This window comes from Urocitellus parryii, chromosome 12 (assembly GCF_045843805.1).
Source record: "Urocitellus parryii isolate mUroPar1 chromosome 12, mUroPar1.hap1, whole genome shotgun sequence".
NCBI classification, from domain to species: domain Eukaryota; kingdom Metazoa; phylum Chordata; class Mammalia; order Rodentia; family Sciuridae; genus Urocitellus; species Urocitellus parryii.
The window spans coordinates 89604587-89675286 of record NC_135542.1 but is presented as its reverse complement, the minus strand read 5'-3'; the positions used below and the strand labels follow the sequence as shown (position 1 = coordinate 89675286).

Sequence of the window (70700 nt, the reverse complement as noted above, 5' to 3'; positions counted from 1 at the left end):
CCAGGGGTCGAGCCTTGGCCCTAGCCCTGCTCCCAGAGTGTCCCCGACAGCTTCAGCCCCCGCCCTCTATGACAATGCCTCCTCTGGGAAGCGTTGTACACAGTGCTCGCCTTCTCTCTGGGCCCACCTGGACCGCTTGGAGTCACTGTTCATGAACCTCAGGAAGGATTTTGATGGCTGCTGTAGAGAACCCGTTGGAGTTGTCCATAGGCTCGGTCTTCTGCATTCTTCCGCTTCCAGGTCCCGGGGCTCCAACCACCTTGCAGAGCCCACAGAGGAGCTCCTGTCAGTCGAAGCTATAGAGAATCTGAAGCTCTGGCCTAAGGCCTCGCAACTGGTGTGGCAGTGCGTGGACCCTCCCACGCTCCACCGGGTAGCTACTCCGCTGTTCGCAGCCGCTTCCAGGGAGTCAGTAAGCCATCCCGCCCGCTTCAAATGTCTATAGCCTTGTTCCATGGGGGGACAGAACCCAGGCACCTGGGAGGACACCTGCCTGCCACCCACTCCCATCCCACTACAGTGCTCAGAGACAATACACGCCCACCCTAGCTGCCAGGGGTCCACAGCCCTGGAAACTCAACATCTAACCCAGCAAACACCACACTTAGCTTTCGTTCTGATTACAAAAGTTGAAACAGAAGCACAGTGTGGAAATGAAAAATCATCTCGCAGAAACCAGCTGCAGAAATCACGTTCTATTGAGATCTATCCACACGTCATGCGTACATTTTTGTATCTCTTCATTTGGCGTTCCAGTTACTTCCCATTGTCATTCCACGTAATAAACGTACATTATGAGGCACCCACAGTCTAGCATCATAATGGATGTGCTGCCATGTCATATGCTGCAGGCTCAATTCTGGTTCTTAAGATGGATTTCTGCAAGTAGAATTACTAGATGAAAAGGAATGAGTATTTTTTAAGCTGTCAATATGGGATTTCCAAACTGCCCTCCAGAAAGGTTTTATATTCACTTCCCTTCCATCTGCAGTGGGGACCAGTTACTTGATCTCTGTGTCTTAGTTTCTGCCTCAGCAAAATGGGGATCACAGTGTCTACTTCACAGGTAGTCAAGGCATGCAAGCAGCCTAAGAGTGCCAGCAGAGAAGCACTATCCACACATTTAAGGTTATTATAGTTGTTAGGAACTAGGGATTGAACCCAGGGTGTTTTACAACTGAGCTATATCCCTAGCCATTTTTATTTTTCATTTTGAGAAAGGATCTCACTAAATTGCTGAGGCTGGTCTTGAATTTGCAATCCTCCTACTTCAGTCTCCCAAGTAGGTGTGATTACAGGCAAGTGCCACCTTGTCAGGCTTAATTTTTTTTTTAAAGAGAGAGAGAGAGAGAGAGAGAGAGAGAGAGAGAGAGAGAGAGAGAGAGAGAGAGAATGAGAATTTTTTAATATTTATTTTTCAGTTTCCAATGGACACAACATCTTTATTTTGTGTGGTGCTGAGGATCGAACCCAGTGCCCCACGAATGCCAGGCGAGCATATTACTGCTTGGCATCCCCAGCCCTGCTTAATATGATTTTTATTGATCTGTAAAACTTATTAGCATAGTAACCCTTGATATTCTTTGCCAATATTTTCCCATTTGCCTTTTTACATACATATAGTAATCAAATACTAGCTGTTGCTTGAATCATTTTTCTCTTACTGAACCATGCATGTTCTCACCTCTTCTTACTTAAGAGGATAGACCCCAGAGGAGTCCTGAGGGTCCAGGACTAACTCTGGGCATGCTAACTTCATTTCCCTCTTAGCACCTTCTCCCCTCTGCACCCCAGCATCCCCAGATATTTGCTTTGGGAAAATTGAAGGAGGAATGAGGGTCTTCTATGACCATAATGACCTGCAGGGAAGGATGAAAATTTTCCACTCAGAAGCACCTTTCCCCTTTTCCAGGGAAACCTCCTCTGAGAACCCACTTGCCCTATTACCCCAGTAATCAGAAGGAGTCAGGACCCTTGCCAAGCACCTTCCAAAGTAGCAAAGCCTGCGGTTGGGGTTTAGCTCAGTGGTGCAGCACTTCCTAGTATGTGTAAAGCTACCCAGACCATGGGGAGGACAGACAACACAAAATGCCCAGAGAAAGATTTGATTTCCACTTGGAAGGGAGAGGTAAGGGTATGGCTCCAGAGCAATTCTACAGTCCTAGACGAAGGAGATGGAAGGCTGGGGGAGGAAGCACACTTCAGAGAAGTGGGGGCAGAGCCCAGAGAGTGCTGTCACCATATCCCAGGTCCAAGGTTAAAGGCCTACTCCTCATGCCCTGTCCCCACCAGCCCTCTGAGCCACCCACAGTCCTTTTGAAGTTTAAACTAGTTTGGATTGACTTTCTGTCACATTCAACTGAAGCCTGATTAGTACAAAGCTCTTGAGATTAAATTCTCCATTTAGTAAAATAATTGGAACCAGTGGGATGGCCCCTAAAGGGAGCTATATGGAATAAAGCACTGTGAAGCCCCCGGGGGGCATTGGAACTTGTCCCTGCACTGTTTGGGGCTGCAGGTAAGTGAAACTAAGAATTATGCTTGGAATGGATCTTGAAGCTGATTCTAACTTTCATCATGTGACTCAGCAGTGTACTGGCCCAAAGATGGTAACAGGATTTCGGGCTTGGCTGCCAGCATGTGGGAGTCTTCTATTGGTGGGTCTGGGTTCTGCCTGTGAAGGTAGTGGGACAGGGATTAGGACAGGGAATAGGACCCTGAATATCAAGTTGTAATTGCAGAATACAGAGAGGACATAATATTGTCTTGTTGGAATGGACACACCCATTCTGGGGAGGAAGGAAATTTGAAAGACAGGTGTCAACAGATGAGAAAGGCAATGTTTGCCTCTTGGTTCAAGATTTGGAAAAAGAAAAGTATCTGGATTGTTCACTAATCAGTGGGGGTGGGCAGGTCTTTAGGTATCTAGAAACATTAGAGAAAGCAAGTTGTATTCCCCTTTCAGTTTTCTTGGTACTGGGATTGGACTGAACCCAGGGACACTTTATCACTGAGCTACATCTTTTTTTTGGGGGGGGGGACAGAGTCTCACCAAATTTCTCAGGCTTGCAGTCCTCCTGTCCCAACCTCCCAAGATGCTGGAATTACAGGTGTGCTCCACTGCACCTGGCTACAAGTTGTACTCCTTAAAACACATTTCCCAGTTGTGTGCCTGCTTTCCTGTCTGTTCTCCCCCGTACTCTCAAAGAATCTGAATAGATCCTATTCTTCAGCTTTAGAACAATTCCAAAGGAGCAGCAAAACTGGGCTAGAGTCTTATTCCCTCCACTGGGTGTCTCACGGGGTAGCAGTTACCAGAAGCTCCCACATCCAAGAAGTTATTTATTCAGACTATTATTATCTGATAGCATGCTGATCCAAAGGATCCTAGAAGGGACCCAGATTATAATTCTGATGCCTCCTGGATTTTTGAGATTTAGAATAAGTTTGTCTTAAATCTTTGCCCAACCTCCACTTCTGAAATGGTAGTATGAGGAGATTCATAGGCCCAATCCTCAAGAAATAACCATAACTGGTGGAAATTATTTTTAAGAGCTATTTAAAGTCTCTGGGCATTGTCCCAAGGCATACACAAAATGAAGAAACATTCAAGAAAATCTCCTAAGTCTCATAAGAATGGTATGAATCTGTGGCATTTGAGACTTTTCCATTTCAGAGCAATGACCAAAGCTTCAATATGGGTGAATATGGCCAATAAAATGAGGGTTCTCTCCTCCTCATTCCTAGAAGCAAGACACCAGCATGCCCCTCCCTCCCCTTCCCAGCTCCAATTGGTACAGGCTCTGCCAAGCGACCAGCAGACCAGCACTGGCTTCATTAAAGAAGGTTCGATTCATGAGTAAAACACTAGGGAATTTTAAATTAAAGAGACAAGACTCTAATTACCTTTAAAACCAGCTCCAGGACGACTTCTCCTAGCTCTAGCCTCCAGCCACCTAATGCAGGAAGTTATTTATTCAGACTATTATTATCTGATAGCATGCTGAAGAGGCTAGCAAGAGTGATAGAACACGCCAGGGAGTGGACTTTTATTGGGGAACAAAAAAATTCCAGGGAAAATCCCATCCAATGAAGGTTAAGGGGGGGCAGCATCCCAAGGTCAGGGGCGATGACTGGATCTTCAGGGCAGTGGCCAGACATGCCTCTGCATGGACAAGCCTCGGACTTGAAGAAGGGTGGGGAAAGCTCTGACACAGCTGTGTCTAAGCGCCTCTCACCCAGCCAGGGAGGTAACTCAAGTCACATGCAAGGATGGCCTCCCACAACAGGCTAAATTCATCATGAGTGCAGCTGAAAGGTTGGAGGGATCCCTTCACTTCACCCCTGTTAACAGGGCAGATGCTCCACCCACAAGGATCTGAGAATATTGGGGCCCTGATCACCTTTGGCTCAACTTGCTCATAGCTATATCATATTCTATATCAAGAGAGAGGACCAGATGTGACTGCCCCTGTCCAGAACCCTGCTCAAAAATCAGGATGATATGAGACAATCAGGCTACTGTCCTTGCTCTCAGATCCACAGGAGGATCTCAGAAATTATGCCCAGAGAATCCAGAGGAACTGAGAGCTCCAAAGATCTTCACCCAAAGAAATAGCTTTATTTGTAACGGTGTGGAAGTTTAAGTCTAATGGTTCTCTAAAAACAATGGAGATTTTGTTGGTAAGCAATTAAAAACAATCCAAACTCTGGGACAGCTAATTTACCAGAAAGAAGCAGGGACAGAGTTCAGAAGAGCCCACCTAGAGCCAGAACAAACTTCAAAGACAATTATGACCTCTGCAAAGAGATCCGTCCATGGAGTTTATTCCCAAGGGCATCATAGAAAATAAAAAATAAAGTGATAGGCTGGTGATGCACAGAGGCTAAAAGCTAGGTATTACACCAACAAAGGCAGGCTGTTTAGTAGATCAGGGAAAGCACAGTGAAAGAGGATCCTGCTTAAACCACTGCTATTTCAAAATGATGGCATGCAAGCCCAAAGCTGCGCCCTGCAGCGGTCATTTCAGAGGCTTCATGTTGAGAGGGGGAAGACTGCTAAAATAGCCCTCCCAAATCACTAAGCAAATCAACAAACCACAGAAACAAGTCCCAGAGGGGGGGCGCAGGAAAATAAGAATCCAAAATTGCTAAAACAAGTTACCTAAAAAAAAAAAAAATCCAGTTTTTAACAAAGCATTATGAGATATGTAAATAAACAGGAAATGAAAACCCATAATCAGGAAATAAGAAATCAAGCAAGAGCAGCTGCTTGTGAAATGGCCCATACATCAGAGATAACAGACCAAGATAAGTAGCCATTGTAAGTATATTCAAAGAACTAAAGGAATGCTAAAAAGTAAAAATAGATAACATTTCATCAAACAGGAAATATCAATAAAGAGAAATTCTTCTAGAAATGAATCGGGAGCTGCTGGTGTAGCTCAGTCATGGATGGAGTGCTTGCCTAGCTTTCATAAAGCCCTGGGTTGGATTCCAATCACCAAAAAAATTCATTACAAGAGCTCAACAGCGTATTTGAACTTACAGAGGAAAGAATCAGAAAACTGATGGCAAACAATAGAGGTAATAGGTAATACAAGGAATAGAGGGGGAAAGGAATGAAAAAATAAAAGAATAGAGCCCCCAAAGAAAAGAACAGAAAGAATGAAAGGAAAGAAAAAGAGAGGGGAGACCACTGGACACCTCAGTTTACACAAAGAAAAGCTCAGGCCAAACATAATGAGAATATCATAAAGACATGTAAAAGAAAAGAATGAGAAAAATTCTTAAAGATATAGTGACTGAAAACTTATCAGGTTTGATAAACAAGATTAATTTATTCATTTCAGAAGCTCAACAAACTCCAAGTAAGATAAATATAAATATATCAACACTCAGGTACATTGTACAAAAAATACACAAAGACAAGGAAAAATCTGAAAGAAATTAGAGATAAATAACTCATCACATACAAAGGAACCCCAATCAGATTAACAACTTACTTCTCATTAGAAATAATGAGTGCAAGAAGGCAGTAAAGAAAAAAACCTGTCAGCTAAGAATTTTATATCCAAAAACAAAAATAATCTTTCAAAATTGTCCAGGTGCAGTGGTGCATGCCTGCAATCCCAGCAGCTTGGGTGGCTGAGACAGGAGGATCATGCATTCAAAGCCAGCCTCAGCAACTTAGTGAAGCCCTAAGCAACTCAGTAAAACCCTGTCTCTAATTTAAAAGAAAAAAAAAAGTAAAATAAATACATTGCCCAACAAACAAAAACTTAGAGAATTTGTTGCTAGAATCCCTGCCTTATAAGAATTAATAATGAAGGTTCTTCAGGCTAGAAGCTACCTCATGCCATAATCTGAACCCTCACAAAACAAAAACAGCACAAACGAACAAGTGAGAGAACATAAGAATAATATTTCAATGCCTCACTGGAGTTAAGTTACCATAAATCTGAAATACATTCTGATAAGCTAATGTGATTTTGGTAAGACCTAGAATAACCACCAAGAAAATAACTAAAAAAAAATAGAGCGAAAAAATTATCAAAGGAATTAAAATATTATACTAGGAAATATTCAAATCCAAAAGAAAGCATTAAAGGAGGACTAGAGAAACAAAAGTCATGAAACAAATGGAAAATTAAAGTCAAACAGTGTATGTATATCTTTATGCAGTAAAACACTCTGACTGCATAAAAATCAGTTTCCAAGCTGGGCACAATGGCACACGCCTCCAATCCCAGGAACTCTAGAGGACAAGAGGGTTGCAAGTTCAAGGCCAGCCTCAGCAGTTTAGCAAGGCCCTCAGCAACTTAGTGAGACCCAGTCTCAACATAAGATAAATAAATAAATAGAAAGGGCTGGGGATGTAGCTCAGTAGTAAAGCACCCCTGGGTTAAATCCTGGGTATAAAATAAACAAATAAATAAATTTCCAACTATATATTATCTACAGGAGTAGATATATTAGATAGCCTGTTGATATATATATAGTAGATATATATATATAGATATAGATATAGATATAGATAGCAACTGTAAGAAAGCTGAAGTGGCTATTCAAATATCAAAATGGACTTTAACCCAAGAAGCAAACTGTTGCTAGAGATAGAGGACTATTTTATAAAAAAAATAATAATAGGGCCAATCTATGAGAAACATGTAACAGTCATAAACATACATGCACTAACAACAGAGCCCCAAAATATAGGAAACAAAAACTGACATAATTGAAAGAAAGCGATAACTCAACAATAAAAGTTGAAGACATCAATACTTCACTTTCAAGAATGGATAGAATGAGGCAGAAGTACAATAAGGAAACAGAAGTTTTTTGAATAACATTAGAAGTTTTTGAATAACAACTAGATCAAGCAAACATCTATAGTACTCTTTTCCCAACAACAGCAGAATACATTCTTCTCAAGTACACACAAAGCCTTCTGCAGAGGACAATCTACTAGGCCATCAAGAAAGACTTGATAAAATTTTTAAAAATTGAAAGCATACAAAGTGTATTTTCTGACCACACTGAAATGAAATTAGAAATAACAGAAAGAAGCTTAGGAAATTTATAAACTTGTATAATTAAGTGACATACTCCTAAATAACAAATGTGCTAAAGAAGAAATCACCAGGGAAATTAGAAACTGCTTTTTTTTAAATATATATATTTTTAATTTTAATATTTATTTTTTTTAGCTTTCGGCGGACACAACATTTTTGTTTGTATGTGGTGCTGAGGATCGAACCCGGGCTGCACGCATGCCAGGCGAGCGTGCTACTGCTTGAGCCCTAGAAACTGCTTTGAGATGAGTGAAAACAGAGAAAAATCAAATTAAAAGTTGACTTTTTTAAAAGACCAACAGAATCAGCAAACTTTTTAGACAACCAAGAAGAAAAGAGATTTACTAAAATGTGTGAAGTCAGGAAAGAAAGAGGGGATGTTACTATATACCTTACAGAAATATAAAGGATCACAAAGAAATATTAGGAACAATTAGTTGCTAGAAACTTAGCTAACTTAGATGACATGGACAACTTCCTGTAAGAAAACAAATTACCAAAAAGGACTCAGGAAGAAATAGAAAATCTGATTAGACAAATAGAAATTAAAGACATTCAATTAGTAGCAACAGCAGCAGTAATAGTAACTACCCACAAAGAAAAGCTCAAGCCAAACATTTAAAGAAGAATTAACACCAATTATTCCCAAATGCTTCTAAAAATATAGAAGAATGAACAATTCCAGTTCATCTTATGAAACTAGTATTACTCTGATATGAAAATTAGGCAACATCATAAGAAAAAATATCTACAGACTAACATCTCTTGTGAATGTAGATGTAAAAAATCCTTAACAAAAGACCATCAAGCCAAATTCATAACATATATAAAAGGATTGTACACTATGACAAAATAGAATTTATCCTAACAAGGCAAGTTTGGTCTAACATCTGAAAAACAAAGTTTATATATCATATGGGTAGAATAAAGATCAAAAACCCAGGATCATCTCAATAGACAAAGTTCCACTCTTCTCATGATAAAAGATTCAATAAACTTGATTAGAACAAATTTTAGCTCAATAAAGCTATTATTTGAAAACTCCACAGTTGACATCACATTTATGGAGAACAACCAATTAATTTCCCTTTAAGATTAGGAACAAGATGAGCATGTTCACTCTTGTTACACTATTCAACAACATACTGGAGGTTCTAACCAGAAAAATTAGAGAAGAAAATGAAAAGAAAGTCATCTCAATTTGAAAGGAAGAAGTAAAACTATAAAAAGACATAAGAACAAGGGATGCTAAGGATGTGAAGAAATTGGAAACCTCACACACTGCTGACAGAAATGTTAAATGGTGTAGCCACTTGGGAAAGCAGTGTGGAAGTTCTTCAAAAAGTTAAACCCAGTTACCATCGGACCCAGCAATTCTACTCATCAGAAATGAACATATATGTTCACAAAAACTTGTATATAATGTTCTTTGTAGCCTTTTTATAATAGCCAAAATAATGGAAATGACTTACATGTCCAAAAACTGATGCCTAAACAAAAGTTTTGATCTCACACTATAAAATATTATTCGACAATAAAATAAATGAAGTGCTCATACATACTATAATACAAATAAACCTTGAAAATGTTTTGATAAGAGAATGAAGCCAGTCACAAAAAAACCATATTGTACAATTTCATTTATATGAGATATCAAGTACAGGCAAAATTGTAGGGACAAAAAGCAGATTCATGGTTGCTTAGGGCTGGGGAGGGCACAGGTGGAGAGTAGTTGAGGGATGATGGCTCAGGGTACAAATTTTCTTTTGGAAATAATGAAAAAGTTCTAAATATTGATTGAAGTGAATGTTGCACAACTCTGTAGGTATACTAAATGCTGTCAAGTAGTACCATTATAAATGGGTAAACTGTATAGTGTATGAATTATATCTCAATAAAGTTGTTGTTAAATAAAAACAACTCTAAGCCCTATGGACAGTCAAAGCTTTTTATTTTATTTATTGTTTAGGGGGGGGGGGCAGGGCGGGTACCAGGGATTGAACGCAGAGACACTTAACCCCTGAGCCACATCCCCAGCCCAATTTTTGTATTTTATTTAGAGTCAGGGTCTCACTGAGTTACTTAGCGCCTTGCTTTGCTGAGTCTGGCTTTGAACTCCGGATCCTCTTGTTTCAGCCTCCCCAGCTGCTGGGATTACAGGCGTGTGCACCCGCCAGTCAAAGCTTTTTAAAGAATTATTCATGACTCCCTTGTAGATGGTGCAAAGAGACAGGAGGATAAGACATCACAGAAGAGCAGGTCATTTCCAAGGATGCCTCAGGCATCCTGAATTTTGGGATGCTCGTCACCAGTTTCTTAAGTTTAGGGATCTTTCCCAGCCTTCTGCGCGGGCTGTCATGTCTGTCGGGCTATCTCCCTAAGGACTCTTTTCCCTTCCTGTCTGCAGCAAACCAATTTCCTCCCCAGTTTCTCTGGGGCAGAATTATTAAAAACCAAACACATAAGATACCTCTTAACAAGGACAAATACATCCCTAAGAGGAATTCTATTGTCAGCTCTTGAGGCACTACTGCAGCTTCTTTCTTTCTCTGTTCTTTTCCTTTCTCTCCTTCCTTCCTTTCCTCCTCATCCACCCCACTCCCCTTTTAGAAGAGAGATTAGTATAAGGAACTTCATGCATCCATCACTTGCACCTTCAACAATTACCAAATTTTCTTGTCAATCTTGTTTTCACCTAAGATAATTCATCTTTGTTACTTCTCTCTTGGGGGCTTTTAAAATAAAAATTCAGGGCTGGGGATGTAGCTCAGTGGTAGAACTGCTGCTTAGCATGCCCAAGGGCCTGGGTTAGGTCCCCAGCAGCAGCACCACGATCACAGCAAAAACTCATTTAAAATAAAAATCCAGTAGGACATGGGCTTTCCTTTGTGGTCTTTCCCAGTGCTGAAGTCTAGGAAGACAGAGTTTAGGGAGCCCCCATCGCCCGTAGGGGTCTGAAGGTGGGCGCGGAAGTGGTGCGTTCGGGTATTGCGGGCAGCGGGGGAACGACGGAGAGGGAGATGGCGGGAGGGAGATGGCGAATGGGGAAAGGTGGCCAACCACGGGCACGTAGGACAGGGGTAACTGGACCGAGCAGCTGCGCCAGGCTCCGTCCGGGCTAGAGCGCAGTGTCGGACACCGTGTCCTGCGGCGCCCCCTCGCGGGAGTAGAACTCGTCGATCACGTTCTGCGGGATGCGCTTCAGCATCTCCTTGGGGAAGATGCGCAGCAGTTTCCAGCCCAGGTCTAGCGACTCGAACACCGATCGGTTCTCGTAGGGTCCTGGGGACCGAGCAGGAGCGTGAGGGCTGTGTGTATGGGGCGGAAGGAGGGTGGAGAGGTTCTGTTTCCGCGCCCGCCACGCGCCTCACCCTGGTTGATGAAGTTCTTCTCGAACTTCTGCAGGAATTCCAGGTACAGCAGGTCCTCGGAGGTGAGCGCCTCCTCCCCCACCACCGCCTTCATGGCCTGCACGTCCTTCCCGATGGCGTAGCAGGCGTACTGGAAGAGGAAGCAGAGGCGGTGGCGGCTTCGCCCACTTCCCACCAAAGCCCGATGGCCCCAAACCTGGCTGCCCTTGGGATTCCCCTTTTTTGCGAAGGAATTTTACCAGGGGAAAAGCCTGTCGGTCCAGATAGAGCTCAAACGTCCAGTTTCTGAAACTAGATTACCCAACAGCCCCTGGCCCTCTCCTTCTTACCAACTGGTTGGAGACATCCCCGTGGTCCTTTCTCGTCATGCCCTCCCCGATGGCGGACTTCATCAGTCGCGACAGGGAAGGGAGCACGTTGATGGGGGGATAGATCTGGGGGAGCAGAGGAGGCGAGTGGCAGACAGCAGGGCCCACCCCACCCAAGCTGCTTGTCTCACCCCCCACCCCCGTTCAGGAGACGCGTCCTCATTCATCCACAGAGAAGTCAGCGGTCACACCCTGACCCTCTTATCTCGCATATATTGTAGGGCAGGTGACTACACACGTGGTTTTAGACAGGACGGTGAGGGAGGAAGATGATGTGACCTTAAGTTCATAAAAAAGCCCATTATTCACATTCTATTTGTATCAGACACCTGGTGTTTTTACTCAGCAAAGCAAGTAACTGGAAAGGGGAAAACAATTGGTATTTATTTAGTGTCTACTATCTGCCAGATACTTCTCATATGCTGACTTGTTTTATGCTTCTCAATGCATCAGTGTAATAAGTATTATTATTCCCATATCACAGAAGAGAAGACCTGGGGCTGGGGACAGTGGTAGGACACTTACCTAGCATGCAGGAACCCCTGGGTTCAATCCCAGGTGAAGCCATGTTCAGGGTTTCCAGCTTTTCCCTGCCCTCCCCACTCTTGCCCAGTACACTCAGACTCTGAAGGGATTATTTTCTCAAGTTCCCACAGGCCAGGTGGGCTGGATTCTACCCAGGCTGTGGCCCACACAGGCCTCCCTGGGTGCATGTCTCCTGATTGGGTCAGCTTTGCTCATGCAGAGGAGGTAGTGGACATCTGTTCTTCCAGGTCTTTTGGAGTGAGAGCCAAAGTGGGGAGGGAGGCAGCAAGTACCTGTCTATTATGCAGCTGTCTGTCCACATAGATCTGTCCTTCTGTGATGAAGCCTGTCAGGTCTGGGATAGGGTGGGTGATATCTACAAGAAAATGCGCTGGTCTCAGTGTGGATGAGGGTGTGGTCTCCACCCACTCAGGGATCACCCAGGTTCTATTTCCCTTATGAAAGGATAGCATTGGCCCTGGTGGAGGAGCAGAGTTACTGCACATCTGTGCAAAGCAGCATGGGATTTGTAAGAGTCCAGGTGGGAAAGGGAGGAAGGGGGACTCTGGGTGCTTGAGGAGGCTACCATCATTGGGCATGGTGAGGATGGGGATCTGTGTGATGGATCCACCCCGGCCCTCCACACGGCCTGCTCGCTCATAAATGGTGGCCAGGTCTGTGTACATGTATCCAGGGAAACCTCTGCGCCCAGGCACTTCCTCTCTGGCAGCTGAGACCTGCAAGATCCATGGGTGTCGGGATAAGAAAGGAGGCAAGAGGCTGAAAAAAGGAAGATGGGTAGAAGCTTCAGTGACTTTGTGAGGAATGGAATGGAAGGTGGGAGAGAAAAGGCCAGGCTGCAGTTGAGCCCTGGGGCGCACAATGAGGACAGCAGGCCCGGGTTGACGAGTTCCCTTCTTACTTTTAGGATGATCCCTTGATTCCAAGAGGTCAAGCCTAGGGCAAGGCAGGGATGATTCTGAGACCCCTTAATGGTCAGCTTACCTCTCTCAAGGCCTCCGCGTAGGAACTCATGTCAGTCAGTATGACCAGCACATGCTTCTCACACTGGTAGGCGAGGAACTCAGCAGTGGTCAGTGCCAGACGTGGGGTGATAATCCGCTCAATCCTGGAGGCAGGCATGGTTGGTATTTAGAGAGCCTGAAGGCTCAGGCCTGTGCCCCACATACCCCAGGGCTGAGTACAAGGTACAGTGGGAAGCTGGCTTATGTACAGTAACCGGGGCATGGATAAGATGAGCCCCTACCCCAGCCCCCAGGTCAGGTCCATATTCCTGGGAGCAAGCACTTGCCACCAAGTCCTCACCCCTTCACCTGCTATCCACGGGAGGGGAGGAGACGGAGGCGGAGACCAGGAGGGTGGGTAGGTAGGAGATTCCAAGCAGGGGTGAGTGTTGGGTGAGGAAGACAGCAGACTTGTCTGCTGTGGTCTGAAGGTGAAGGGCTCTGGGGTATCTCCCGTGGGTGGGGTGGGGGCACAAGTGCCTGCTCTAGCTCCTTCTCACCCCAGGGCACCTGCTTTGTGTCTTAGATAGAGCGCTTGCTTTGTGTCCTCAGGATTGTCACTTTACTCATTGTGCCTCTCCTGTCCCTGAGCACACTAGTGTGCGTGGTCCACACACTGGCTACCCTTTCTACTTGGAGCACTTCTCAGTACCCTTATACTGGGTACCTCTTGGTAATATCATCACAACTTTTTGTTCCTTAGTTTGGGGACCCCCCCCCTCAACACCCAGGATATCTTATGAGAATTTTTTTTCATCCACTTGATCCCATATTTTAAGTCTTATTTTCTAAACCTTCAAAATAGCAATCCCCCCCCCCAAAAAAAGAGAGACAATTTCTTTAGTGGTGACTGTGGAAGTGACTCAAGGGTGAAGGGCCCTGACTTAGGATAGTGGCTGGTTGCAGCTTGTGGGAAGAGCAGAGGGACTGCAGGTGGCAGGTGGGGTCCTAGCTGGCTCCCAGGGACTCTTGGTGGGCTATCCCTAGCTCTTCCCAGGCCTCAGTTTCTCCAACTGCGCCTCCAGGGGTTATTTTCCTAGCTCGGTCCCATGGCTGTGTTCTGGAATGCCCTGAGCCCTGCTGGTATCCTGAGTCTTGGAAGGAAACAGGGTCTTCTCCCTGGACCTGGGGAGGGCTCACGTGGGGTCGTTGGCCAAGTTCAGGAAGAGGCAGACGTTCCCCATGCTTCCATTCTGCTCAAAGTCGGACTTGAAGAACCTGGCTGTCTCCATGTTCACCTGGACATAGAGCAGGGAGGGCTGTAGCCTGAGAGCAGCGCCTGGCCCCTCCTTTCTGAGGAAAGCCTGTGAACTGACTGGTTAACAGTTGCTGGGGGTAAAGGTGCCATAGTCACAGGGGTGGCCCTGGGGCTTGAGAAGAATTTCAGACTTCTTCAGGAGCTCAGTGCCATCCTGCCCCTCTCTTGGCCAGCTGCCCTGCCCAACTCCCTTTCCTCCCCTTGGGCCCCCTGAGGGCTCCCTGGCATCCCCTTCCGGAGCTGTCTTGTCTCCCTGAGTTCCCTGGCTTCCTTCTCCAAGCCACTCTGGGCCATCTTAGAGCTGCTGTGGCCTTCAGAATGCCTGAAGGGACACACTGCCCTGGTCACTGAGCCCACCTTCACCCCTTGAGTCACACTCTTGCCTTTCCCACTAGACTGGCCCAGACTCTGACAGCTTCTCAAGAAGAGGGACTGTGCCTCCCCCAGAAGATTAGGCTGTCTCAGAGACCAAGGGATCCAGGGCTGCCTGTTCACAGCTTCTAACTGACAGATCTGCCCCACCTCTCTTACCCCCATGGCTGCAAAGACGATGGCGAAGTTGTCATCATCATAATCCAGCACTGCCTTGGATTTCTTCACCAGCCCAGCCTGGCGGCAGATCTGGGCAGCAATCTGAGGCAGAATGGGTTGGGAGGGGAGGGAGGCTGTCAGGCCAGAGCCCAGCACCTGCCCCCTGGGCACCATTAAGGAGGGTGGATGGAGAGATTTTTCAATCTGTCCTCCCATCAGGGCCTTTGCTAGCATGTCCAAGCCCAGAGAGGTGAAGGTTCTGCCCTGGGTCCCACAGCTTTCTTGGGGAGGGGGGCTATTCTGTGACTACTAGAGAACTGAGAGAGCCTGTGGTGAGGAGCAGGACAGACTGAGTAATGAACAGTTCCAAAGAGCAACAGCCCTAGCATGGTTTGAACCACTTGTCTGAAGGAAGTTGGGCCTTACAGAGCCCCTAGATCCCCCCTCAGCCTGCTGGAATTATATGGGCACAGAGTTGCCCCAGGCCTTCAGTATGTGGGGCTATTGGGTCCTAACTCTCAAACCAGGGTGTGTGTGTGTGTGTGTGTGTGTGTGTGTGTGCGTGCACGCAAGAGAGAGGGCATTTATGTTGTCTGATCACCAGATCATTTTGAGGGTAAACTGAGGCACATTCAGGAATTCAGGAAGGGTGGGGGGAAATGTCTAGAAACCTTGTCACACCAACTACTCTGGGAGAACTGGCTGTTGATACCTGGTGGTGGCAGTGAAGTAGGTGTGATCTGGGAAAGACTAGTACTAGGACAAGCAGGCGGAGGCTGGGAGCTCAGCCGGGCAGGGCTTTCCACCCTGGGAGCTCCAAGTGGGCTCTTTCAAACAGTGAGGGCCGCTCTGACTCAGGGCAGCCTTGAAGACCTGCTTGGGGCCCACTGGTCTTCAAGGCTGCTGCTGCTACCTCTGCAGGCCTCACCTCATTGTGGGGGAGCCCGGCTGCGGAGAAGATGGGGATCTTCTGACCACGGGCAATGCTGTTCATGACGTCAATGGGAGAAATGCCCGTCTGAATCATCTCCTCAGGGTAGATGCGGTCATGGGGGTTGATGGGCTGGCCTGGGAGGGAACAGGGTTTTCAGCTTTTGCCCTCCCCACTCATGCCCAGACTCTAGAGCAGTGTAGTTTGACAGCGCTCTCTGTGAAGACAGAACTGTGCCCTGGCTGCGCGGCTCAGTGTGTCCGCAGCCACGTGTGGCTATTGCATACATGAAATATGGTTTGGTTCAGGTTTAAACAGCCACAGGCCCAGTGCTACCTTGGACAGCACTGCCCTGGTGCATTAGAAGCAGGTGGTAGGAACTCAGCCTGAGGACCCCTTGGCCTCACCACCTATGGCTCTTGTGCAGGAACCTGAGGGCAATCTGAGACCCCTGTGGGAGCAGATGTGCGTTCTGTGCTCTGCCACTGGCTTGCTGTGTGGCCTCAGACAAGCTACCATCCTCCGTGGGCCTCCATGACTCCTTCAGTAAACTGATGGGTTAGGGTTGCAGGAGTTGGGAAAAGCCTCCATGTCACTATGTGACAGCCTTGGAGGGCTGGAACTGCTGCAGCGGCCCCAGATCTGGGGACTGGGGACAGGGAACTGAGGGCAGAAAAGGGATGGTCTGGGGGCATGTGGAACACCATGCAATGATGATGGCACTTCAATTTTTTTTTTTTTTTTTTTTTTTTGGTACCAGGGATTGAACCCAGGGATGCTTAACCACTGAGCCACAGGGTCTCACTGAATTCTGTTGAGAGCCACAGCCAAAGGGGCCCCAGAAAACTTCCAGCTGCCAGCAAACTCCCAGCTGCCGGCTGATGATTGGCTCACAGTGGCCCCAGCAACATCTAGCTGATTGGCTTCTCTGCGGCGATGTTCATTGGGCTGTTTCCCTGCCCTTCAAGCTGCCAGCTGATGATTGGCTCACAGTGACCCCAGCAACATCTAGCTGATTGGCTCCTCTGCAGTCATGTTCATTGGGCTGTTTCCCTGCCCTTCAGACTACGGAACTGCTCATTGGGGGACTTCTTTGGCTCCGCCCACGCGACCCAGCCAATCGGCCTCAAGAGCAGGAGGATTGTGGGAGGTGGTGTGGTTTGTGTGGGAAGAGGCTTCTGGAAGCCGGTGGTGGCAGTTGGGCTCTGAGGGTTTTCCTGAGGAGCTGTTTTGTTTGGCGTTTGTAGTTTTAAAAATAAAGTTTGTTTCTTTTGATAAGTGGCTCCTGAATTGTGCCCAGTCAGACTGCGGCAAATTCCTTAGAGCCTCACCAAATTGCTGAGGTGGTCTCTGAACTTGTGATCCTCCTGCCTCAGCCTCCGAGTTGCAGGGATTACAGGTGTGCACCACTGTTTTATAGGGGCTGGGCACAGAGTGCTGAGGGCAGCATTCAGATTTGGTGGTTGATTTGGGGACGAGAGGCCTTTGATGCTCTCACATCACACCTAATCTGCCTGGCCCTGGGAAAGTGCCGGTCAGTGGTTCTGGCCTGTGTCCAGAAAGAACTTCCAGGACAAGGTGACAGAAATGATGGCTGGAAGTGGGAAGATGTCAGGAACTGGGTCCTAAAAGATATCCAAAGCCTCCACTCACTCACTCACCATTGATGTCCAGAAAGTCCTCCGCCATGACCACTGGCCCTTTGTCAATGGGCTTGCCTGAGCCGTTGAAAACCCGACCTGAGAGTAGGCAAGTGGTGGAGGAGGATGTTGCGGCCAGCCTCAGCTCTCAGCCTCACACCACCCCTCTCCTATCTTCCACCTCCACTGCCCACAGCCCCCTCCCCGTCAGCTCTCATTTATCCCAGAAAGCAAGCACAATGACTCTAGTTGAGGGGCTTCCAGGGCTGGATAAGGGGAAAACCAAGCCAGGTGTGGCAGATCTTGAGAGAGCGTTAGAGGATATGCAGGGCTTGGCAGTCTCTTTCAGCCGGACCTCAAGCAGGGTCCTGCTTTCCTCATTATTGAACATTTGCTGTATGTGGGCTCTGAGACGAGGTCAGAACAGAGAAAATACAACCTCTAGCCTCCAAGAGCTCATGGGAAGGCAGATATGTGTACAGGCAATGACAAAGCCAGGCACTATGGGTTTGGTCGGAGAAGCTGGGTTGGGAGGGTAGAGGGGCACCCACCCCTGCCCCACCCCCATCCCTCACCCAGCATGTCCTCTGACACTGGAGTCCGCAGGATGTCCCCTGTGAACTCGCAGGTGGTCTTCTGGGAATCGATCCCGGAGGTCCCTTCAAACACCTATGGGACAAAAGGTATTTACTCTAACCATGAGAGACTGGGGCTTCCCACTTTAGACCCTCCTAGAATGCTCTGCTGTGGTCAGGGTGTTCTCAGGCAAGTAGACCATTGCCTGCTTCACAGCTGGTCAGATAGTGTGAGAACTTTGTCAGTTCATTCATTGACTCCCTGAGCCCACTTACCTGTACAATGGCCTTGGTCCCAGCCACTTCAAGCACTTGGCCACTCCTCTGAGTCCCATCGGGGAGGGTGAAGTTGACTATCTCAGCATACTGGGCGAACTGGCAGGGGAGGAGAGCAGCCCAGAGCAACAGTGAGACAAGGGCAAAGTCCATGCTACCTCCCCCATCCCTCCTTGGTCCAGTCACAAGCTGCTGTCTGCACGATTATGGCCAGACACTCATGGAAATGAACTTGAGGGACTGGGAAGTGGACATCTGGATTCTCTCTGGGAGGGAGTATACCTGATGGTTAGGAGAAGGGAATCAGGAGTCAGAAGACCAGGTTAGAATCGAAACTCTGAAGCTTAATAGCTTTGTGACCTTCTGGAAGTTACCTAATTAAGTAACTCATTAAGTGAGCCTTGGTTTTTCTTATCAATGAGGGTGATGATAGTAATACTTCACAGGACTGCTGTGGGCAGGAAATGAGGCAATATTCTGCAAATTTGTTACTTTGGCACCTTTAAACGCTCAATAAAATGGAGTGTGGCGGGGCTTGGGTTGTGGCTCAGTGGTAATGCACTTGCCTAGCATGCGTGACGCACTGGGTTCGATTCTCAGCATCACATACAAATAAATAAAATAAAGGTCCATCAACAATTAAAAAATATAAAATAAAATAAAATGGAGTAGCTATTGTGGCCACCCATGGCTGGAAGGCAGTGTTTCTGCCTCCATAGACTAATGGGAAACAATGGCAAGGTGCTTCCCTGTGTTCAGGCACCAGAAAAGACCCTGTTTCCAGGACCTACCTGGGGCCATCTTTTCCTAGCAGTGATTATGATTTACGTGTATGAATCAGGACTTCAGGAATTTAAAAAAATCATGCTAATTTCCATAATATCTAAAGTAGAACACACAGTGAAAATAATTTGATCAAAGGAGAAAATATACAAATGGACAATAAATACATGATACTCAACAGCTTTAGTCATTAGGGAGATGAAAAACCAAAACCACAGTGAGGTACTACTTCATACCCACCATGATGGCTAAAATCAAAAAGGCTGATAATAAATGTTATGACTCCAGATTCCCTTCTCCTAACCATCAGATAACAAGTTATGATTTCTTCACATCTTCAAAAGGTTCAACACAGGGCTGGGATTATAGCTCAGTCGGAGAGTGCTTGCCAGCATGAGCAAGGACCTGGGTTTGATCCCCAGCACCACACACACACACACAAAAAAAAAACAAAAACAAAAACAAAAAAAACCTTAAACATAGATAGAATTATCATGTGGCCTCAGTAATTTCACTCCTATGTATATACAGGATAAATGAAAACATACGTCCAAATAAAAACTTGTAGATGAATGTTCATAGAGGTTTTACTCAGAGCTGGGTGTAGTGGCACATACCTATAATCCTAGAGGCTCAGGAGGATAAGATAGAAGGATTGTGGGTTCAAAGCCAACCTCAGCAATTCAGCAAGACACTAAGCAACTCAATGAAACCCTGTCTCTAAATAAATTTTTTTTTCAATAAGGGCTGGGGATGTGGCTAAGTGGTTAAACGTCCCCTGGGTTCAATCCCTGGTATGGGGGAGGGGGAGAGTAGTTTTATTCATATTCATAAAAAAGTGGAAACAATCCAAATATCCATCAGTTAATGAACCAGACAAACAAAATATGATACATTAAAAGACCTAAACTCGCTTTAAAAGAGTGAAGTTTATTGTATGTAAATGAAAACTCAATTTTTAAAACTCCATTGGGCTGTCTCTCAGGGATACAGCAGCAGATGGGCAGTTAGAGATCTGCCCTCGGGAGTCCCCAAGCTCTGCTGTCTCTGTATATGCTGGGGACCACAGGGTTCCAGGCTTTCCCATGTCTAGGGAGGGTCAGGAGCTTGGCCAGGGAAGCTGGCTGGAGGAGTACACCCTCCACATTCACACAGGGGTCCGAGAACCAAAAGAGCCAAGTCCTGTATCTGCACCTCCAGCCCAGAGGAGGACATGGAGTGAGCGCTGTGTCCCAGGAACCCCCACCTCACCTCCCATGTGGCTGATTTAATTCAGGAAGTGAACCATAACCTTAATCCAAGAAAAGCAATGGTAGAAAGATAATACCCCCACACCATTTGCTAATATTCTGTGAAATTAAAGTGCTTTTCTAAATTACTCCTTGCAAAATCAAAACCAAAGTGACAGATTACCTAAAAAAGAATGGAAAGGATATCATCATGCCGTGATCTATAAACTACATGAAGCTGAACCATGTTCTCTGACCCTGATCAATGTAAGTTAGAAATTGGTAACAAAAAATAGAAAAACCTTATCTGTTTGAAAATAAAAACATTTTAAGTATAGAGGATCTGATCGGAATTAGAGAATCTTTGGTAATGCACAATAATGAAAATTATGGGGCTGGGGCTGGGGCTGGGGCTGGGGCTCAGCGGTAGAGCACCTGTTTTGGCACATGTGAGGAACAGCACCACATAAAAATAAATAAATAAAGATATTATGTCCGGGGCTGGGGATGTGGCTCAAGCGGTAGCTCGCTCGCCTGGCATGCGTGCAGCCCGGGTTCGATCCTCAGCACCACATACAAACGAAGATGTTATGTCCGCCGAAAACTAAAAAATAAATATTAAAAATTCTCTCTCTCTCTTTCAAAAAAGATATTATGTCCATCTACAACTAAAATATATATATAAAAAAGAAAATTATGCTTCAGCATACGTGTGAGGCATTTGAAATTTTAAGGGTTTTTATTAGAAAAGAAACAAGGTTGAAGAAACCTAAAATAGGTAACGTGAGCCAGTGGTGGCACACATCTGTAAATCCAGTGAATAGGGAAGCTGAGGCAGGAGGAGCTTAAGTTCAAGACTAGCCTCAGGAATTTCGTGAGACTCTATCAAAACAAAAAATAAAAAAGGCTGGAGATGTGATTCAGTGCCCCTGGCTTCAATCCCCAGTACCAAAAAGCAAACAAACAACAACAAAAAACAGCATTAAAACCCCATAAGAAGTAGAAGAAATAATAAAAGGGCAGAAATTATTAAAATAATAAAAATTATTAAATCATTGAAATAAATTATTAAAATAATAAAACAAACATGTAATAAGGAAGAACAGGAAAGCCAAATTGGTTCTTTGAAAAGTCTAATAAAATTGACTAATGGAGCAGGGCACGGTGACACACACCTGTAATCCCAGCGACTAGGGAGGCTGAGGCAGGAGGATAGCGAATTCAAGGGGTCAGTATCAGCAATTTAGTGAGGCCCTGTCTCAAAATAAAAAGATAAAAAGGTCTGGGAATGTGGTTCAGTGGTTAAGCTCCTCTGGGTTCAATACCCAGTAACCCCCTCCCCAAAACTGATTAAGAAGAAAAGCCACAAATAAATAATTGTTGGGATTTTAAAAAATTATAACCAGCTATGCTGATAATATGAAAGAGATAATAAAAGGAATTTTGAAAAACTTCATGTAACATATTTAAAAATTTAGATGCAATGAGTGAAGTCCCAAAAGATCACAACTCAAATCAAAGCCAAATAAAAATGAATAAAAAGCCAGGCAGGGTGGCACATGTCTATAATTGCAGGAGGCTGAGGCAAGAGAATCCCAAGTTCAAGGCTAGCCTGGACCACTTGGTTAGAGCCTGTCTCAAAACAAAATAAAAAGGGCTGGAGCTCAGTGACAGAGTACCTGGGTTCAATCCCCAGTACCACATAAAATGATCATTATGCGGTCATGCTAGGTGTGTGGTGGGGGGGATACTGGGGATTGAATCCAGTGGTGTTCTACCACTGATCTCCATCTTCAGCTCTTTTTATTTTGATACAGGATCTCACTAAGTTCCTAGGGTCTAAGATGCTGAGGCTGGCATCAAATTTGATCCTATAATTTTTTAAATATTGAATAAATAGTTTAAAGTGTTCCTATGAAAAAAGCACCTGTCTAAGATGGTTATACCAGTGAATTATAACAGAGAAAAATAACTTGAAATTTTCTAAAGCCCTTCGAAAGCCTGGAAGAAAAAGCATTGTATTCATTGTTAGAGGCAAGCATAATCTTGATACCAAAATAAAATAATTATAAGAAAATTGTAGGCAATCTCATTCATGAATATGGATGCCCAAATCTGAAACTAAATATTATCAAACCAAGCCCAGCAGTGTACAAAAAAAGACCAAATTACAAACCAAAATAATAATTTTTTTTTTTTTTAAATGAGCTGAGTATGGTGGTGCATGCCTGTAATCCCAGAGGCTCAGGAGGCTGAGGCAGGAGGATGGAGAGTTCAAAGTCAGCCTCAGCAATGGAAAGACACTAAGCAATTCACTGAGACCCTGTCTCTAAATAAAATACAAAAAAGGGCTGGGGATGTGGCTCAGTGGTTGAGTGCCCCTGAGTTCAATCCCTGGTACCTCTTCCAAAAAAACCAACAACAACAACAAAAAAAAACCAAACCAAAACAAAACAAAAAACAACAACAACAACAACAGCAAAAAAAAAAACACACACACACATACACAAACAGGTAACAAATTAGGATTATTCCAGAATTCAAGGTTAGTCTAATATTAGAAAAATCTATTAATGTAGTTCTTCTTACTAATGGATTAAAAGATGAAAAACTATGGTTATTGAGAACATTTTGGAAAAAGTTTAAAAACTGTCAAATTTTTAATAATTATAAATGAAAAGTTTAATAATTACGAACAAAAAAGAAAGAACAAAATAACTGATTGAAAACAGGGAATAAAAGGGAATTTTCTTAATCCCCAAATGAATATTGTTTGAAAACCTTATAGGAAATAGCTACTCAGTGATTTGATGGATAGAGCATTCCCACTAAAACGAGAAGCAAAACAAGAACACCTGCTGTTATCCTTCCACCCAGTACTGGGCTGGAGCAATGGCCAAGAAGAATAGAACCAAAGCAAGAACAGGAAAAAAAAAATGAGCGATGATTAGAAGGAAACAGAACTATCTAATGGGAAGCTCTGTGACATGAGAATCCAATGAAGATAGTACCAAAAGAGAATCATTGACCAATTTCTCTAATTAACATGGATGCAGAAATACTAATTAAACTATTAGTCCAATCATGCAGTGTATCAAATAAATAAACCAGCATGAACAAATTGGGTTTATTCCAAGAATGCAAGGCTAGAGCATAATTATCATTGCATTTGTCAACAATTGACAATGTAATTCATAGTAGGAATTGTCTACAAAAATTAAAAGAAAAACCCTGAAGCTAAGCATGGTAGCTCACACCTGTAATCCCAGTGACTTGGGAGGCTAAGGCAGGAGGATCACAAGTTTGAGGCCAGCTTCAACAACCTAGCAAGACCCTGTCTCAAAAAATAAAAAGGTCTGGGGATGGAGCTCAGTGATAGAGCACTTCTGAGTTCAATTCCCATTACCAAATAAGTAAATAAAGGAAAACGAATTGGGATTTTGTAAACAGGAACAGAAACTCTTTTGATACAATTCCAAGACAGCTGTTTCTTTTTTTTTTTTTTAGAATTTTTTTTTAATATTTATTTTTTAGTTCTCGGTGGACACAACATCTTTGTATGTGGTGCTGAGGATTGAACCTGGGCTGCACGCATGCCAGGCGAGCGCGCTACCGCTTGAGCCACATCTCCAGTCCCGACAGCTGTTTCTTGTATAACTTTATGTAAAACAGAAAAGAGAGGCAACGACTTGAACACTATGAAAACCAACCTCAACATCCTTATGAAATGCTGAAGCCATTTTCATTTCCAATAAAAATCATTAACATGTCACTGTTGTTACCTGGTACTTTTTTTTTTTTTTAGAAATCTTATTTTACTCAATGAAACAAAAAATTTAAATATAATAATGAACATAAATGGAGAATATTCTATTTTTTTAAGGGTAGTGGAGATAAGGGGCTATATTCTTTAAAAATGTTAAAGAAAGGCTGTGGAAATGATCCAGATTGTAGAAAGCTAAATAGACACGATGCTTAAATGCAATATATGACCCTAGGCTGGATCTCATATTAGAGGGGAAAAAATTATAGAAGACCTTATTAGGTCAGCTGATTAAAATGGATTATGGATAATAGATTAAAGTATTATATCAGCATAAATTTTTGAAGCTGATAACTATTATGGTTATATAAGAGGATAGCTTTATTCTTTGGAAATACACACATTGTATTTGGGCATAATTTACCCTCAAGAGATTCAAAAAAGCCAGGCACTGTGATGCACCTGTAAACCCAGCTACTCTGGAGACTGAGGCAGGAGAGTCTCAAGTCTGAAGCCAGCTGGGCAACTTAGTGATACCCCCCTCCATCTCAAAAAGTTAAAATTCAAGAAAAAAACTATGTACACACATATTCACAGACACACAGAGCAAATGGAATAAAATGTTAATAATTGAATATATGGATATATTCTTTTTATTTTTACATAAAACTAAAATTGTTTCAAAATAAAAGTATGCTCATGGGGCTCGGGATGTGGCTCAGTGGTAGAGCGCTTGCCTCGCTTGTGTGAAGCCCTGGCTTCAATCCTCAGCACCAAATAAAATAATTAAATTAAAAAAAAAATATATATATATATATATATATTAAGTATGCTTATGCTGGGTGCAGTGGCGCACATCTGTAATCCCAGTGGCTCAGGAGGCTGAGGCAGGAGGATGGAAAGTTCAAATCCAGCCTCACCAATAGTGAGGCACTAAGTCACTCTGTGAGACCCTAAAGATAATACAAAATAGGGCTGGGATGTGGGTCAGTGGTCGAGTGCCCCTGAGTCCAATCCCTGGCACCCTCCCTGCAAAAAAGTATGCTTATTTAAAAAGAGATAAAACTCCCTTATTTGCAGATGATATTGCAAACCTAGAAAAACCCAAGAGGCTTTGATTAAAACACACACATACACACAATTACTAGGACCCATAAGAGAACTTGGTTTCAAACACAATAAATGTATAAAAATCAATCTTTTTTTCTATTCCAATCATAACCAGTGAGAAGAGGCAGTAGAGAAAAACTTCCCATCTACACTAAAGTGAAAACACATAAAATATCTGGTAATAAATGTAAAAAATACAAAAAAAACCCCACAAAAGTTTATTGAAGAACATAATAACGACTTACTGTCATGAAGATATTAATTCTTTTAAAAGCATATAAATTAAGGCCATCCCCAGTGGATTGCTGTTTCTTTTGGAATTTAATAAAATGATCTTAAAGTTTATGCAAACATTTAAGAAGAGCCAAAAATAGTTATAGAAAAGATCAGAGATAGAGGATTTGCCTTCCAGATATTAAAACCTGCTATTTTTTTAAAAACTTGCTATAAATCTGCTGAAGACAAACAGTGAATTAATGTGAGTCAGATAATAGGCTAGAGAGTCCAGAAACAGATCTCAGGTTTTCCAGGACTATGATAGAATAAATATTTATTCACAGAAGGAAATTACATAACTGGGTATCTATTTAGAAGAACACCTCATCATAAACGCAAATACATAAACAAAATTTAAATATAAAGACAAAACACATTTTAAATTTTTACAAGAAACTTTCTTCCTGAATAATTCAAAGACAGATGAGAGGCATCTTTAATAAGAAATTCAGAAGTTGTGAGCAAATAATACAAATCTATCTATTTTTTCTTCTTTTTTGGTACCAGTGATTGAACCCTGGCAATGTTGTTCTTCCCCAAACCCACAGAGTGGGATCCCTGGAGGGGAGACCCACCCTAAGGGAATAATCCCTGTGGTAAGAGCCCCTGGTACCCAGCCGTCTTGGGTTCTCAGCCACAAGAGGGAGCCCAAGAGCAAGGGCAGCAAGAGTCTGGTAAGTGAGTTCCAAAGTTCAAGCCCGACTTCTTTTCCCTTGCACTTGGTGTAGGCCCTGTGCCTGGCCATTTCCCAGAAGTGGCCATTGGCATCCTTACTTGTCACATCATTGGTGGTGATGGTGGGTTGTTGACTTCAGGGGAAAAATTATTGGTTAGAGGACAGGTCAGAGTGGGCCCATATTCAGGCATCAGGCCCAATAAAGTCGGGGGGGGGGGTAATAAAAAATTGATAATTTTTTGTGCGGGTTTATGAGAGTGAGGGGGAGTGGGGAAGAGAAAAGTGTAGGGGATAGTTGTGAACTGTGTGTCCCTGAAGGATGAGATCAGAGAAGAGAACTTTAAATATCAAAGATCATGGCCGGACAAGGACATGCCTGATATGAGGAATATACACTGGAAACCTTTAGGAGGAGAATACCAAACCCTGTGTGGTGGGCAGAGAGTGTTTGTTAAGGAGGGCGAGGGTCTCATAACTAGTTAGAATGGAGGGTGCAGGGCTTATACTCCAAGGAACCCTATTTCCCAGCTGCATATTGAGCAAGCCTGATCCTATCAACTCTCACTGTTGACTTCTAAGAGGATTTCAGGGAGTGGGGATAATTCAGTGCGACCCATCCCCTTTGCTGGAGAGTCAACTGAGTCCTCAATCAGCAAGGGGCCATGCCCATTATTGCTGCTATGTACATGTCAAAGACTGGGAAGTTCCGAAACTAGTCTGCTAGGATTCCTGTAAGGGAGTTCTGTCCTCCAAGGCCCCTCCTGACAACAATGGCAAGGACAATGTGGGACCTCCTCTCTGGAAATGGTCTTCAGGGCTGTTGTAATCTTTTGAAAGTAGGTAGAGATATCTGGGATCAAGTTTGGTGGATCAGGTGAGTGTTTACTCCAAGTGTCAAGGAAGGATGGATTTGAACCCCAGAACAGAAGAGTTGGGAGATTCTCCAGAGCAGTGGCTCTTAAGTTGTGGTCTCCAGAGCATGAACATCATCTGGGAACTTGTTAGAAATGCGAATTCTTGGGCCCCGACACAGATCTACTGCATCAGAACTTTGTGTGGAGCCCAGAACCTGTCTATGAGCAAGCCCTGCAGGGGAGTCTAATGTATGTTCAAGTATGAGAACCGCTGCCCTCGTGAATCTCTAGAATAGCTCCAAGCAGGTGAATGTCAGATATCCAGATTCTTCCTCAATGCTCGCAGTGACTGGTTTGTGGGTTTGAGAGTGTGAATGTGTGTTAGTATGCGAGTATGTGAACTATTGAGAGTGTGAATGTGGGTGTGTGTGGGTGTGCTTTTGTGAGATCAGGGCTGGGGATGTGGATGCTTCATGATCTAGGAGGGTCAGTTTTACAATCTTCAAATCAGAGACTAAGCCTTTTCTAGTTAACAAACTCTGGGAAATCAGATGAAAATAGTGGAAACTCCCTCAAGAAAAACACGTTGGCACATGCATATATACCTTCAATTGTTTACATACAATTTTAGGTGTCTTATTTCCTGGGCTAAGAGCCTCTGATCTACTTGGATTCTTCCCTAACATGTTTTTCCATTTGTAAAGAATGGAAAACAAGAGTAATTGATTGTGTGTCGATATAGGCAGTAGGTGGCGCTGTAGAGACAGAATAGTGGAATTTTGCCCAAGTCAGGCAGTAAAAGAAAGAGGGGCTCGGCAGTGGGAGCAGTGCATAGGAGTGCCTTCCCCTTCTTCTGGACTACCGATTCTTGTCCTCCCTCTATTAGCTGAAGGCTTTCCAGGTACATGCACCATCTGGTTAGTTTGCTCTGTCAGAGTTACAGATGCATCCAGTAATCACAGAGCCATAGGTCTGGGGATCTAGCTCTGGTTTCCTAGTAGGGGGGAATTGAGAATGGACGTCCGCTAGGTGCTGAGTCTCTGTACTTTTCTGGGTCCCCTATATACCAAGAGTGTGGCAGGAGAGTGTGGGGGGATGGGGTGGGGGACAGGCTTTTTAGCATTGCTAATAGGAAGAGCTATTGCTGACTGTTCTCAGGGAGGATAATTTTTCTGATTTACTCCTCACTGTCATTATTTAATAGATGAGGGAACAGGAATTTACAGTCCTGGATAGATGGTTCTCAAACCTGGAGGGTTTGTGAGAGCAAACTTGGGACTCTACCCCAAAGACTCTGATCCTGTCAGTCTGAGGTAGAGCTCAAGAATCTGTATTTCCAACAAGTTGGTGCTAAAGCTGTGGCACCAGGATTCATAAGGAACTGGTAGAAAAGAGTAGAATTAAGCTGGGATCAAACATGAGAAGTATTAATTAACACATTTCAGAACAGCTAGAGAAGAAGAGTTTGAAGGTTCTCAATAAATTGAACAGTAATGTTTGAGGAGATGGAAGTGCTAATTATGCTTATCTGATTATTGTACATTGTGTGTATATATATATATTTAATTATAATAGTGTACCTCAAAAATAAGTACAAGAATTATATGCCAATTATTTTTTTAAAAAAGCAAAGCAAAAGTCAGTATGGTAGTGCATGTCTGTAATCCCAATGGCTGGGGAGGGTGAGGCAGGAAGATTGTAAATTCAAAGCCAGACTCAGCAACTTAGCAAAATCCTGTCTTCAAAATTTAAAAAGGGCTGGGGATGTGCCCCTGGGTTTAATCCCAGTATCAAAATAAAAATAAAAGTAAAAAATGCAAATCAAGGGTGTACACCTGTAATCCCAGCTTCTAGGAAGGCTGAGGCAGGAGAATTGCAAGTTTGGGACCAGCCTGGGCAACTTAGTGAGACCTTGTCTCAAAATAAAAATTTTTAAAAGAATTAGAGATGTGGCTCAGTGGTAGAGCACCCTTGAGTTCAATCTCCAGTACTTTAGAGAAAGAAAGGGCCGGGGGAGGAAGGAAGGAAAACAAATCAAATGTTATTTTTGTTTTCGACAACAACATCAACAAAAAAATCAGAATTATCTTTGTTTTTTAAAATTATTATTGTTATTACAGAAGTTTGGTTATAAACACTAAATTGTGCTATTGTGCTCCTGGTTATAATTTAAATAATAAAAATATTTAAAATGATAAAAACCAAAACTTACAAATAAGTCTTTCTCTTCCAAGCCCTGACCCCAGTGTATATACTCTTAACTACCTCGTCATACTTCCTCCCAGGGCATCCCTTCTACTATAGATCAAGCAGCAACATCTATCTCTAGAATCGTTATTCGAGTAATTCTGATTTGATTAATATTAAGTGGCTTGGGTTTTGACAGGTCTTTATCTAGTCATGCTAACACTCATTCATTTGTTCATCTCATTAATTTACTCACCTTTCCTTTAAACAAACAAATGCTTAACACTACTATGTTCTTGGTACAAGTGTTCTGTTGGGCTCCTGGAGTTAAGGATTAATGCATACCCAATAGGAGGGAACTGGGGGGGGAACGCAGGGAGGAGACATGTGACCAGATCATGACCCAATGCCTGGATGGGTGCTGTTCAGGACAGAAGGGGTCAAGGGTGCACTCGGGTTTCTAGTTTGTTCAGCTCGGAATGGGTAGGAAGCTGGAGGACCAGAACTGGCTAGAGCAGTGAGGACAGCAGAGTGATCTTGAATCTCTGCAGGACTCTTAAACACTCAACAGTCTCCAACAAGGCAACTCACAAGCACTGCCAGTGTCTGCCAGTTCTTAGTTTCCCAGGAGATGCAAAAGAGCTTACTTACATCTCATTTGCCTCCTGTGGGTCCCACTTCACTCCTGAACCACACGGCTGGTTCTGACACTGCAATTGTTTAAAGGACTTTGGAAGCTCCTGAGAAATGGTAGGAGGAGTTGACAGGCAAATCCTGCACTTCCCCATGGAAGTCTCATGTGGGGAGAGTCCCATCTTTGAGGAAGTGTGGCACCACTGTTCTACGGATGCAGAAATGAGTCTCAGCAGGCGGCGGCAGGGTGGGGGGTGCATCAGTGGTAGAACCAGATTTCCCAAGGCCCATGGAGCCCGGCCTCTGAGAGGTATTTGTGCTTTTTACAATCTCCACTGACAGGGCAGGGATGAAAAACTTTGGGTGCCTGGGGACACAAGTAGGGGAGTGCAGAAGTGGATGACAGGGTCATCTAGGGGAAGGGCAATTTAGAAGATATCCAGTGAGGGGAAAGGGAACCCTGAGATATGGCCGTGGGGATAGGGAAGAGGCAGAAGAACCTTACCTTGACCTGGTCCAGCACTACCAGGGGCCCATTGACGCTGCACACCGTCCTGTAGGCTGGGGGAAAGGCAGGGTGGTAAGACTCTCACCTCCAGACACTCCCTAACACATGCTTGGCCTCCAAGACACAGGACACACACACACACACACACACACACACACACACACACAGAGAGAGAGAGAGAGAGAGAGAGAGAGAGAGAGAGAGAGAGAGAGAATCCTCGCCTTTCCTTCCTCTAAACACCCCCCACCTCCTCCCCAGCCTGGGCCATCAGGGTCATTAGCTGTGACAGGGCCAGCCACCATTGCTGTAAGGGTCATGCCCCTGCCCGCAGGGCCTCCGCTGCCTCGGACACCTGCAGGAGGCTGGGGGAGGGCAGAGGCCTCAGAGTCTTCCCTGGTCCTGGGGAGGAGACCCTTATCCTCCCTGATGGGCTTCCCCTCTGGCCTCAACCCCCACCTCACCCGCTCCCTCCTCTCTGACTCACAACATTTTCCAAAGGCTTCTGGCCCCCAGCTGTGGTTGAGAAGTGCCCTCCTCTGCCCTTCACCAGGCCACATTTCCTTCTGTTCACCCCACACTGATTGAGCACTGTGGGGGGTGGGGGGGAAGAAGCTTTGTTGAGAGAAACAGAACAGAGTCCCTGCTCTCACAGGCCCTGGTGAGGCCCTGCCGGGGTGGTTCCTGGACTCCCCTGGCTCGCTGGGTGCTCAGAGGGGTAGGGGGAAGAAGAAGAGAAATGCTCCCAGACCTAGCAGCTGCAGAGGACCATGGAGGGGGAATGGGCTTAGCTTAGAAGGTGGGGTTCTGTTAGACATCAGGAAACCCTTCCCAACTCCAGTGAAAAGCTTTGGTTCTGCCAGGGGCTAGCCCAGGGACTTTGGGACAGTACTGTCCATAGCAAAGGGGTACCACGGTCCTACCCTGGGACTCTTGTGTGGCACCAATGACACAACTTGAGATGGAGAACTTGGCTTGGCAAGATGGGTGGGGTGCTGGGTGGCTCACAGGTTGCAGACCTCAGAGAAAAATGGAGCCCAGAAGAAAGGCGCAGAGTCCCAAAGCAGGTTTGAGGCAGAGCCAGGGCTGAACTCGCCCCAACCCCTTGTGCTTCCCATCAGCCCTGGGTCGCATAGCCCTCTTATAGGCATGCTCCTGGGCAAACTAGGTGGCCTCAACCCACCTAGTGCCTGAGAGAACCCAATAGCCCCTCACCTACTCCCTCCCCATTCTGGGCTTCTGAGTCAAATCCCTTATTTTTGTCTGAAAGCTCCTTTCACCAGGGTGTAGACCAGGAGACCCACCCATGGGGCAAGGCAAGGCTTGTACAGATCTTTACATAGATCCTCCAATGTCAGCACTGTTTGCAAAACTCAAGTCTCAAGGAGAGTGCGAGAAGGAAGGTTCTCTGCCCAGGCTTTGGCTGGCCCAGGGCAGCACCCTTTTGCTCCCTGTCCTCAGACCTGCCCAGAGACCCACTGCATCTGGCTGCCCTCACTTCTTCCCACGAAGGAGGGCCCACCCTCCATCCTAGGCCCTGCACCAGGCCCTGGAGACAACAAATCCTGTGGTGCAGGGCCAGTGCCCTCTCCTCTCACCGCTGCACCCCACAGTCTTTCCTTCAAACAAGCTCTGTTATCTCCCACCCTCAGCCCCAATCCTTCTCCAGCTCCTGCTCATACAGCATGGCCTCCAGTGATCCAATGGTTCTTCCCCCTTCCCTGCCTCTCAAACCTCTCTACTCTGGCTTCCAGGGCTGCCTTCTCTCTAGGCTTCTCCTAGGCCTCTAGATCCTGCATTCAAAGTGATCCAGCACATTCCATGAGAGGCTGCATGCATGCTCCTCTTCCTCACCCCCTTGTTCCGCCTCTGGGTTGCTTCTCAGATTCTTTGGACAACACACTCTTCCCTCTGGGAGACTTCACTGCTTTGCGCTTCCGACTCCCCTTTCCCTAGGTGATCTGCTTCCTTCTTCCCTAATCCCTCCCTCTCTCCAAGTATTTCTATGGCACCTATTGGATATATGAGGCCAGCTGTGGAGCCTACAATCTAAAAGAAGGGACAGAGAGAATGTAACACAATTACCAACTGCAGTAGGTGCTAAGAAGGGCAAGAACAGGAAGGGTGAGTGAGATGGGCCAGGCGGCCAATGGTCAGGGCTTTGCAGGATGGGCCTTTTGAGCTGAGCCCTCAGGTCAAATGGAGCTATCTACCCAGCCCCAGAAGTTAGGGAAAGGGCACATATGCCAGGGGTGAGCAGCTCAGACGTGAGAAAGAACCCCTTACTTGGTGATTTGGGGGAACACAGGCAGTGCAATGGCCTGCAGAGGCTTGCATCTGGGCTCAGGGACGTGTCAACTCCCAGAGAGCAGGGACATCCTCTGCAGCGCTCTCTGCTGTATCCCACCTCTCAGGAAAGCACCAGGTATATGGCAGATACTTGGGAAATATTTGTTGGATGAATTATGGTTCCATTAGCTTTTCCTCACATGTCTCAAAGGAGAACCAACATGTGACCTTCCCTACCTTCCCAGCCCCTTGAACCAAAGGAGGGTCCCATCCTGAGGGACTGTACCTTTAGCTCCAGTCTGCTTCCTGTGAAGATGGAGATGGAAGAGATTAAAAAAAAAAAAAAAAAGAGGATGCATGTGCTAAGGGGGTGGGAAGGCATAAAGAGACCCCCCCAAAGAGGAAGGGTAGGGTTCCTAGGTGGGGGCATCTCCCTCCACATTAGGAAAAAAAAATCATGATGCAGCCATCCACACACACTCTTGCTCTTGCTCGTGTGGTATTTTGATTAAATTGCCAGGGTTGTTAGGTTCGTAAAGAGTGGAACAGAGGCAGGACGTGAAAGCAGAAGGAGGAAATGAACTGGGTCAGGAGGGGATGGGCAGGGGCGTGGGGACAGGCCAGTAAGTTTATAAGTCCAGAACAAGCCAGCGCTTTGCCAGGTTTTATAGAGTAAATACTAGACCTGCCACAGGGCTGAGGGAGGGGAAGAAAACTGCAGACCTGGGGTAGGAAGACACAGGGTGGGTGGGCCTGGAGCAAGGGAGGCGTGGGGGCAGGGCAGGGCCCTGGGGCCAGAAAGCCACAGGGAATCATTTCCAATTCCACGGCCTCAGGAGACAGGTCTTTCAACTTCCTCCTTTCATTCACAGCTGGCTCCCCTACTTCACAGCCTCTGTCACATGAAATCCCCATTAACCTGGGAGGGGAGGTAGGGGACAATGGTGGCAGAGGATGTGGGATTAGAGGATCCACACTCCTCCCTAAGGGGAGGGTCCCTGGAAGGAGCCTGGGCTGCTGCTAAGTGCTTGCCTGCAGGGACCCTCTGGGAGGCCAACTTCTCAACTCTATTCTGGGAGTTAGGGTGGGAGATCATGCCAGGCCACATGGGGACAGCATGAGGTCTCCGAGTCCCCCATCTTAGCACACCAGCTTCACCTACAGGTCATCTTCCCAGGCCTCAGTAGCCACAACACCTGGCTCTAGGTGGGATTCCTAGGGAGGCTGGATGGAGACACAGCTCCCTGGAGCCTTAGAAAATCCATTTACATGCCATTTCAGTTCCACACTGGGCTGTTCACACCCTTCAAGGTCTTGCCCAAAACCACCTACTGCAGCTCACCGGGTCTCTCCTTCTGAAGACCCATAGCACTGCAGACTGGCCCCTACAGGGGCTGTGTCTCTCCTGAGACAGAATGGTGGCTGAGCGTCAGGCCTCTTGTTTGTATACACCATCGACTCTGGTTATGTCCATTGCTAGGAAGGCAAACTGAGACCCAGAAACTCAGCTGGTTTCGCCACAGTTCAGGCAGTATCTTTTAGCCCTCGGGGATTATGGCTACTACACAACCCTGGGATGTCCCCCTTGACCCTGGAGAGGGAAGGGGGCTGCAGAGTTGCCGGCAGAGGGCCGGTTCAGATGACCTGAGGGGCACTCCCTCAATGGGCCTTCCAGACTGTGCAGACACTCCCTCCAGCTGCTCTGCCCACCCTCTCCATTGTCCTAGCTGACACTTTGGGCTGCACTTTGGACTGCAGGCTGGAGGAGCGGCTCCCTACCCCCACCTCCCTACCGCCTTCCCCGTCAAAGGCCCAGCAGGGATCCTGACCGGCACACTAATTAGCGCCGGCCCAGCCACACCTGCAGCGTCCCCGGAGAGGGCTGAGGCGGGCACCCATGCGTGAGGCCAGGGTGGGGGCAAGCCTGGGGCAGCAGGTCCTGCACCTCCTCCCTGATCCCAGCTGGAAGGATTAGGGGAGGGGGGACAGAGGCTGGAAGCTGGGGGTTCTTAGAATCAGCCCAGGAACCTGTTGGTTGGGACTCTCGATGTAACTTTCTCCCCTTTCTGCCAAGGAAACTGAGGCAGGGAGGCAAAGCCAGTGGCTTGGTGCTCAAGCCCCTGGAGGGCCTGATTAGGCCCCATCCCTCCAACCAGGCTGCTAACCTTCCAAAACTTTGCCTAGACTGGCCCCCTGTGCCAGCCTAGCCTCTTCTGCCCCAGTGACCAGGTGAAGCTCCATGCCACCTCCTCCCCAGTGAAGCCAAGGCTCTTGGGGAACAAGTCGAATGCTGTGGAGCAAAGAGACCCTTCTTTCCCAAGGTGCACACTGCTGGTTTTACTCCCCATCTAGACTCTACCTGGCTCCTCCTTTCTGGCCAATTCTTTCCTGTAATCTCTGTACTGAAATCAGTTGTGAGGAGTCCATCTCCTCTGGAAAGGAAAGGGCTTCTCAAGCTGCACCTCCCAGGCCCTCTGAGTCCAGCCTCTTTCTAGGCTCGGTCTCAGGGCTGAGAGAGTGCTTAGAGTCCCAGGGTAGGAGATGAGGCTGGGGAGGCAAGCAGAGGGGTGAGCAACCCTGCCTCCAACCTGCCAGGGGTCTCCAGACTCTCTCTGGTCCTGTGCCTGTCCACATGCCGCAGGGAAGAGCACCCCCTAGACACCCAGGAGAACAGACAGGAGCAGGAGACACTGCAGGTGCAGAGGAGTGCTGGGAGTGCTGGGATGCTGCTGGGTAGGAAGGTGTGTGGATGGCTGGGGAAGGTGTCTGGGGTTGGTCCTGGGTGCATCCTGTAAGCATGCTCAGTTTGCAGCAAAGTGAAGTCAATGGCCAGAGCAGAGCCAGGAGGGCTCCCTGCACTGAACTTGCTCTGGTTTTTAACTGTGGGGTATAAACACATTTGCCTGGGTGGGAGCTACTGTTGCAGGAGGCCTATAAATATGGAGGCACTGACACCCCTAGGTCCCATCCTGGGTCAGAACCTCCAGGATGTTGATTGTAAATAAAGAACTGGTTAGGAGGAAACTGGCTTGAGGCTGCTCCTGGCTGGGCAATCCTGCCTGGAGGAGGAGTCAGGCAAGGTGACATTTATCTTCAGGACTCACAAGGGCAAGTTTCAGATGGAAAGCAGGGTTTGTGGGTCCAGACCCCACACCCTGCCCAGCATGGCAGCTCTCCTGTGCCCTCAGGTGTGGGACAGGTGATCTGCAGGGGTGGTAGGTCATCTCATGGGAAGGAGTTCCCAGCTCTGGACCCAGTGTGAACTGAATCACTGTGTGTTTCTTAGCTTTGGTGACCACAACTGTGGCCTAGGGAGAATCTACCCCCAGAAGCTCCACAGGGCAGAGTCTGTGGGGCCTCCTTAAGAAGACTGAACTCACTTAACTCTGTCATTTCTCCTTTACTGGAATTTGTTCCACCCTCAGCACCTGTCTCAGGCCTCAGCAAGAGTCTCACACCTTGGGGGCTCTGCTGGCTGCGGGGGGGGGGGGGGGGGGCAGCTTACTCTGTGCTCAGTTTTTAGTTGCCCTCTCAAGCTCCCCCCACCTCCTCCACCTCCTCCATTAGACTGGGCGGCTGCAGAGGAGGAGGAGGGAGGGAGAAGAGTTTCCTGTGTCAGATTTTCTTCCTCTCACTCACCCCACTTGCCCTGTTAGGAACCTCTGGCTAGGCTTTAACAGGGGCGGGCCAGGCTGGTTTACTCCAGTGAGCTGCACGTGCTGTCTGAGAACTGCCAGGCCTGGGAGGGTGACCTTGGAGAAGGAAATTGTGAGGGGATTTCCCTTTGGTCCTCTGGACCTTTACAGGTTCTCCTCCCCAGGTATCTGGACTTGTCCAACCCCTACAGAACCAGCACAGGAGTGAGCCACACAGGGCTGCCTCCGTGAAAGTTACAAGGGTACCCCCCAGGGTACCCGTTTACAAGCTCCTACACCTGACACTCACCCTTACCCCTGTGTACACACATTAAAAACTGCCACACTCAGATACGTGACATTGTGTGTTCAAGGGGACAGCACAGGACATGTCACGTATCTGAGTGTGGCAGACATACCTACCCGCACCCTAACAAGCACACTTGCATACATTCACACTCACACTTTTCCTCCCCTCCAAGAGAAAGTGGGTGCACACCCCGCCAGGCCCACATCTCTCATAGAAGGCACATACAACACGCAGCCCTTGACTCACGGGACACAGGGACACTATCACCTCATATTGAGAACACTCACATACATGGACACACATGTCAGCCCCACTACACTTCATCATACACTTCCTCCTGCTGAGGGTTCTGGGGCACACTCCTTACATAGGAGTGTGCGCATGCGCACAGACAGGCGCGCACTCTCTCGGGGCATTTGGAGCTCTCTCTCTGGGCTTAGGGTCTTAGGCAGGATCAATGATGACAACTAACCCCTCCCCCCAGTCCTCTCCTCTGGGTCAGCCTGGGCTGGGTCCTCCATCCCTCCTCCACCTGCAGAGGTGACTCCGTGCAGGCTGCCCCCACAGTGCGGTTCCCACTGAACCGAGGGCCTCTTGCTATCCCCCGGTATCAGTCCTCTTCTTTTTCTGAGGCAAGAAGACTTTATCTGCTGGAGTCTCAGCAGCTCCCCACCCCAGCCTCACCCGCTAGGGCTCATACTCACTGACTCGGGGGTGGGTGACGTAGTTTCGGGTGACCGCCTGGATATGTTCCCTGGCTGTGCCCAGGTCGCAGTCACTGTTGGGGAGCCCGCCGGACCTGCTGTCTACTTTCATAGCCATGGTGTGTGGTGGCCTGGGAGTCAGTGTCTGAGTAGGCTGGTGGCAGCTCTACGACTTCAGGCCCCACTGAGCTGGAGTGAACCGCCAGCCTGCACCTGCGGCCACCGCCCCTTCCTTCCCTCTCCTCCCACGCCCTCCCTGCTCCTCCCCCAGGTTGACTGTAAACAGGGAAGCCTGGGGTTCCAGCTCTGAAGCTTTCCCCACAGGCTGGGCACAGGTTGGGCAGACCTGGGAGGTGGAGGATGGTGAGGGAGGAGGGCAGCTGTGCTTGGCTGACCCTCTACCCACAACCCACAGGGAGTGTAAATGCGGCTCCCCCCTAGAACTGCTGGTGCTCTCCACAGTGCCCATGCCCCTCAGCACATCTCTTCCTGGTCTCCTTCCCACACTCAGCTTCTGGCAAGCTGCCCTCACCCTGTGCCTCTTGCCCTGCCTATACCTAGGTATTTCTTCCCTGGCACAATTCCACCATCATCTTTTTTTCAACATCTACAGAGGATCCTCTTCTAGCCAGCTCCAGTCTGTCTCCTACAGGAAGGCTTCCCTATCTTCTCCAGCGCCCTGGATTCACCACACATCTGGCCTCCTTTAGGAGAGGCCTCTCGTTGCTGTGGCTGGGCTGTGAGCCCCAAGAGCTGAGCCTGTGTCTTCCACCAGACCTGGGTCTCCTTTAGTCTTTCTGTCTTAGGCCATTGAGAACCACCTGAGAAACCAGGCTGGCTGTAGGACCCAGACTCACCTTCTTATGTTCACCTCCAGCTCCCATACCTCAGGCCTGCCCTGACGTGCTCATCCTGGGACAGAGTACACATGGAGGCCTATGCGTTGCTTACCTCAACATTTGGAGTTAAAAATCAAGCATGCCCATAGCCTGGCCTGTGTTCTACCTGGAACCTCACCACTGCTTCCCAGGAGTCCTCTCTGTGCCGAGAGGCTAAAGCAGTTGTGCTACCCCAGGGCCTGTAGAGTGTCTCACGGGTACCAAACAAGGCAGAATAGATGCTGGGTATTGGCTGGACTGGCCAACCCAAGTTCTGCCAGGTCACCTCCATGTCTCATTCCAGACTCAGGACTTCCTGCATTTCTAAACACCTCCCTAAACTATACCACCTGAACAGAGGGAAAGGTGGAAGTGCAGTTGTTGGGTATCCCTGGTTCCCAGCACCCCACTTTGGGGGACTCTGTCAGTGCAGCCAATTTGAAAACACAGTGGCAGCTACTTTGTTCCCCAAAGCAGACTGGAGCAAGCTATGGTTGTCTTTTCTGCCCACAGGGCCCAAATTTCATCCTACATCTTTCAGGTGAGGACATATTTCAGGCCTTGGGTCCTATTCCCATTCTGTCAACAAGCTCTCCTGTTGGGGTGAGGGAGTGTGTGACTATAAAGGGGCAACATGAGGGTGATCTTTATGATGATGGAGCATCCTCATGGCATGGTGTCCATGAATCTACTCAGGTGATGAAATGACAGGGAACTGCACACTTGGTACCAATGTCAGTTTTCCAATTTGATATTTAACCTGTTATGGAAGATACAACCATTGCGGGAAATTGGGTGGAAGGAACTCTGTTGTCCTATTTTTGCAACTTTGTATAAGTCTAGTTATCACAAAATTAAAGTTAAATGAAAGTGCCTTGAGAAAAAAGAAAATAAGAAAAAAATTTTAAGTGCCTCATGTTGCATGTTTGCCCTAGGCAGGCCCCTTGTAAACTCTGGGGTCCTACCTGGATTCAGCTTTGATGCCATCTCTCTTCCTCTCCAGATCTGGTCTCACCTTGCATTGATTGCCCAATTTTCCCCTCTCATGTATTTTTATTTTGGTCCAGGTATTGAAACCAGGGTTGCTCTCCCACATCCTCAGCCCTTTTTATTTTTATTTAGAGACAGAGTCTCACTAAGTAGCTCAGGGCCTTGCTGAGTTACTGAGGCTGGCCTCGAATGTGCAATCCTCCTGACTCAACGCAAGTTGCTGGGATTACAGGTGTGAACCACCTTTGCAAGTATTTTTAAGTTTCAAAGAGGAGCTTGCAAAGAATAACACTTAACCAACGAAAGCTTTGATGTTGGCACCTGGAGACTTTGGGGTGCCTGGGTGGGAGCTCAATTGGGAGTGAGAGTCAGGGACCTATTGACAAACACAGTGGATACCGTGACCCACCTGCAACCTCAGATTCTAGGGCCTCCCCTCTAAGTCCCCCCTCACTCTGAGCCCATTTTCCATCACAGAGGACAGGGACAAAACGGAATAAGGTGTTGCTGCGGGGCCTGTTTCCCTTCTTGTCATCGTTTTCCTTTATTTCAGTGAGAGACACGCACACGCACACTGCACTCACACACACGAGCTGCGGGGACCAAGGCCATTTGGTCAAGTCTCTGAGCTGGGGCAGGTGGGGAGGGGCTGCAGCAGCCACCCCTCTCTTCTGGGCCTGCTCAGTGCAGTCCACTGGGGCTCAGGAGGCTGGGGCGGTGCTGTGCTTGGGGACTCGGTGTCACACAGGAGTGGGAGTTTAAGTGTTAGCGTTCTTGCTGCCTCCGCTGCCAGGGCTGGCTACTTTCCGTTCTAGCCGGCTGTAGGGCTCAAAGGCTGAGGAGCCGAGTTCATAGCCAGCAGGCAGGTCCAGGAGGGGGGCCATGGAAAAGCAGACGGCTGGCAGAGGGGGCGGCAGCGGAGGAGATGTCGAGGCCGAGGGCAGCGGGTTGACGCGTGGGGAGGAGTTCCTGGGGTCACCCAAAGAGGTGCCCCTATGGCCAGCAGGCAGGCCAGGCAGGCCAGGGGTCAGTGCCAGGAGGCTGGGGGCCCTGGGCACCGAGAGCAGCCGGCCCTGCTCCAGCAGTCGAAGAATGTTGGAGGTGGCGAAGGCCTCGGAAGCCGAGGAGGAAGCCTGCTTCTCCAGGTCTCTGCTCTGGTCTTTCTTCTGCTTGGTGCGGCGGTTCTGGAACCAGACCTTCACCTTGGGGTGGAGGGTGGGGAGGGGGTGTCGGCAGGGAAGGGGGACAGGCAAAGCAGAGTAGGGAAAGTGGGAGGAGAAAAGGAGAGGAAGTGTGTGGGCACCGGGGTGAGGAAAGAGAGGGGAAAGAAGAGCAGATTGTCATTAAGGTCTTCCCACAACCAGTCTGCTCTGGGTGAAATGAGTAGGGACCCTTGTCCCCAAATTGTAAACACCCCTTCATTGCTAAAGTTTACTCTGACCTAGAATAGAGGAATGAATTGGCTGATGGAGGATGGAATTTGGGGGTACGATTGAAGTATGGGAGTTCCCTTCTTAGCCTATGCACTTTGGGCTGGTAGTCAAGTTCATGGCTTTAGCCACCATCTATATGCTGCCTCAGGCCCTGGCCTCTGACCTAAAGTCCAGGCTGGGCGTCCAACTGTCTGTTATACATCATCCTATTTGCTGAGTTGCTGAGGCTGGCCTCGAATGTGCAATCCTCCTGACTCAACCCAAGTTGGATGTCTCAAAGCACCCCAAACTATGGATGTCTCAAAGCACCCCAAACTCCACACTCACAGATGCAGCTTAGTTACTCCTCCAAATAGGGACCTGCATTCCCTCTTCCACTAGGATCATCTCCATCCACCCAAGTAGACATGGGGGAAGGCCTCCTCCCTGTGGTGGACACTTCCTAGAGCAGAGCCTCTTCTCTTCCTGTGTCCTCTCTGACCTGACCATTTCCAGATCAGTACCTCTTGACCTTGGCCACCCATGAGAGACACCTGGGAGCCACCTATTAACTCACTGCTAGCTTCACCCCATCAGCTCAGAATGCGGGTGGCTAGAATCAGGCTCTGGCAGTTTTTACTGTTCACCAGGTGATTCCAAGGTGGGAAGCCCAGTACTGTAAAGGACTCTACCCCAGGCCCAACCCAAGTACCTGCAGAGGCAAGAGGCAAAATGGAAGCCTTTGTCTCATGGCCTGACCTGGCTCTGACACACACGTGTGGCCACCCCATCCTGTTCACACTCTGCAAACAGCCCGTCTTGGACCTGGAGTTCTGAATAAAGCCTTTCTTCAGAAGGACTGACTTGAGCAGGGCCCAGACAAGCACTAGAAGCATCACTTGAGAGGAATTCTGGAGTCCTGGACACCTGGGGGTGGGCTAAGGTAGGTGCAGGCCCCTAATGGGCATAATACCCTTGGCTTTGCAGAATCCTTATCCCCTAGGGAAGGACATGGCCAGAGGAGGCCAAAGTGGGGCCCTCTGTGACATGGGGCAGAGGTCAGTTACCCAGTCTAAGGACAGTCCCACCACTGCCTCTACCCTTGGCCCCCAGGGCCTCTGGAGGAAGTGCTTCCTAGCTCAGTCTGGCCTTTTGAGTCTTATTAGCAGGTCCTCTGTCCCCATTCCCCATTAAGGTCAAACTTCTCAACATGACACTAGGCAGAATGTGGCAGGACATTGAGGGGTCTTTCTGATGGCCACATGCTCAAAGCTGAGGACATATGGGAACAAAGCACCAAAATTCTAAACAGAGCCACCAACAAAGGGCAGAGACCTATTTCTGGGTCTCTCAGAGGAGGTACATCTGATCCTGCCACCACTGCCCAACACCCCAACCCTCCTCCTAATATGGTACAAGAAAAGGGGAACCAGGAGTGGTCAGTTTTGTGGAGTGACAATGGGTTCCCTCTCATCTCTGAGAGGGAGGGAGTGTCCCCACCACTAGAGGTAAGTCAGTCATAAGCCCAGAAAGAATTATTTGAGCTGGGTACGGTGGTGCACGCCCATAACTCCAGCAGCTCAGGATGCTGAAGCAGGAGGATCCCGAGTTCAAAGCCAGCCTCAGCCACAGTGAGGTGCTAAGCAACTCAGTTTCTAAATAAAATACAAAATAAGGCTGGGGGTATGGCTCAGTGCTTGAGTGCCCCTGAGTTCAATCCCTAGTACACCCATCCCCAAAAAAGAAAGAAAGAATCACTTGTAGGTACTGGAAGTACCTCCAGAAAGGAGATTGGCATTTGCTCAGCTGGTAGAAAATGTGTCAGGCCATCATGTCACCAGTGCCACCACTGGAGCATCCAGTGTCCCAGGAGCTTCTCACCCAGAGCTGGGGCAGCATGTGCCAGCAAGAGGAGTAGGAGCCGTAGAGTGGAGGTCCCTGAAGGGAAGCGGTGGGGAGGCCTCGCTGGTTCCCTGTAACTTCTGGAGGATTTAAGAAGTCTAGCCACTGCGGTGCCTCTGAGCGAAGGAGCCAAGACAGGCACGGAAGTCCTAGTCCCTGCCCCCTGAGAAGCTGAGGGTCTAGAGGGGAGGGGAGCTAACCCACTCCTAGTGAACAGAGGGCATTTAGGTTCAAGGAAGTGGCAGTAACAAGGGGTGTGACAATACAGAATGACAAAGCCTGTACAGGTGCTCTCCCACACACCCATCTTCCCACAGCTCTGGGTGCAGCAAAGAGAGGTGGGTGTGGGCTGCTGCTGTGTTTGGGAGTCTCCTGGGCAGGTGGCCCTGGAAGTCAGGAGGAGAAGGCAGAGGGCAGGAGAGCAGGGGCTGGGACCAGGCATGTCATTTGTTGGCGTGTGTGGCCTAGGTCAAGGACTCTCAACCCTGTCGCACATTTAGAATTACCTGTTGCCCGGGCCCTGTCTAGCGCTCATTCCAACAGAATTGCCGGTGGAGCAAGGCATTGATATTTTTTGGAAGCTCTGTGGGTGGCTCCAACATGCTGTGGGTGTCGCCAGCTTTGAGGGTGGGAGTGGGAAGACCTGCTTCTCTACTTCTCACTGTCAATCCTTTGGGACTAGTTTAAAAGGCTCAGCAAACACAGAATAAACTGAGGAGGGACAGGCTCAGAGCCCTCTGAACTCGTCCCCTGCCCTCCACCTGTTGTTATGGTTAAATCCAAAGTTACTGATCTTTTAAGTCTCAATTCAGTCTCATTCTTCCAAGAAGTCATTTCTGAATTCCCCCAGGGTGGCAGAGTCATGGTCTTATCCTGAATACAGTGCACTCCCTGGGACATCACCTGCCCCAGCCTTCTCAGTGACCTCTCGGCAGCCTGCCATCTTGGTTGCAGTGAATGGTTGGTGGCTTCACATCCCAGTCTCTTACTGTGACCAAAGGCTGCATACCTGGGTAGGGGGATGGTTTCCAGGACTGGGGAGGCGTTTTCTGAGAGATTATTTATCACGTTCTTCTGACTTATTGTCAGGGTTAAATTCCAAGATTTATTGTTCCTTTGGAAATTATATAATCTCATAAAGACTGCTTCCTGGGACTATGGGCACACATTGAATCTGAGATGAATGGTGACTGGGAGTTTAGGATGGCCCTAGGTTTTGTGACCTGCACTGGGAAGGTACCATCTATTCTGCTGTTCCAGAAGAAACCATCTGGGGCAGGGATGATACACGTAGCGCTGAGGACAATGGTAAAAGGGATGGAACAGCCCTGATCCAAGTTAATCTTGTCAGTATTGAGACTTGGCAGTTTGTCCTCAGTCTAGCCTCTGGGCCCCTGTTCCTGCTCAAATCCTCCAGGCCAGCCGAGGGTGGGAATCCTGAGCAGGCCTCTCACCTTTCCTTCCTCCTCAGCCACATCTTTTCTTACTTCCTGCTCTGACCCTGGTATTCTGGTCATTCATTCACACAACACAGAAATAGCAAGCATTTGATACATGTCAGGCACTGCCAGGTGCTGAAAAAACAAAGTAAATGAAACTCCATTTCAACCCACTTGGATCTCAGGCATTAGTCATGGGAAACATGGCAGGTTGGCAAGGGTTATAATACAGTGAGTGTTTTGGTAGAAGGAGCAAACAATAAGGGGTTGGGGTGTAGTTCAGGGGAGAGACTTGCCCAGCATGCATGAAGGCCTGGGTTCAGTCCTCAGCACTGCAGGGGGAAAAAAAAGTAAACAATATAGTAGAGAAGAACCTGAAGTCAGACAAACAGCTGTGGTTCTTCCTCTAACTTGCTTGATGACACTGGGCAGGTTGCTTAAGTTCTTACTGCCTCTGTTTCCCCATCAGTGAAATGGGGGTCATATTAATGCCTTCTCATACTTTTCTTTTTGTGATGACTCCATAATAATTGGCACAGCAAAACAGAAGTCTCTCTCTCTCTCTCTCTCTCTCTCTCTCTCCTTTTTGAGACAGAGTCTCACTATGTTTCTCAGGCTGGATTTGAACTAAAGATCCTTCCACTTCAGCCTCCTGAGTGTATTCCACCATGCATGGCTTGAAATTGAAGTACTAGTAGTAGTAGTAGTAGTAGTAGTAGTAGTAGTAGTAGTAATAATAATAGTATTTGTAGTGTTGGAGATTAAACCCAGGACTGCACACTTGCTAGGCAAGTGCTCTACTGCTGAGTTACATCCTCAAGCCTTCTGATTTTATTTTAAGGCAAAGTCTCACTAAGATGCTGTCTGTTTACTATCTGAGCACACCTGAAGGAATCTCTTATCCTTTACCCCAAAAAAGCTCCAACCAATGAGATCCTCAGATAAATTAGAGAAAATCTAGCCCTCTAACTCTAGGGAAAAAAAAATCTGACATCCCTCCTGACATCTCCTGACATCTCCACTTGGATCTCAAATGTAACTGACGGAATGGAAACTCTTCGTTATGCTCCCACTGCCTCGCTCCTTTACAACTTTCTCAAATTCACAAAGGGTTTTGCCATTCACCCGCGTGCTGGAGCCTTCCCCTCACCCTGTGCATGTCCTAACAGGTTCTACCTCCAAGTTGGGATACATCTCAGATCATTCCTCTTCTCTCTTCTACCACCACTCTGCTCAAGATACCATGTTAGTAGCCCCTAACTGGTCCATTCTTCTCCCTTGTGATCCATTCTCCAGATGGCAGCCAAGGACTTCTGTAAAATGCCAATCATCTCATGTGACTTTCCCTTCAAGGCCTTACCTTTGGCTATAAGCATAACATAATCTGCCCTGACCTACTTGCCCTGTTACCCTCCAACTCTAGCCAGGCTAGCCTTCTGACGCTTCTAGAACATTCTATGCCAGGTCCTACCCCCGGGTCGGTAGAGTTACTCTCTGCCTTGACTTTTCTTCTGGATCCTCCTCTGGCCATCTTTTACCTGTCATTCAGGTCTAAGCTCTGTGTCATCTCAAAGAGTCCTTCCCTGACTTTGCCAATAAAAGGTTTCCTCTGAATCCCTACCATCTACCCTATTTGACACCCCTCATAGCACTCTAAAATTCTGCTACATCTCCTGGGCCTTAGAACAGCACCTGGTATATAGTAGGCATTCAAGAATATTTTTTAATAAAAGTATTGCTGAATGTACTATGAATTCCATGAAATTCTAGCTAAATAACCTGAGGCTCAATTTTCTTTTTTTTTTCCTTTTTTTAGAGAGAGTGAGAGAGGAGAGAGAGAGATGAGAGAGAGAATTTTTAATATTTATTTTTTTAGTTCTCGGCGGACACAACATCTTTGTTGGTATGTGGTGCTGAGGATCGAACCCGGGCCACACACATGCCAGGCTTGAGCCACATCCCCAGCCCCAGAGGCTCAATTTTCTTAAATGGGGGGATAACATTATCCACAAAACCAATTCTTCTAAAGATTAAATGAGCTAATGAATATGCCTGCTTTAAGTGTTTAACAAATTATTCAAACTTTCTGTGCTTCAGTTTCCTTCCATTCAAGCTGAAAATAATAAAGACCTATTGCAGTGCAACAAGAAATGTTAGACCAGGTGCACAGTGGTGCATACCTGTAATCCCAGGGACTGGGGAGGCTGAAGCAGGAGGATTGCAAGTTTGAGACCAGCCTCAGCAATTTAGTCAGACCCTTGGCAACTTAGCAAGAATCTGTCTCAGAATAAAAAATGAAAGAATTGAGGATGTAGCTCAGTGGTGAGGCACCCATGAGGTTCAGTCCCCAGTGGAAAATAAGAAAAGAAATGTTTGGTTTCTGTCTCAGGTTCTGATACAGAGTTCTTAAACCCTTGGAGAGTCCCGAGTGACAGGAATGCCTTTTGTTATTCATTTTGAACCAACCTGAATGTGTACTATTCAGGTGACTCCTGGACCCTCATGAGTTTCAGGATTGGGGTTAGTTCCAGAAAGACGAAACATATGACTATAGGGTGGAAACCTTCAGCTTCCTCTCACCTTCAAGGAGCGGGGGAGGCTGGAGATTGGAGGTCTGTTTGGGGAACATGTGGAAGTGTTGGGAGGGTGGGGGGCTGAAGAAGCATGGCAGACCCTCCCCTTCCATCCACTTGACCTGTGCCCCTCTTCCACTTGGCTCTTCCTGGCTTATATCCTTTATTTTTTTAGAATCAATTTTATTTTTATTTTTAAAATTCTCCCAGATTTTATTGATTCATTGTATCTATGTATAATGGTGGGATTCATTGTTCCATATTCATATATGCACACAATATAACAATATAATTTGGTCAATATGGTTCCTCAGTATTTCCCCTTTCCTTCCCTCCTCCCTTCCCCAATCCCTTTCCTCTTGAGATCCCCCATCCTTTCTTTTCATTTTGCCTTTCTAGTTTCTACATATGAGAGAAAAATATAAGACCCTTGACTTTCTGAGTTTTTTAACAGAATGTTGTCAAGTTCCATTCATTTCCTGCAAATGACATCATTTCATTCTTTTTTATGGCTAAATAAAACTCCATTGTGTACTTATACCACATTTTTCTTTATCCATTCATACACTGATAGACACCTAGGCTGGTTCCACAGTTTGACTATTGTGAATTGTGCTGCTATAAATAGGGGTACACTTGTATCACTATAGTATGATGACTTTACTTCTTTAATATTAATACTGGCTGGGCACAATGGTGCACATCTATAATCCCAGTGGCTCAAGCGGCTGAGGCAGGAGGATTGTGAGTTCAAAGCCAGCCTCAGCAACAGTGAGGTGCTAAGCAACTCAGTGAGATCCTGTCTCTAAATAAAATACAAAATAAGGCTGGGAATGTGGCTCAATGTTGAGTGCCCCTGAGTTCAATCCCCCCACACCAAAAAAAAAAAAAGGTTAATACCAAGGAGTAGTATAGTTGGGTCATGTGGTGGTTCCATTCCTAGACTGACTTATATCCTTTATAATAAACTATACCTAGAAATAAAGTGGATCCTAAGCCCTGTGAGCTGTTCTTGTGAAATTGAACCTCAAGAAGGGGATGTGGAAGCCCCTGAATTCAGGGCCACTGGGTCAGAAGCACAGGTGGCTTCTGAGACCTACCACTGGCATCTGCTGTGGAATTGAGTTGGGTGTCTACCCTTGACTTGTGGGGTCTGTGATAACTCGGAACTTGTGTCATAATGGAATTGTTAGACACTCAGTTGGTGTCAGAGACTTGGAGAACTGGCCGGGGTAGTGTTGGAAACTACACCAAACTTGGTGTCAGAAGAAATGCCTCACACCAATTTCACATGGTTGTGGTGAAGACGAAACCTGTCAGGAAGGGAGCTGTGCATGGAAAGTTCCCAGAGAATGTTAGCTATACATTATTTATACCATTGCACAATCCCAGGATGGGGAAGAGAAAGGAGGGCGTAAGCAGGAAGCAAGAAGCTGAGGATTTGCTGAGGGTTCACCATGAGGCCAGCTTATTCTGGGTTCCCCAAGGGAGCCTGCAGAAGAGACATGGCTTTCAAACGTATTCTTGTCCTTGGGCAGTGCATACCAGTTGTCCTTGGGCAGTGCATACCATATGCCACCATAACATACAGATACACAAACACACACTTTAAGGTCAAGCCATGGAATATTCTCTTGAGACGAGGTCAAGAAGCCTTAGGGAAGGCCTACTGGAAGAAAAGGGGCTGCAGATGAACTCTGAGGGTCAAGGCTAGATGTGGGGTAGGGTGCTAGGCAAGGGAAGGATGAGGACCCAGAAGGTCCCCAGAAAGCACAGTTTCAGGGGAGAGCTTAAGGCAAAACTCAGTGAGGCAGAAGGAGATTAGCACCAAGGGAAGGGGCAGGTGCTGACCTAGGCATAGCCTTCAGGGATGACCGTGTCTCCCTGACTTCCCTGGGAGCCCTGGTCTGGCCCAGCCCAGCCACGGTAGCCTCCTCTCTGAGCACAAGCCTAGCTTCTCAGCTCCAGGCCCAACCCAGCTGGATGGGGACCCAGCTGTCTTGTGGGGAACTAGGCAGTGGCAGCAGGAGCTAACCAAAACCAGGTGGAAATGTCCTGCCCCTGCAGGACATCAGCTGCTCCACATCCCCCTGCCTTGCCTTCCTCGTCAGGTGGCCCTTCTTTCCTCTGCAGCCCTTAGAGCTCTTGGTTTATCCCAAGAGTAGCCTGCTCAACCCCCAAGGGGACCAGGACAACCAGGTCCATCAGACTGCCCTGCTGGGCCCCATTTTGTTGGTGTGAGTTGAAGAGCTGGAGGATTCTGTGAGTGAAGAAGTGCCAGGCCAAGGGCAGCACAGCTGTGGCACATGGAGAGGCTCCATGCAGTCCCCTGCAAGGCTCCCAGGAAGGAACCCAGAGTACTCAGTTTGCTTCCTCTCCTCTCACCTCCCTTCCCTTTATAAATCCCGTCTTGTTCATTGTTGGCACTCTGTCTATTGGTTCATCTCCCTCATACCTGAGATTAAACTGCTAGAGCTATAGCTAAACGAAGGGTCTCTGCGTTCTTATTCATTTATTTATTTATTTTGGTGCTAGGGATTGAATTTAGGGCCATAGGCTAGGCTCATGCTAGTGAGCCCCAGCCCTAGCCCCAGCCCTTTTTAATCTATTTTGAGATAGAGTCTCCATAAGTTGTTGAGGCTGTCCTCAAATGTAATATTCCTGTCTCAGTCTCCTAAGCAGCTGGGATTGCTGACGAGTGCCATGTGCCTGACTTCTGAGTTACTCTTTGACAAGCTTGAGGCAAGTGGACCAGGTTCCACTTCAAGGTACCAGACTGATCATCCAGACCCCAGCTCTGGGACTTATTCATTGTATGACCTTGGGCATAACCTCCCCTCATCTGTCAAATTGGATAATACACCAGTATCATATAGTTGTTGTGACTGACTAGTTACCTAACATGCAGAGCACTTAGTGCCTGGCATGTGTAAGTACTGAATATTATTATTTCATAGTTCCAGTATCAGCTTGAAATGTCTCCATTCACATAGGGTAGGTGCTCAGTTTATAAAAGTTTTTCCTAGGGCTAAGCATACCGTTGTTAAAATGCCAGCCCTTTTGGGCGGGTGAAGGGAGTGTTCAGATCCCTCCTCTGCATAAGAAGGACTGAGGTATACTGAGAAGAAGGGAAGGTGCAGAGGGTGGGAAGGAGCCCAAAATGAAGAAGGGAGAGTTCCCCAAACCTATTGTGTCAGGTCTCATCTCTCCCCAGAATTGTTTTTTTTGTGAAAGGGTCTCACCATGTTACCCAAGTTGGTCTTGAATGCCTAGGCTCTGGTGATCCTACTCACTGAGCCTTCTAAGTAGCTGGGATTACAGGAGTGTACTCCACCATAATAGCATCTTTCCAGAATCATTTTTTTCCAGCATGCCAACCCCTCACATCCCTTCTCGAGGTTCCTCTTACAAGCTGACATTTCCGTAAGCCACTCCCTGAATTTTTATTGCCCCCCCCAATTTCTCGGAACCTTTTCCTATATTCCACCCAAGGCCCCCTGTGGTTGGCACTTACTCAATCTCTCAGTACTCCATTTGCTCTGGTTTGCCTATAGCTTTAAGTCTCTCCCTTGTGCATGTGTGACCTCCTCCAAAGTTTGTCCTGTAGCAGCCCAGGTCTCATACCCCAAGGAATTCCCCGGTAGCCAAGACAAGGTGGAGAGGCCTGGGCCTGCCTCTTACCTGGGTCTCTGAGAGGTTCAGCTGGCGGGCCAGCTCCGTGCGCTCGCGGCCCACCACGTACTGGCAGCGCTGGAACTCCATCTCCAGGCGGTACAGTTGCTCCGCAGTGAAGGATGTGCGGGTCCGCTTGGGGCGGTCCAGGTCCAAGCCCTTGGGCAGGACAATTTCCCTGATAGTACCCTTGGCATCTGCAGGGACCAGGAAGGAAATCAGGTTAGTTCACTAGCTGGGGTTAGGTTACCAACAAGCATCTTGATAAGAGCCTAACAAGGAACTTCTCAGAACTTCTCAGGTTGGGGCCTGGTTGTGTGACCTCTGACAAATTGTTCACCTTCTCTGGGCCCAGCTTCCTCAATCACTTAATGTAGAATGTTGTATCTTGTGCATATATAGGAAGGGCATCAGTACAAATGTCAGGTCTAGCTGGGAAGAGCGCCATAGGTCTATAATCTCAGCTACTCAAGAGCTTGAGGCAGAAGGATCACAAGTTTGATTTGTAGCCTCAACAATTTAGCAAGACCTTGTCTCAAAATAAAAGGACTGGGGTTGTGGCTCAGTGATAAGTGCTCACCTGTCATGCATGAGGCACTGAATTTGGTCCTCAGCACCACATAAATATAAAATAAATATATTGTGTTCACCTCAAACTAAAAAATAAAATTTTAAAAAAGAAAAGAAAAGAAACTGGCGACGAGGTGCAGTGGCACACGCCTGTAATACTAGCAGCTTGGGGGGCTTAGGCAGGAGGATCGAAAGTTCAGCAACTTAGTGAGGCCCTAAGCAACTCAGAGAGACACTGTCTCTAAATAAAACATAAAAATGGACTGGGGATGTGGCTCAGTGATTAAGTGCCTTTGGTTCAATCCCTGGTACAAAAAAAAAAAAAAAAAAAAGTCAGGTCTACTGTCATGGCCAGGGTGAAAGGACTCACTCTGGATCACCAGGATTCTGCTGCTTCAGCAGAGTAAGGACCAATGGAAAGTAATATACTCAGTCCTCAAGCACAGAGGGAAAAATGGATTAGACTTGGATGTGGTTAGTGAGGCAACACTACTAGAGATGTCCAGAATCAAATCCCATCCTTGGTGTGTGTGTGTGTGTGTGTGTGTGTGTGTGTACACGTACGTACATTCATGTGCACACCCTGCTGGTGTTTATGAAGAGGTTAGCTGGTGTGGGGTAGAGGGCACAACAGAGAGCCAGGATTCCCCGGAGGAGCCCAAGGACAACTGCCACCACACCAGGATGCTGGGTACCTTCCAGAGGGGTCTTCCACCACTCTTGAAATACCCGAATAGCAGTGCCACTCCAGGGCTCTGGATCAATGCTCTCTATGTGCAGGATCTCCAGGACTGGGGGACACTTCAAGAAAAGTTGGAAACCCTGCTTGCGACCCATGTTCATCACAAAGTGTTCAGAAAAGTAAAATATTCGGAGGAAGGTGATGTTGATATTTATACATTAACTATAGGGGTAGAGATGATCCGTGTTTAAACCACATACACTGCTGACTTGAAATCTAGGCATTAGAACAATGCTGTTTAAAATAAGATTGTGGAAATATGCAGGGTTGTACTCTGTAGGATTTACCAAACACTCCCGAAGAATGAGAGTGATTTACCATCACAAAGGAAGAACAATGACGACAGAACGCTCAGCTCAGGACATCCCCACTGCAGAAACCCAGGAATACAGGCTTTTTACAGTTGCACGAATTCAAACGCCCTCCAGGGGGCGCTCACAGTTGGCGTTTGCAATGTAGCCAGAAGCTGTAGTGGCCACGTCTGCTCACATTTTAGTCATAAGAATAGCGGACGCTTCTGCGGTAGTTGCTCCAGGTCAGACACTGTTTCAATGCAATTTAAACTGTTATTATTCCCACTTTACAGATGCAGAAGGAGAGGAGTACGATTTAATTAACTTACTTAAGGTCACATTGACAACAAACTCTAGAAATGCTCTGATTTCACGAATACCCTCTTTGACAATCATTAATAAAGCGGTTAGGTTACAATGAGGGAACTTTGGGCATGGGTATAAATGGAAACTTCTGGAAGGATAACTCATTCCCCTGGAGAACAAGAGAAAGGAGCTGCATTTGGAATGTGCTGTCTGCCAGGATTCTCCTGATCCATAGGGGAGAATCTTTAGAATTTAGAAGCTTTAGAATCCCTGCTCCAGAGGATAAACTGAACCCCCTCCCTCCGATCTCACCCCATGAGCTGACTCTGGCTGCCTCCTAGTGCCAGTGGGTGTTCACTCCTTCAGGGTGTACTCTGACTCCTCAGGGATCCTGGCTCACAGGTCCTGCCCTTGATCTCAGAGGTTCTCAAGCATCTTCATGTTCCCAGTCAACCCCAGGGAGAAGGGGAGTCAGGACAGGGGATGTAGTCACTGCTCAGAGGTGTCCCCACTCCACTAACTGAGGACAGGTCTTGCCCAGGTGCTGGGCAGAGCACATCAACCAGAAGCGTGTTCTGCTCTTCAAGGGTTTCAGGGACCACTGGCTTCTTGGGGGTAACCCAAGCTCCCCAACTCCAATTATTTGCACATTTTTAAAAAATAGGGTAATATTTTTAACTACATTGTGACCAGTTTGGTCTCTTTTGCTTGAGTTTCACCAATACCAGTTAGGAGACCAGACTCAGAACTTCTTTACAACACCCCAGTTGAATCCATCCCAAAGGCATTTTGTGAAAAGGCATTTTATGGCTTTATGAAATGTGGCTTGAGGGTACAGACAGGAGGAAGGGTGCTGTCACACCTGGTACTGGAGGCTCCATTCCGTCCTGGGGCACCTGCCCAGAACCAATTCTGGAGCTCCTGAGCCAACTTCCTAACCATCCTTTCCTCTTACTACAAGAGGTAACTGGGAGTGACCAAGGGCAGTTCAAGGTCTCCCTCAGGGTCACCAAACAAGAAAGACAATTCTCAGACTTGCCATCAGATACCAAAACACAACACACAAATATTCCCATGAAAAGATGTTCCAAATCACCAGCCATTAGGGGAAAGTAAATTTGAGCCACAATGTGAAATATGTGTTAGAAAAGATAATAAAAAATACTGAAAACCAAAGGCTGGGGATGAGGCAGAGAAACTGGAACTCTTGAACTTTGCTGGTGGGAATGTGGAATGGTATACAAGTCACTCTGGAAACTAGTTTGGCAGTTTCTTAAAGAATTAAACATACACATAGCAACTAAGGGACTGAATTCTTGAGCATTTATTCTAGAGAAATGAAATCTTTTATTTGGGGGGATAGTATGGGAATTGAACCCAGGTGTGCTCTTACTGAGCTATATCGTCAGTCCTTTTTATATTTTTATTTTGAGACAGGGTCTCACTAAGTTGCCAAGGCTGGACCTGAACTTATGATTCTCCTGCTTCAGTCTCCTGAGTCACTGGTGAGAAGTGAAAACTTATGCTCACACAAAAATCTATACCAAAAGTACATAGTAGTTTACTTGCCTGTTTCCCTCCCTCCTTTCTTTCTTTCCTTCTTTCCTTCCTTCCTTCCTTCCTTCCTTCCTTCCTTCCTTCCTTCCTTCCTTCCTTCCTTCCTTCCTTCTTCGTGGTACAGGGGATTAAACCTGGAGGTGTTTGCCACTGAGCTCTATCCCTGGCCCTTTTTATTTTTTATTTTGAGAAATGGTCTCACTAAGTGGCCTTAACCTTGTGATCCTCCTGCCTCAGCCTCTTGAGTAGCAGGGATTACAAGTGTACACCACCCTGCTGCCTAGCTGGAGCTTTCTTTGTAATAGCCCCTAGAATGAAAACAAACCAGATGGTCTTAGGAGGTAAACAAACTGTGATACATCCACAGAATGGGATACTATCAGCAACAAAACTGGAGCATTATTGCTACCCATAGTTTTCAGAATTATACTGAGTGAAAAAAGTCCCCAAAAGTTATGTACTATATGGTTCCATTTATATGACATCAAAGTGACAAAATTATGGAGGTGGAGAACAGATCAGTGTTTTCCAGGGTGTGGGAACAGAGGGAGGATGTGACTATAAATAGCCCAAGGAAGCTCCTTTGTGATGACATGGCTGTTTTGTATTTCCATGGCCATGATAGCTCTTTGGATCTCTAAATATAATAAAATGGCACAAAACTATATACAGGGACTCAAAAATGAGCAGGAGGAAAAATGGGTGAAAAACCAAAGGTCCACTTAATTCTGTTGTACGTATATCTGTTTCCCGGTTTTTGGTAATGTGCTATGGATGTATAAGACGTCCTCAATGGGAGAAGCTGCTGGATATGTGGGGACTCTCCATACTCTTTTTACAAATTTTCAAAATGAAAACTATTTCAGAAACATGCCATAAAAATAGAGCAATGTGTTATCATAGAAATGGACAATTCATCAGTGAAAAGAATGCAACAGTGTTTCCCCAAAACAGTTCTGCATTCTGCTTGTGGATTGTATGATGATTGAAAATATCACATGATCAATACTTGTCATTTCGAAAGTTATTTATTTAGTTTAATATTCACTAGAAAAAAATTAAAGCATGATTTTACATGCTTAGGGTGAAGGTAAAGTATTTAATTTTAAAGTGAATTAGGCCAAAATATTAAGTAAATATGTTGAAAAACAGAAGTGGGGATGATGATCAAATGAGTAAATATTGAGATACAAAGGAATGAAGAGTACACCACTAGACAGACAGACACACACACACATACACACACACACACAATTATGGAGTTTATGACAAAGAGCATTCTAAATGGGACAGATTGTGTTAGTTGATAAAAAGAGGTAAATAAACTCGTGGCCATTAATCATCTAGTTGGAATAAAATTCAGTCAAATTACTGTCTCACACCCTAAATAACAAGTTTTAAATAGATTACAGTGTGAATCATAGACTTTAAGGAGATTCCTAAGCAAGAGTCTATAAAGAAAACACAAAGGATACATCTGACTGTGTTAAAACTAAAAATTGGTATGAGAAAAGCACCAAAACCAAGCTAAATTTTATTTTAAAAGTTGAAGAAAATATTTAAAAAAAAGGGATATTACTGAGGATTGAACCCAGGGGCATATGCATGCTAGGCAAGCACTCTATCACTGAGCTATATCCCCAGCCCTTTTCATATTTTTATTTTGAGATGGTGTATCATTAAGTCACCCAGGGGAGCCTGGATCTTTCAATCCTCTTGCCTCAGTTTTCTTAGATCTACTAGCTGAGACTACAGGCATGCACCACCATGCCCTGCTTGAAGAAAATACTTTTTAAGGAGGCATACAAATAATAACCAGAATACACAAAATGCAATGCAATCGCACATATCTGCCTCCCTCCCCCCAGCTTTCCTGTGAGCCTCATATGTGTTAGGCAAACTCTCCCACTAACTTATACCCCTAGTTCAAGTTCAAAAAATGATTTTTTTTTTTGTACTGGGGATTGAACCCAGGGACAATTTAGCATTGAGCTATAACCCCAGCCCTTTTTATGTTTTACTTTGAGATGGGACTTTGCTAAATTGCTAATGGTCTCCCTAAATCCCTGAGACTGGCCTTGAATTTGTGATCCTCCTACCTCAGTTTCCAGAGTTGCCAGAATTACAGGTGTGCGCACTGTACCTGGTTCCAATTGTGATTTTTTTTTTTAAGGGAAATAGCCTGGTAGAAAAAATGCTCAAAAATTTATCTGGGTCATTCACAGGAAAAGACATCCAAGTGGCAAATAAACACAAAAAGATGGGCATAGCTTCACAGTAATTGGGATAATGCAAGTTCAAGCATCCATGGAAAGCCATTTATCTCCCATGAGATGGAAAAGTCATTAAGAGGTGATTAATAGCCAGGCACAGTGGCACATGCCTGGGAGTCTAAGAAAGGAAGATCGAGAAAGTTCAAGGCCAGCTTCAGCAATTTAGTGAGGCCCTAATCAATTTAGCGAGACACTGTCTCAAAATGAAAAACAAAAAGGGCTGGATGTCGCTTAGTGGTTAAGCACTCCTGAGTCCAATCCCTGGTTAAAAAAATAAAAGTAATTAATAAAGCCACGGTGCACTGTAGGGAAATCCACCCTCCTGTACACAGTTGGTAGGATCATAAACTGTTAGGACCTTTTAAGATTGCATTTATCAGGAATACAGATGCACACAGCTTTTGTTCTGGTGATTATATTTTAGTAGGCATTTGTCCTGGACCAAGACCCACTAATGTGCTCCAAGGTATACATTACAATGATGTTTGTTGCAGCATTGCTCAAAATATTGAAAATTTGAAAGCATCCTCAGTGCTTCCCACCAGGGAACTGACTGGTCAAATTATGGTACATTCATACTATAAAGCAATTAAAAAGAATGAAGAAATAATTTTACAAACTGATGTTAAGTCACTCATAAATAAATAAAGGTAAATAAAGACATAAATGATCTATGTAAATAAAGACAACCATATATTCACCATATATTTAACAACTACTTACTACGTGCCAAGTACTATTCTAGGGTCTGGAGATATATAAATGAGCAAATAGGCAAGATTCTGTTCCCTTAGATCTAGTGGTGGGAAGGAGACATCATAAATTTATTTATTTTTAATAAGTAACTTATTTTTAAAATAAATAATTTATTTTTAATAAAAAATAAACTTAAAAATAGGTAAGGTGATGAGTGCTGAGAAGACAATAAAACAAATTAGTGGGTATTACTCTTTCCCCCTCAAATTACCCAACCAATCAGCACCACGTATGCATTGCTGGCTCCTTTCCCCTACTGTGGTGTTGTTGTGATGGTCCTGGATATAGGAGGGAAGATGAGCATTGCCAGCTCTGGCTTCTGAGTTCCAAGATGAGCCCCTGCCCAGTAGGACAGCTTTATCCTGCGAGTGAGAAATGCACTAGTTTTGGTTAAGTCTCTGATTTGTGTTGTCTTTGCAGAAAAATCCAGCCCATTCTTCTGACTCTGTTCCCTGAATTTGCTCCTTCTGAATTGCTCTTTTCCAGGAATTGCTCCTTTCCTGGGTGGAGTCCGGGGGAAACGTGAAGAAAGGGGTAATTTTCATTCTGGGACCTCCTTCAGGAACTGTTAAGGGTGAAAACCCCCAAGTCTCAACAAAATAAGTCCTGAATTTTGTTGCCTCCTCAGGTGTTTTGCAAAGAACTTTGAGTTTTAGAGGTATGGAGAGAGTGAATTTTGTCTCTTTGCAAAGCCTTTGCTTGGGAGAGGTGATAACCCTCTGGCCTAATAATACTTACCTTATGCTCCCAACCTCCAGGCCCATATCTGACCCCCTCCTTGGGCTCTCCTGATAGACTCCCTTAAAGCCCTCTTTGACTTCAGTTTCTACCTAGCATCAGGTAGTCCCCCGTGCTGTTAATGAGTTGACTTTTTAGTGAGACGACGTCTTTCTTGATCTAACCCACAAATATTACTTGATTACTATAAAATTCTTTATGTTGTGTGGGGGGCTTGCTGATAGTGTTATATAGCTCAGAGACTTGCCTAGCATGTGAATGGCCCTGGGTTTGATTCCCAGCACATAATAATAATAATAATAAGATAAAAAGTAGAATGTGCTATGCAAATACTATGCCGAGGGACTTAAACTTCTGAGAGAGAGAGAGAGTGAGAGAGCAAGAGAGTGAGAGAGTGACAGAATGAGAGAGCGAGAAAGAGAGAGAGAGAAGGAGAGGGGAAAGGTGTGTGTGTGGGAGTGTAGGGGGGTGTCCTGGAACCAATTCCCTGAAGATATTGAGGATGATATCTGTGTGTGTGTGTGTGTGTGTGTGTGTGTGTGTGTGTGTGTAAAGTATTTTTAACTTTGGGGCTGGGGTTGTGGCTCAGTGGTAGCGTGCTCACCTAGCATGCATGAAGCACTGGGTTCGATCCTCAGCACCACATAAAAATAAAGAAAGTAATGTCCATCAACAACTAAAAAAATATTTTTTTAAAAAAGTATTTTTAACTTTGGAGAGAGAAGAACTTTCCAATTAGGAACTAAAATCTAGAAGCACAAAGGGAAATAATCATTAGATGTGATTAAAGTTTAAGTTTCAATTTAGAAAAAAAATTTCAATAACAAATTTTTTAAAAAAGAAAAAGACTTGGGGGATGTTTTTAATACATGCAACAGAGAAAGAATTCATTTCCTTATTATATTAAGAACATTTTCGGGCTGGGGATGTGGCTCAAGTGGTAGCACGCTTGCCTGGCATGCGTGCAGCCCGGGTTCGATCCTCAGTACCACATACAAACAAAGATGCTGTGTCCGAAGAAAACTAAAAAATAAATATAAAAAAAAAAAATAAAGAACATTTTCAATTTCAAAACAATAAGCAAAAGAAATATGGATTAGAAAGAATTAGAAAATTCTTTTTCTAATTCATAGAAAAAGATATTAACATGTATAATAAATATATTAGAACATGTTTAGCCTCACTAGCAATTTAAAATACTACTAATAATAAATTTTCTGTTTCCTTTTGTGTTGTTTTGTTTGTAGTACTGGGGCTTGGTACATGATAGTCCATAATAAGTTTTTTGTTTTTTTTTTAATTGGAAAGATTTTCCTCTAAAAGTCTGAGTACATCCTGGGTTTGGGGGATATGAAGAAATATCATATTTCTATTCCATTGCTGGAAATATAAATCTACATTTTTGTGTGATTTTGGAATTGCCTATCATGTTAAGTATATATGCTTGGATATTCAAAGTTTACTTCCAGTACGTATCTAGTAATTATAATCATACTATGTATATCTGAAATTATCCTTTTTTTTTTTAACCAGTACTGGGGGTTGAACCCAGGGCACTATATCCCCAGGGCTGAACTATATCCCCAGCCTTGTGAACCTCCTGCCTCAGCCTCTGAAGCCACTAGGATTACAGGCTTGCGCCACTATGCCCAGCTTGACCTTTATTATTTAAAACATTTTAATATATGACAAATTTCAAACATCCGCAAAATTATAAAAAAACAGTATATTAAGTTCAGATATACTTCTCCCCCAACTTCAACTATTTTAAACTCAGGAACAATCTTACTTTTTTCTGCACTGTCATAATTTTTAACAGAAATAATATGATTTTACCTATAAATATCTAAATATATGTCTATTTTAAAAGACTCTTAAGAAATTTAACTATAGAACTGAGGATGTAGCTTAGTGGTAGAGTATTTGCTTAGCACGTACAGGATCCTGGATTCAAACCCCATCACTGCCCCCAATAACAATAAGAGAAAAGAAGCTTAACTACAATAGTTTTGTCATAGCCAAAAAATAAAAAATAAAAAGGAAAAAAAGGAACAATTATTCTTAAATGTAATAAAATATTCTACACTTTTACATTTTCCAAATGTTTCATAAATGAAAATTTTAAAGCTCATTTATTAAGATAGAAAGATGTTCACTATGGCATTATTTGTATAATAGTGAAAAAGGAGACCCAACCTAAATAACCATTAATGGGGGACTGGTTAAATAAATTATATGATAGCTACATAATAGAATACTATGTAGTTGTTTGAAAGAATGAAGCAATTTTAGATGGAAATAGTTCTACAATATATATTAAATGAAAAAAGCAATTTGCAAAAAGATACTTTTTGCAATACATAACTTATATATTTATATTTTTCAATAGTAGGGAAAGTTTGGGAGATAAAATCTGGAAGTGAAATTGTATTATGCTGGCTGGGAATATAGCTCAGTTAGTAGAGTGTTTGTCTCACATGCACAAGGCCCAGGGTTCAATCCCTAGCACTACCACCAAAAAAAAAAAAAAGAAAGAAAAAAGAAAAGAAAAGAAAGAAAGTGTATCATGTGAGGAAAATTAGGAACTTTCTACCTAACCTTATATAGCAAAACATCATGAACTGCTTTATAATTAAAAATATAATTTATACTTCAGAAAACAAAAGATATAAACAAAATTAAAAGACAAATTATAACTAAAACTTTCCCAACACATTTTGAGAGCAATGGGATACTATCCATAATACATAATATCTACCCATCAAAAAAGAAAACGTATTTGAAAATTAAAACTAGTCAAAGGAAATGAATTAGTGTATAACAGCGAAGAAATACATCTGGCTAATAAACATGAAAAGATGGTCAACTTCACTATCAAAGAAGTAAAATGAACATGCCAGTGAGTTAATATTTATCACCTGTAAGGTTGACAAAGGTGAAAAGATATAGAATTTGTGGTATAAATTACTGAACTTATTTATTATTTCAGAATAATCTGAAAGTATCTATCAAGATGTAAATTGGGAACTGTGTGGGCAAGATTGGGACAAATGGGCATTTTCAGGCATTGTTGGTAAGGAGTGTAAATCACTAAGTCTGACGGAGGGCAATTTAATACCTCCCGAATTAAAAATACAGATAACTTTTGACCCAATAACTCACTTTTAGGAACTTTCTGATAGATATACACATACATGTGGAAGTGAACAGGAATAAGTTTATTTATTGCAGCATTATAAATAATATCAACAAGTAAGAAAAAAAGCTAAATGTCCACCAACAGGGCAAAAGTTACATCACATACATTATGGTCCATCCAGTCCACATAAAGAGAATACTATGCATCTGTAAAAAACAAACAAGAAGTTAAGACCCAAGATATATTGTAAGAAAGAAATAATACAGCCACATTGACTTGCATAAGCATAAAAAATAATCTAGAACATATTAGCGATAAAAAAAAATGGCTGCCTTTGAGTGGTGCAGGAACTGGCGAGGACAGGCGAGGTTTTTCACTTCATACTTTAAAAAGTTTTGATCAGTTAATTTCCTGTTTTACAATTAAATGAAAATGTTGTTCAAATTGTCCTGTAAACTTTATGAAGCAGCAGTAACACTTCTAGCAACTTATGAATCCATTCAGGAAAGGCACAAAACCCCTTGATTTGGAAATTCATTTCACAGTGTTCATGTTGAGGAAAAACAATTAAGGTTCTTCCAGAGGAAATTAAACTTTTTCCAATTCACAGTACGGGACAGCATGAACTGGGTTTTCCATGCTCATATAAAAACTTACCTTTTTTTTTTTTTTCAAAGGTAAGCTGAAAAACAGCCTATAGGACATGATTTTGCTTTAATTTATGCTTGTATATGAGCGTGGAAACCTCGCATGGAAAGACACACCTGAATGGTGGCTATTTCTGGGAGCCTCCTAACGCCTCTGGTTTTGTTTTTGTCCTGCCCTGAAACTGGACTTCAGGGGGTCTCCTTCGCCCCACCCTGGCTGGCAGGCTGCGCGGGAGGACACGGTGGGCGGCCAAGGATGGAGGAGCCTCGGAGGGGTCAGTGCTTAATTTAGCAAAACACAGAGAAACCGTAGCTTCAGTTGCAGGGCTTTTTCAGTGGTGGGCTGCGTGGTGTGAGTTGGAGGAAGCAAGGACGCGATTAATCCAGCTATTTCTCTCTATTCTGTGGTTACTTTTCCCGGGGCAAGAGAACTTCAGCTCCAGCGGAAGGCGACCCTGCCCTTCCCAGGTGCTCCAGTCCCACCCGACCTCTAAACGACCTTCCCAGCCCTGGAGGGCTAACTACAGTGGGGGGCGGGGAGGAAGATTAAGGTTTTTCAGGTTTTGTGTTTCAGTGGTTCCCAAAGTTCCAAATTGCACAAACAAAATTCTAAATATAAGGTGTTATCAATTTTATATTTTAACAATTACATTGTGTGCTCCAATTATCGCCGTTTCATATAAAGATATTCTCATGTAAGGGCGCTGGCCACTTCACACCTAGGGAAATACGTGATGTTGATGATTTCCTCTCCTTTCATTTATTCGACAAGTACTTGAATGACTACTGCATGCTAAGAACACATGTGGGGAAATCGCATGGCTTTGGCAGACACAGAGTCCACCTCCTCCTTGGTCCCCTCGCAGCGAAGAAGGAAAACTGGCTCCGGACACTCTTGACTTCAGCGCCGGGCTTTTCCCTGGTCGGCTGGGGGGACAGGTCAGGAGCCACGCAGGTCCCCTAGAGCAAGTCAGTATCTGCGTAGGGTCATTCGTAACTAGAATCAGTCCGGCACACAGTAGGTGCACATTTATGTTTGTAGAATAAGTCAACTAGAAAGAGATGATTCGAGGGGTCCCCAGGCTTTTGCAAGCTTCCACTAGAGCCTTACAACGCCCTTTTCTCCCAACCTTTCCTCCTAGAGCGCGGCCTTGACTTTACAGGGTGTGTCCACACGTAGTTCTACAGGACAGACCCCCGCTTGCCTGCTGCCACCACTTTCTGCAGTGCCCCATGCCACCAGGCCACACCAGGCTTCCGACTGCAGGAGAATCCGGGAGGAGGAGACCCCTGTACCCGCCCCGCCGGATGGGGTAGCCAGGCACCTAGGTTACCCTGGGTCTGGAGAGATTCCAGGGCAAGCTCATTCATTCTTCTTCTTATCAGAGCATCTCAAACTGGGGGACCCAACAGCAACCAGCGGATGCACTACCGGGGAACTGACTGATTACTGACTCTCTGAGGACTATCAAAGGTCAACCATTATTTTATACTAAGCAACAGGAAGTAGAAGGCAAAATGTATATGTTCCCCCAGGCCACGCTTCCCAAAGTTAAAATCGAATTTTTAAAATTTACCAACCAGCTGGGGACTTGGGGCCAGGGGATAGTTGAGGAAATGGCGCCTGGGCCTGATTTAAGCGTAGATGCCCTCTCTCCTTCCAGGGAGTACGCAAAGAGTAAGACTTGAGCCGGGTACACAGACGCCCAGGGATGCCCGCCCCTGGCATCCCCTCTTTTCTTCTCTGTCCCAGATACCCACCCACTCTCTCCAGAGCCATCCGGGGCTACCTAGATGGTGTGTGTGTGTGTGTGTGTGTGTGTGTGTGTGTGTGAGAGAGAGAGAGAGAGAGAGAGAGAGAGAGAGAGAGAGAGAGAGAGATGGCTACTACGTAGAGGCAGACATAGCGCAGCCATCCAACTCCCCAACCCCCTCTGCGCGGTTCTGGGAAAAATGAAACCTGGGCAGAAAAAGAAAAGACCCACCGACAAGATGCATTTGGCTGCGGTCTGCTTCTTTTGCGTGTGGGGGTGGGGTAGGGTGGGGATTGGGGGTGGGGAGAGGATCGTGAGCCTATAAAGGAGGAAAATAAAGACCCAAATGCTAGTGTTCTGCTAAAAATGAAAAACAAAGCGACCCCAAGAAAATTAAAAAAAAAAATAAACTTGATACCCTCCCCAAACACTAAAAGATAAAAATAAAAACAAATATAAGAATTCCTAAGTATGGTCCTCTGCATAAGCTGTTTAAATCTTTCAAACCCTCCCTGGCGTCTGGCCTGGGTTATCGGATCTATCAACAGACTCAGATTTGAGAGTAAGGTCCCGCGGTCCGCGGAGGCCTCCATGCCGGGACTGGCAGCTTGGTGCTCTTTCCAAATGTCACTGACCTCCATCTTTGTTGCCCAAACGCCTGCTCCGCAGGACTAGGCCTGCAGCCCGGAGCACAGTATCCCTAGGCCCAGTGGCCGCCAGGATTTCAAGTGGAAATCGAGTGATGCCCGGGTGGGCTGAGCCCAGACTTGGCTGCTGACGAGAGGCGTCAGATTCCGCAGTCAGCTCCCAGCCAGAGCCTCTTAAACCCCTTGATTGGAGCTTTTGGCCTAGTCTGAGGGAGGTAGGGCTCCGCCGGGTGCACCCATTGTTTGGTGTTTTGGAACGCGATTCCAGATTGCCTGAGGACTCTCCTGGGGAGCAGACCCCGCTAAGGTTGATCCTCCTTTCTCTCAACACCAGCATCGTGGGAATTGTCCAGTCCAAGCCAGAGGCTTGGCTTCGCGCCCCTTCCCCCCACCCCAGCACGCTGCGCCAGGACCAGCGCACTAGCCAGCCCGTTTTTTTTTGCTGATGGATAGATGGATGGATGATGAGTCACTCTTTCAAGGATCCTGCCATTATCCCGCCCTCCTGCTTCCAGAAGAAGGGGCTTGGAAGATGCTTCTTAAATGGAGTTTCCAGACCCACAGACTGGCGTCTAGACCCGAGGGTCGCCTTGGGTGAGCCAGTGCCACTGCCAAACTGTTGTCCTTAAAAATACGGATGCGCATTCTCGGATCTATCAAGATGAGCTATTGAATTTATATCTGGATTAATGTGGAAAGAACGTAGTCACGTCGGAGTGAGCGCGTGGGAGGGTGCATGGTTGCGGGGGAATTTTGGTTTAGAGTTGGGCCTTGTCTTCTATAGGGATCCCGGCTACAACGAAAAGGCGAGTGCACAGCTGGCCGCTTTAGAACCACGCTCACGCTTTAGAGCCACGGCTTGGGGAGGCCTCTTTCTTCTATGCGCCTCCCATGGGCGGTTGGTGTGCCCTTTCCAAATATAAAACAAAAAGATCCTTCTGTCCTCACCCCTCAGCAGACGAGAGGCTATGCTTACGAGGTGTGGAGCGGCCTACGGGGCTGTAGGTCTGGGTGGAAGCTTCACGGAGTGGAGTCCGGAGGTGAAGCATGCGATGTGCCAGTTATGCACCAACGCCATGCTTGTGCGTTTGTGTGGTGAGAAGCAGCCTCCATTTTGAGGCAGGGTAGGAAGAACAGTCAGCCTCCCTATATTCACAGAGGCAGCCAGAGGCTGGAGTCATTGGTCAAGCTGGTCCCACCAAGGGAACTGGGGAGGACCAACCGCCCTCTGGGGTCTGCAAAGTGGAGCTGATTCTTCTTTACCACCAGCCAATTTTTGACCCCTGGATTGCTCACTTTCCAATACAACCCAGTTCCTGGGCCCAGAGCCACAGAGGACCCCGTTGGGCAAGGGCTAGGGGACCGGTGAGTTGGAAGAGGTCTCCTACACATAGGTCCATTGCCCAACCCACTAGAAATGGCTTGTGGGTCACCTGCACCTGGAGTTAATCCCCCCTTCTTCCTTCAGCAAGTATTTTAAGAGAGGATTCTGGGTGTTTCCAGTTTTACTGAGAGCACCTCTGAAACTTAGCAAGCCTTTCAAGGTAAGGGCTATTCATCCATTTGTACAGATGAGGAAATAGGCACAAAGACAAAGGAAGTTGTTCAGAATCAAAGGGTTGTAAAGCCAGTATTCTAAATGAACTTTGCATAATTCTGCTACCCAGACTGTCCTCCTACTGCCCAGTGCTGAAGACTCCTTCAACAGATCTGCTGCCCTGGGGTGGGTCCTCAAGAAGGGGAATGCACAACGAAAAGAATCTGAAAAGATTCAGAGGGAGTGCGGCCCAACTTCAATAGTAACCCAGGCTGAAAAGGCTAAGATCTTCCTTTATTATTATTATTATTATTATTATTTTGTATTCTGCACTGAACCCAGGGCCTCCAGCATGCTAGACAGTCTCTCTGCCACTGTATTTCATTCCCAGCCCTCCTTCCTTTACTTTGGGAGAATGTATCCTCAGAGGTTAAGGACAAAATGGACTTAGGGTCTATGGGAGGAAGAGTCATTCTGTAGCCAAGGCACCATGGACTTCCTTTTGCCAGAACCAGAGCTGTTTCACTTAGTAAAACCCCACCCTGACCACAGGGGCTGCCAGTGACTGACACAGGTGACCCCGACAAAGAGGGATTAGTGGTAAATGACATCCTGGTCATTTCAGGTCTATAATCACCTCCTCATCATTAAATGGGGTAGGGCAAAAGAGATTTATGAAGGTTTGATTTGCCTTTTATCTCTGTTATGTGTCTAAATAGATCCTCTGTGTTTTATATTTAATATTTTCACTATACTTTTATAAATATAATGGCATTGCTATGTGTATATACATTTATAAAAGTATACCCCTTGAAGATGTACACAGGTTGCCCTGCATATAGGGAGATTCTATGTCTCTCTGGTTTAGAAGGTTCCGCCTAACAGGGTGAAGGGTCATTTTTGACTCCCACCTTCTAAAAGTCTACAGCTGGCAGCTATTTCATTGACATGTGCCCAGAAAATTTATTGGTTCTACACATCATGTTAATAGAATGGAGAAGGTGGTAGGTGAGCTCAGTATTCACAATTGTCTTGGCAAAAGGAAATACCCACCCATGATGAGGTGTGATGTGATGAGGTAGTGTGGGTCTGGTAGGACTCAGTTTCTCCATCTCTGGAGGCCCTACAGATTTTCTTAATGAAACCAAACTGACCGTTCACACGTTGCACTATGGATATCCCACAGCCTATAGAATGGAATCTAATTTAATCCCAGGTGCCCAACAGGTCCACTCACCTGCTGGAATACCTGATGGTGTATTGCCTTGATTCAAGCCTGATCCCAGAGCAGCAGTGCCACTCAATATCCTGGTGACCACACCAGGTCACAGTAGTGTTTCCCAAACCAAGATCCCAGCGGTTATGCTGAAGACGGTTGTCCCTTACATTCATGTGAGAGTGCCTCCCTGCTACCCTAGTCCTGAAAGCCTACGGGCCTCTGGTGGCGACCAGCTAGAGCTCAGATTTGATAAACTCAGATCTTCAGGAGAAGGTGGAAATCGGCTCTGGCCAGTCCCCTCCAGAGGCCCGGTGGCTTCTAGGATAGGTACTCAGGAAGAAGAAGATGGAAAGAGGCAGCGAAAGGAAGCCGAGCTAGCGATCCGAAGATGGAGCTCTGGCGAGCGGTTACCCGCGAAAGCGGACTCCGGGATGGCCAGCGGCAGCCGACTGCAGCCTCCGGCCGAGGCCTGGGGACCGGCTGGGGGTAAGACCCTAGAGACTCCTTTCTCCTCCCTTCTCAATGGGCGAGGCCCAGATCAAGTGAAAGCAGACCCCTCAGCTACGTAAAAGACTGGCTTTGGGAGCCTGGGAGCTTCGGCCTCCCCGGGCGCTTGCAGGAAGAGAGTGCTGGGAAGGCGAGTTCCGCGCTGAGAAATGGCCGGGAAAGAAGACAGGAGAGCCAGGGGCAAGGCAAAAGACAAGGCGGGGGAAGGCGGCGCCGAGAACCAGCTGGGGCCCAGGCGCCGCTAGGAAGTGGGAACCCGAACAGCAAAGCACAGGCTGGCGAGCACGGCGCGCGCCACCCCCAGAGAGCGGTGCCCTCTCCCGGGAGCAACTCCTGAGGATCCCTATTGCCGGGGATGGGAGACAAGGCTGGGCAGGAGGAAAGGAAGTACTGCAGCTTAGCGGAGCCCGGGCCTCTTCCTCACGCGGTTGTCCACTCTGGTTTCCCCCCACGTCCTGTCCCTGCGGAGCGCATGTGATGCTTTTCTCCGTACTTGCCCTAAGGGACACGGGACAAGAACCCGGCTCTCAGCATCCTGCTCCCCAGACTCATATCTGTCTCCACCACAGTAACCAACCGGGATGGGCCTAGAGAGAGGGGCTGGGCCAAGAAAATGAGAACAGTAAGGCGGAGAAACGGGGACTTCTTCCATTCGCTGCTTTGTCCCTTGCACTCAGCTCAGTGTCCAGCACACAATAGACGCTCAAAATAATATTTGCTGAAGAAAGGCTGGATGATGAATGAATGAATATATGAATTGGAAGGTGGAGGCGTCAGGAAAGTCGGAGGCCCTGATAGGGATAGGGTACGAGCCCAGTGGACCAGAGTCCTGGGCTGTCGTCTTACCTCGTACCAGGATGCGGCGGCAGTGGTCCGCCTCGCCGGGCCCGGACTGCCCATCACTGTCTGCGCTGCTTTCCTTGGAGCCCGCAGGGCTGGAGGCCGAGGTCCCGGCAACCTCTTTTGGGCTTCCGCCACCCCCGTCAGCTTGCAACTCCACCGCTCCGCTAAGATCCCCGTTGCGCCCACTGCCGCTACCAGACTCCGCCCGGCTTGCAGGGCCGCGGTCGCGCTCCGCGCCCCCATCGCCCATGTCGGCCGCCACTGCCGCCTTCGCGGCAGCCCAGCCCGCCTGGGCTGGCCGAGCCCGCGGCTCCCCGCCCCTCGCGCCCCCCTCCCTACAGCTCTTCCGTCCGCTCCGCCCCTGGCTGGCTGCTCCTCCCCTCCCTGCTGATTGGGCAGGAGTCAGGGTTCTCGGGCTCACGGTGGCTCATTGGGGCTCTGCGCCTTGCGGGAGGCGGAGAGGGGATGAGGAGGGGGAGGGGGTGGTGACCCCACTCTTCCACCCCTAGTTCTGTCTTGCTCGTAGCCAGGCAGAGGGAGGCTGGGTCTGCCTTGGGGTTCTGAGGAACACCCTACACCCTTCTCCTAAAGTTTATCAACCTCCCCTCACTACCCCCCTAGTCTACTCCCCTCCCCACTCTCTTCGTCCCTAGGGAAGCGCAGTTCCGCGCTCCCGCCGGTTCAGCTGGATCAATAACCAAAGTGCGCGAGGAAGGCGACCCAGGCGAGATTGAGCAGAGAACTGGAGGTTGGACTTGCTCGAGCGCTTGGCGGGGTGGGGTGGGGTGGAGACAGGGCCGCAGGCCGGGGGTTCAGTGTGCCTCTCTACAGGTTCGTACCCACACCTACACTCATGAACACAGAACACAAGCCCCTTCCTGCCCTTCTAGGAGAGCAAGAGCTCTCCTGGGGTAAATGAGCCTGGGAGGATGGGGCCAGGAGAAGACCGAAACACCCGCACCCTGGGGTGTGTATGTGTTTGTAAGTAAGGGAGGGGTGACGTGTGAACAGACAGCCAGGTCCCAGAGTCAAGAGTGAGACTGAGATCTTGGCGGGCAGCAAACGTCCCGTCTCCCCTAAACCTCTGGGGGTTTTGCTCAAGAGAACTGCACCTAGAAACGGAGATAGAACTCCTTGTGCATTTCCTTTCGCTTTCTCTTGCGAAGCTCCCCCTGCCCCTTGCTCTGCATCCAGCCTCCTGGGACCCAGTCCCGGCTGGGATGCGGGCAAGCAGCGTGGGGCCGGAGGTGGGCGCGGATGGAGCCGGGGAGGATCTGGCTATGAAAAGCTGGGCATTGAGGGTCCCTGGGCACAGCACTTGGCTTTCTGAGACGTCCACGTGGGCAGTATTTTCGAGTTTATCTTCACTCTAGACAGTGCCAGGAGGTGCCAGCCCGGATTTCCCTTTCTTTGACTCAGAAAGGGGCAAGAAAGAAAGAATGCCCAGAGAAGGTGTGCGTGCAAATATGTGTGTGCCATAGGGGCTGTGCCCCATCCCCCAAATGCTCTAAGCTCAGAAGTTCTTAGCCTTCTCTGAAATGCTGGAGTGTCAGATGCTAAATACTAGCAAAGGTGTTTCGGTATGTACCAGGATCTGGTCGAAGTTTCTGTGAGAGTGAGGCTGTGGATTCCTTGTGTATTTGTGGCAAGGCTGAGTGCCTCCGTGACTCCTGTGAGGGGTAAGCACAGTGTGTTTGCAGTGTGCATATGAGCCATTGTGTGTGTGTGTGTGTACGTGTCCAATTCCAGATGGCCCTAGTCAAAAGAGAGGTGGGTGGGGGCTCACCAGTTACTTAATTGGGAGATTCTCAATGACTTCTTTAAGAATTTGGGACCCAGGAAGAGAGGAGGGTAAAGAAGACAGAGGAGAAGGCTTGCTGGTCAATACTAATGGAAAAAAGACAGGAGAGAGTGAAGGAGGAAGGAAAAGAGGAAGAGAAGAAGGAAATACAGAAAGGTAGCAGAATACAACAATTACTAATAGGGCATTATGTAAAATTGTGGATGTATAATCGACGTGATTCTGCAATCTGCATTTGGGGTAAAATTGGGAGTTCATAACCCACTTCAATCTAATGTATGAAATATGATATGTCAAGAGCTTTGTAATGTTGTGAACAACCAATTAAAAAAAGAATAAAGAAGGAAAAAAAAAAGAAGGAAATACAGACACAAGTTATATGAGTGGGTGATTGCAGAAGGGGGATTGGGCCCAGAATAGGTGGCAGTTGTGTGCAGTGGGAGAACAATGTGGACTAATTGTAAGAGCTGAAAGTTGTAAGTCAAGGGAACCTGGTTGTTGGAGTGTAGGGAAAACTGGTGAGAAAGGAAGTTTATTGAATTACAGAATGGCTCTGGGGGAAGTGTGACCCAGCCAAAGCAAGCTTGGCTGAAGGGGATTCCTGCAGCTTACTTGCTGTGAGCCCTGCACTGGGCCCCTCCTGGCCTGGCCCCTGGAAGGTAGCCAAGCTCCTCAAGGACCCCCACCAGGGCCAGCACCACCCCCTCCCCCAGTCAGATGCTGGCCATCTTATCTGATAGCCACCTCCATCCACTCTGCACTCCAGCATTTCTCCTCTCTGGCTTTCAAGTATATTTATTTTTATCCAAGTAAGATGTGTCCAACGTAGAATTATATCACAAGCAGAAAGCACTCAACATCATCTCCCCACCCGCAGACCTCAAATTCCTCCTGCCACACAGAGGCCTGGGTTTCTGTGCAAACACAAGTGGAACAGCACCTGCTGGACTCTGGGAGGTTCTGTTTCCACCGTCTTCATTTTTTATTTCACCAATGGCAGTTTTCCGACTCAGAGATCCATTCCAGCGTGCTTTTCTGGGGTCCATGGCTGAGTTTCTGAGCTCACTCACTGGTGAGTAGGGCCATTCTCTCGGGAGAGGCTGGTGGCCTCCGGTCTAGTCCAGCGAAGCCAGAACCTGGGAGGTTCCAACAGCTTCCAGTCACTGGTTGTGGGGAAACTCTGCCAGGCCCGCTGGTGTTGTCTTGGGAGTTCCCAGACTCCTTTCTCCCGCGCCCTTTATTCTGCCTTTTCTCTTGTTCGTTTTACGTGGTATGGAATTCGGCCTCGGCAGAAATTTCGGTTCTTTCTTCCCCGAAGGCCTGGGCAGCGCAGGGCGCATAGGAATCTGATGAGGAAGTCAGGGCTTCTGCGCAGAGTGGCGTACCGATGTGGGGTGGGGACTGGGTCTCCTCTCCAAGCAGCACCTCTAACGGAGACCTCAGGCCGAGGTTGGAATCTGGGCAGACGCTTGAACCC

General features: G+C 46.6%; 3 protein-coding genes across 3 annotated transcripts in view; all 3 read right to left on the bottom strand.

Annotated features, from left to right (window-relative positions):
- The window catches only part of Ankrd53 (ankyrin repeat domain 53), a 5528-nt gene extending 4808 nt beyond the window's left edge, over positions 1 to 720 (bottom strand). The window contains exons 1-2 of the mRNA XM_026405143.2: positions 716 to 720; positions 128 to 259 (exon numbers count right to left, since the gene is read on the bottom strand). Of these exons, the coding sequence (XP_026260928.2) occupies positions 128 to 259; positions 716 to 720 (137 nt within the window). The remainder of the gene's footprint in view (positions 1 to 127; positions 260 to 715) is intronic.
- A 9972-nt stretch (positions 721 to 10692) lies between these two features.
- Atp6v1b1 (ATPase H+ transporting V1 subunit B1) lies at positions 10693 to 37146 on the bottom strand. The gene is made up of 14 exons (XM_026405136.2): positions 37029 to 37146; positions 30091 to 30146; positions 18075 to 18173; positions 17799 to 17892; positions 17245 to 17322; positions 15581 to 15720; positions 14653 to 14754; positions 14004 to 14101; positions 12844 to 12967; positions 12425 to 12575; positions 12132 to 12214; positions 11275 to 11379; positions 10946 to 11075; positions 10693 to 10856 (listed from the first exon to the last, which is right to left on the bottom strand). Exons 1-14 carry the CDS (start codon positions 37144 to 37146, stop codon positions 10693 to 10695), a joined length of 1542 nt encoding a protein of 513 aa, XP_026260921.1.
- A 2508-nt stretch (positions 37147 to 39654) lies between these two features.
- Positions 39655 to 67672, bottom strand: Vax2 (ventral anterior homeobox 2). Its single transcript, XM_026405144.2, has 3 exons — positions 67426 to 67672; positions 49904 to 50091; positions 39655 to 40098 (listed from the first exon to the last, which is right to left on the bottom strand). Exons 1-3 carry the CDS (start codon positions 67670 to 67672, stop codon positions 39655 to 39657), a joined length of 879 nt encoding a protein of 292 aa, XP_026260929.2.
- Positions 67673 to 70700: the final 3028 nt, after the last annotated feature.

Excerpts from the sequence above, each read along its gene's own strand:
- Atp6v1b1 (XM_026405136.2), bottom strand. The coding sequence starts at position 37,146 with ATGGCTATGAAAGTAGACAGCAGGTCCGGCGGGCTCCCCAACAGTGAC. Across the intron at positions 30,147-37,028 it reads CGTCACCCACCCCCGAGTCA|CCTACAGGACGGTGTGCAGC; the intron begins GTGAGTATGAGC and ends CCTTTCCCCCAG. Across the intron at positions 11,380-12,131 it reads GACAGCTGCATAATAGACAG|ATCTATCCCCCCATCAACGT; the intron begins GTACTTGCTGCC and ends CTGCTCCCCCAG.
- Vax2 (XM_026405144.2), bottom strand. The coding sequence starts at position 67,672 with ATGGGCGATGGGGGCGCGGAGCGCGACCGCGGCCCTGCAAGCCGGGCG. Across the intron at positions 50,092-67,425 it reads CCGCCGCATCCTGGTACGAG|ATGCCAAGGGTACTATCAGG; the intron begins GTAAGACGACAG and ends TGGTCCCTGCAG. Across the intron at positions 40,099-49,903 it reads TGAACCTCTCAGAGACCCAG|GTGAAGGTCTGGTTCCAGAA; the intron begins GTAAGAGGCAGG and ends CTCCACCCCAAG.